Genomic DNA, 72,089 nt, shown 5'->3' with positions numbered 1-72,089 from the left:
GATTCTTTGCGAGTTCCTCCTTTTCAGCTTCAAGTTCTTCAATCTTTTCACGATATTTATTTTCAGAATCTGCGAACAAAAGACAACCAATTATTAACTTGATGAAAATTCATAAGAAGCAAAAGATTAGTAAAGAAGAGCAATTAGCAACCTTCTCTGTCAGAAATCATGTCTCTAATCAAGGCTGTATGTTCAACTTGGAGACTAACATTTACGCCTAAATCTTTTCTAGCATCATCTAAAATTTTCGCAGCCCAGACAAATTCATCCTCACTACTTATGAGAAGACGAGAACGAATTTGATTTTCCCTTTCGCAGAGTTCAATATTCTTGCGGTTAGCTTCATCTCGCTCAAGTTGAACTTCAAGGAGAGCCTCTTGGAATTTCGCAAAGCCTTGGCACCTTGATCAGAGATACGATCCTTATCATCTATGAGACCGCTAATTTTGGTTCTTAACTCATTGGTTTTCTCTTTGGAATCAATAAGGAGACGCTTAAATCTGTTGGCTAAGCCTAAACTGGATCTATGATCAATTTCTAAGAGGCGAAATTTCGATCTAAGTTCATTTAGAGAAAGAGATGAAATTCTATCATTTGAAAGCTATTTAAGGAATTGTTAAGACGTTCAAGAAGGGTATCATTATCCAAGGCATTAGGAAATGAGCGAAGAAGGGTAGCTTCATCAGAAAGACCATAATGTCTGCAAAAAGGATCATTTAAATAAGATAAAACAACAGGATGAATGAATAAAGAAAAAGAGAAAAGTAACATACCGTAAAGCTGATTATTAGCTTGTTGAAGACTAGAAATTTTTCTTATACGAGGAAGAATCAATTTCTAATTGTCTATTTTTCTCGCGAAGACTTTAACTTCAGCTTCCAATTCTTCATTCTTTTTGCGAAATTGAAGATTTTCTTTTCAAGATTTTCGCGTCTTCTCTCTAGATCTGAGGCAACACAAAAGAAGCTTTTCCAGCCTGCGAAAAGAAATAAAAAATATTAATATAGAAAGAGATTTTGAGTTATAACAATGAAAAGTAAAAAGATAAAAGTATACCAGACTATTGAGAGAATGCAAGAAGTCGGGAGTCACTGATCTAGAAACTCCGCGAAGAGATATCACCATCTAGTAAAGGGACATCACAAAGGGTAGCGAGAGCTTTGCAGGTATTTGCGAATTGGCTATCTCCCATTCCTTGTAGAGAATCAGAAAAGAGGCCAGAAAGCTTAGCCATAGAAGATTCAGGTGCAGCAAGATCATCGTTATCTTCATCACCCTTATCATTTTCAGAACTTTCGTTAGGAAGAGCATTTGAAGGAGAAGGAGAACGAACTTTTCTTTTCTTTGGAGGAGGACCAGTTGATTTTTCCCTACGAAGAGTACCTTTACCTTTATCACCAATCTTCGCAGCATCAACAGATTCTTCTACTTCAGCAATAACCTTCACACACAGATAGAAATAAGAAATGGAAGCATGGAAGTAACAGTACTATTTAAAGTCATAAGAGAAAATTTCTTACCTCATCTGTGTATGAGCGAAGAGCTAATAGAGTACTAGATTTCCCAGTCCTGTTATAACTATCCTTTAGTTTTTGGATCTGCGGAATGTCGCAAGAGTTAGCGAACAGAATAGTAAAAATCAATAAAGAAATATAAAATGAGTTAAAGGGGAGAAACATACCTCTTTCTCTTCTCGGGCCAGGAGAAAACCCAAGGTTGATATGCAGCGAGATTCGCAGGAAGAACGTTTGATCCAGCAATGTAGGGACCCTTTAGCATTAAAGGAAAACACACCATTTGTCATCTTTGGATTGGCGAGGAGTTGTGTTTTTACCAGAATGCCAGTCAATATCTTGCATAAGAATTTTGGCTTCATCAATGTTATCTTTCTTCTTAATCGAATACCCCAGCGAGTATTCTCTTCTTCATGGAGATAAGTTCGTAGTTTTCAAAGAAATTCGCCACTGTATATTTCTCAGCAACTATCTCTAGGTTGCGAATTTTGGATCCCTAAGTTTGGAGTAAAGAGATCCTCTACCAGCACCACGATTAGCGAACTCTAGCATCAGACGGATGCAGTCCCCACTTAGTTGGAAAATGGCTCGCGAAAATCCGGATGAGCGAGAATTTCATAAAATAAAGGAATGTCTGGGTTATAAAGAGGAATAGGGAGACCTGCGAGAATTGACCTAGCGAAATTATGATTGATTGATCATCACAATTTTGATTGGAGAAAAGCTTGACAGAAAGAATTGATTTGGCATTCACAGGAATGGGGAGAGTGAAAGACCTTTATTAGCAAGATCTTTTTGGACATCTTGTAGATTCTTCTCATATCTATGACCACTTGGAGCCATGTTTAAATACAGAGTATGGGAATGTATAGAAAGTAAAATAATTGAAGGAAGAAAAAATTACAGCAGCAGAATTTGCAAAAGAATGACAGAGTTGCAGAGATGAGAGAATCAAAATAGAAGAGAAAGTAAAAAGAAAAGTGGAAAGAGGGGGGATAAGAGTATATAAAGAAAATTTACTTCTCGAAGAAATAAACACCATTAAGACGAAGAGACGTGAGCGGTTGAAAGGTAGCGGTTACAGAAGACGTGTCAAGAAATAAATGGAAGAGAGAGTACGTGTGATAAATGTGGAATATGAAAATATAAGAAGTTGCGGCATTTCTCACATCATTCTCTACTTTGCAGAGAAGATATGAGAAGAGGAAAGATGTTGGATCAGAATCTCGCAACAATTATGTCTCAGCGAAATTATCAATGGTATTGCACAATAGCGTCGCAAAACAATTTCAGAAACGACGTCAGCAAGGATCATGAGAAAGATGTGATAGTCTTGCGAAAATTAGAGAGCTTGCGAAATTAACATTTGTAAGGCTGCGAGAATGTCGCAAACCATATCCGAAAATAAAGGACAGATTAGCTGTCATCCACTATGTATTTCCTTATAAATAGTCATTCTAGTTGTAAAGGAGAGAGAGATCTTTTTTGAGTAAGAAACAAGTAAATAGGAGAGAGAAAGTTCAGAGCAAAGTTCATTCTTGATTTCTTTATCTTTGTTATAAGAACATTCAAAAATTAATCAATAAAATTAAGAGTGTAAACCTAAAAATGAGTTGATCAACAATGAAATCATATGAGGGGTGTAGTGTAAGATTTCCTGCAACTACATCCACTGATGGAAAAAGTGAAATACCTTCACCGACAGTTAAGGTTCGAAAGAGCAAAGTATATCAACCTCCAAAGTCAGCACATATGGATTGAGGTAAGAATATTCCTTATGTTTTCCACTATAGCGGAAATAAAGGTCACCTGGAAAGGAGATGTCGGTTCCGTATAAGGAATGAGAAACTTCGTGAAACCAAGATCATATGTTAAGGATAATCCCCTTAACGTTATAGGTTGTAACTATCCAACCTTTTGGCAAACAAATCAGTGGTGTGCTAAACCTAGATTTGCTTATAAACGTCATACAAATCCTTTTCAAAATAGTAATGGTTATCATAGGGATAACTTCGTAAAGGCGAAGACAAGATCCGATGCTCTCAATTGTAGAAATACTAACTTGCAAAGAAAGTCAATCCAATTCTCTTCCAAGAATTCTAGAAGAGAGCAATGGGAAGAAGGTTAAGGTTGTTCTTAAACACACTCAGAAGTGGATACCAAAGGAAGTCAATGATGCTTTGAGTGTAAAAAGGAATGATATCCCAGAAAATTCCATGAATATGGAGAAGGCAGTATCCATGATGTTGGAACTTAAAGAGTTCTTTGGAAAAATGGATGTGGATGTGAAAGGTTCTAAAAGAAATCTCCTTCATGATAATCCAAAAGTGAAACAAAATAATCCAAAAACTATAAATGGTGAAAAATCCATAGTTGCGGAAAAGTCTGTTTCAGTCACTTGTGGTGAGCAAGACCTTGTTCACCTCAATACAACTTGATTGTGTTGTAAGTGCATCCTCACCAAGGAATGTTGTGTTATGTATACGGTGAGGGAATCACGAGAATTGGGAAGCACATTGTTAGAGCATAGCTCGGTTGACCTCGCATGCGTTGTTATATCAAGCATGTTTGTCAATGTTAGTGATCAAAACTATGAGTCTTGATTTATAGTCTATTATAGCCAAGTCTCGGACTAGGATAGAAAAGTGTAGTTGATCTCAAGGACTTCATGGCGATTCATCATACAACGACGAATATCTACTCAAGGAACCGTGGAATTTCATCAACAAAAAGGTATGTGGAGACTTGAACTTATCTATCACTCAAAAGTCTATGTATTCTATCTCGTACTTCTTATAAGACAAAAAGTCGTATGCTATATAGACTGGATCATACACATTTGACATTTCGAGCTGAGTATTCACTACTTATCTTTTTCTCGAAATCGTGTGTTGGTAAAGCGTTTCGCTTTGATAAAGTTTATCTTCACCTAGTGACGAATGTCATGAAAAGTTTCAATTACTTTGAGAATTGCTCTGACGTGAAACGGTCTGTGAATAACGGCTATATAACATCCTCTGAGAATATCTCAATGATTGGAATGAGAGTTTAGATTACATAACCATGTATTCCTTAATCCGAAGTTTTCGAACTTTGTTTATTGAGAGAAACCGGAGGAATTGGCTTTGCCAAGTCCGTGAACCCAGTCCGCGAACTCAGTCCGCGAACTGACAGAAGTTCTCTTACCGAGAATTTCTGCTGGGATTTTCCAAAAACTCGTTTGCGTGTTTCGTCCGCGAACCTAGCCCGCGAACTGGCGGAAGTCTCTTTGCCGAGATTTTCTGCCGAGTTTGGAAAACTCTGCCGGTTGCCTTAAGTCCGCGAACTTGTTTGTGAGCTTAAGTGGTTATGATTTAAAGATGTGCTCTGAACATGAAACTTAAATTACAAAGGAATGCTTTATGCAAACCGTGTCTATAAAGTTCATGAGCCGATTCATCGAATCAAATCATCTTTGTTTCAATTGTGTCTTGTGTAGTTACATAAGATCTCATAGAAATTGAACAACTCTCTAACTAGTTCATTTGAGTCAATTGAACTAGTTATGGTGAAGAATAACTAGGTTAATATGAATTGCTCATATGGTTAACCTTTTGGGTTACTATGTTGAACCAACATACACGTACATGTTTGGGCATGGTTTTCACAAACCCCCGAAAACGTCTACCCAAGTGTGTATGACAAGCTAAGTTTTCGATCTAACGGTTGAGAAATATTAGATTTAATCTAAATCAGGTTTTCATCTAACAGTGAATATGGATTGCTTTGTAACTTAGGCAAAACCCTGATTTCAAGGTTATATAAAGGAGACATCTAGTATTGTGCAAAACTAATACCCACATGTATGTGTGATACTAGTGCGCTCGCTAGAGTCAATTCTCCTTTAACCTTTGGTTTTCTTCTCTAAAACCAGGTTAACGACTTAAAGATTTCATTGGGATTGTGAAGCCAGACCGATACTACTTTTATCGTAGTTGTGTGATCTGATCTTGCATCTTCTATCGTACGAGTACAATCTATTAATTGGCTTGAGATCGTGAGAGTTCTCCGATAGGAAAGATAAAGAAGTCACAAACATCTTCGTCTCACTGTTTGTGATTCCTCGACAAACCGCTTGTGTAGTCAAGAAGGATTGTTGAGAGGTGATTGATTAATCTAGGCTGTTCTTAGGGGATATAAGACCGGATTATCAATTGGTTCTTGTGAACCTTGATTTTATATCTTAATACGGAACAAAACCTAGGGTTATTCTATGGGAGACAGATTTATCCTTTGATAGACTTTTCTGTGTGAGACAGATTTGTTTATTATCAAGTCTGCGATTTTGGGTTGCATAAACTCTTAGTTGTGGGTGAGATCATCTAAGGGAATCAAGTGCGCAGTATCCTGCTGGGATCATAGGCGTGGGAGTAAAACTGTACCTTGGATCGGTGGGAGACTGATTGGGGTTCAACTATAGTCCAGTCCGAAGTTAGTTTGTAGTAGGCTAGTGTATGTAGCGGCTTAATACAGTGTGTATTCAATCTGTACTAGGTCCCGGGGTTTTTTGCATTTGCGGTTTCCTCGTTAACAAAACTTTTGGTGTCTGTGTTATTTCTTTCCGCATTATATTTTATATAATTGAAATAATACAGGTTGTGCGTTAAGATCATCAATTGGAAATCCAACCTTTGGTTGTTGATTGATATTGATTGATCCTTGGATATTGGTCTTTGGTACCGTCCAAGTTATTCTTTGTGTTTGATTAAAGACTCGCTATTGTTTTAGCTTGATTAAATCAAAACAAGTGAGAGAAATTGACTCCTTGAGATACTTTAATCTAGATTGAGTCTGACTGTCTAGTTGATTCTCTAGCAAAGTATTTCGGAGTTTTTCCATACAGATTACTAATCGAATTATTGGGTGGTGTTATTAGACCCCCGCTTTTTCACACATGTTATATTTGGTAAGGTTGTAGAATTCGATTGGATTCCTCTAAAAAGGTATGTATATAAACTTGAGCAAGATTTATGTTTTTATTATTTGCTTAGAGTACTTATAATGATCCATATACCTTGCTTATCGTTCATTTCTACCTAACTTGATCTGTGTTTAAGGTTCTTAAATGTTTAGGTTTGAAAATATTATGTCGGGATGTTTGGACTTCATGGTACACATACCAGGTATGCATACATCATTTAAAATCAAAATCCTGGGATTTTAGTTCGCAGACCCGTTTGCATACTGCTCCAGGTCACGAAGATTCGTTTGCAAACCGGTATGCATGCTGGCATGTAGACGTCGATATTCGGTAAACTTGTTTTAGCCGTAACTTATTCGTCCGAACTCGGAATAACCTCATCATTTTTGCATTCTCTTCCTCTTTGAATTCTCTTCAAATGGAGATGAAAATTCTTGAATTTGGATGAGTTAAGATTGGTCTTTGTCCCGACTCCTGTTTTTGAGTGTTTTGCTCCGTTTCGTCGCACGTGTTCCACTTCTCTTGGACTTAGGCACTTGGATTCTTGGATTACTACTCTTCTAAGCTCATTTGTACAAGAATTTTGTTGGTGAATCATAAAGAAGAAAGTTCAAGAATGGACATAGTACGCATTGCTTTGGGATTCTTGAATGTTCACAATCATCTTATGTGAAATATGGTGCATGGTCATTAATGACTTTGTATGTTCTTCTTTGTTAAGAAAATATTTTTATACGCCTTTGGTATCTTCTTGGTGTATATCCATGCGAAAAAGATTGATTCCACCTTCAAAGGACAAATCATTTTGTATGTGCATTACGAGTTTGTCTTGATGTCTAAGAAACTTCTTATGGAAATTTATTCTTATATTTTTAAGAAGGATAACTAGGGTTTGGAATAACAAATATCGTGATTACACATAGCTATTGCCAACGATTTCATCTTGCAAATTTTTAGATTTATTTATTTGATTCTAAAGTTTATTTGGAAGATGATTTTGCAGTATTAATCTTTATTTGTTTTATATATTGCAAAAATATTTTTATGGGATATGTGTGTTTATGTCCGTGAACTATGATTGTCCCATATATATCAAAAGTTAAGCCTATTGTGTCATTATGCAAATATTTATGGAAGATAGGATCAACTTTTGATTACAAAGATTAAGTTTATGATATCATTATGCAAATATATTGATGAAAAATAGAATGAATCTTTGAATATTCCGCAGTATTGATCTTTCCCTGATCCACTTCTATGTGAAAGTAATGTATGGCTCCGTAAGTTCTCTTATGTTGAGCATTTCCGATTAAATTAATCATAGGTTCTCTTGTGATTAATTTAATTGATTTTTATGGATACAAATTCATGTTTCATGTAATTTGTTAATGTCCAAAGAAATCCTTCTTTTCTTGTAAAAGTAAGGTCGCTCTTGTTGTTCTTTCGGGAATGACATTTTATGAGGAAGAGTTCTTAATTGAATTTGTGCTTAATTGCCAAATATTTGTAGGGAGTGTGGCTGTGGAATATTGTAGGAGTTTAATTTATTGTATCTTTATTTAACTCCTTGGTGAATGCATTTAGTTTCGGCTATATGATTGCATCTAAACAAAGTTGATATGTTTTCTTTTGGTCATGAAGTATATATCTCAATGAGAATTTCATTAAGATCCCACTAGTTTTCGTACCTTTGCCAATTTATACTGACAAAATTGGGGAGAATTAATGTGTAGTTCACACTACAAATACATGTGGTTTACGGATCATTATGTAATGAGGAGTGGTTTTCATGTAAGATGAAGTATTGACTAAGGGGGAGTGATACATAACATCATAGTATTGTTGTCAAAGTTGTGATACAATTGGACTTTGATGTTGTGTAATGATACTATGACAGTGTATAACAATGATTGAGAGCAACTGTTTTATCATTGTTATAGCTACGGATCTTCAACAACTATGATGCTGAGTTGAAAACGCTCAGAATCACTGGAGTACTTGGAAGTGACGAAGATTTCGAGTAATGTTGAAGAACTAAGGAAATCAAGCATTTGGATGAGAAGCTACAAAGTTTATTTATTTTGTAATCCATATGTATTGATAGTTTTGTCACTAAAATTGACAAAGGGGTAAATTGTTAGAGCACTGCTCGGTCGAACTCGCAAGCGTTGCTATCTCAAGCCTGTTTGTCAAGTTTAGTTGTCAAAACTATAAGTTTTAATTTCTAGTCTACTTATAGATAAGTCTCGGATTAGGATAGAAAGTGTAGTTGAGCATTAGACTTCACGGCGTTTATCGATTGAAGACGAAGATGAAAAGACGATGGTGCCAAAATATACCTCAATCTAAAACTTTTTCACATAGAAGTGCTTTATCCGAAAGTGATTGTCTATAGACTGAGTCGAGACAATACAACTAATCAGTTCAGACTTCGTGTGATCGTCTATGGATACGAGATCGAGACATACAACAACGAAGTATGTTTACTTGATAAATGGTTCGGACTTAACCAAACACAATAGGATTACTATCAAGTAAATAGGAATTTACGTATGTGTATTTTACTTCTAATTATAATAAAAACAATTATAATTGCGGAAATAGAAAAGTAAAAGACACAGCAATATTTTGTTAACGAGGAAACCGCAAATGCAGAAAAACCCCGGGACCTTGTCCAGAATTGAATACTCTCATAATTAAGCCTCTATACAAAATCAAACCAACTTCGTATAGTTGAGACCAAGCAACTAAACCTATAGTTCACCTAGTTCCGTCTGTATTCCCACGCCTCTGACTTGTAGTAAGTCACGTACTTGGAAAAATTCCTTTTGTTCGTATTCCAAACAGTAAAGGAACAACGAATTTGTTCGGTAACAACTCTTTTCAACCAAGTGATATAAGTTCGACAAAATACTCTTCTGTTTATCCCAATAAACTCCTTTGTCAGGTCATTAGATCTATCACACACAGAACGGAGTCTGTTAACAATGGATTATCACAAGACGTCTTTAGATCCACAAACAGTCTAAAGATCCCTGTCGACACTTAGATCTAGTTTAAGTGAATCTTATATCAGAAAAGAATATTCTCAAGCATAAAAAACTAGGTGCAATCAAAGTTCAACAACTGTTAGTCAATCAAATCAATCGAAAACTATTAATAAACCGCAATTATCTAGTTTCCCACCAACGGTACTAATAGAGCTTCCCAATCCTAAAGAAGTCGTTAAACCGAGCGGCCGTAAGAGATTTCTCCTAATTAGGTTACTTTCCTCTCCGAATAGGCGGCTCCACCAGTAACAACATAACTAGGTAGTTTTTCTAGCTCTAAGGATTAGTTTGCTTGAAATTCAAACTTTGATATTTATAGACCAAGGAAGTTTGGACGCCAAGGAATTTCCAAAACCGAAAATATTCTCAAGATATGCAATATATTTCCAAATTCGGTTTCCATAATTCCTGGAAATGCTTTGTCCAATTATTGACCGAAATCTCTTAGAAAATCTCCAACTAGTAAATGGACATTACTAATTTTTATTTTCCAAATATAAAATTAAAAATCTTAATTAAAAGATTCTCAATTTATTTTCGATCCGGGATTCTCCTTTAGCTATTAAGGAATATCTTTGAACAATAAAAGATAAGCATTACTGCACATGTTTAAAGTATGTCGATATCTTTATATTTCCATATTAACCAAATATATTTTTCGGTATCTCTAAGAACTTTAGAAAATCCGAAAAATTAATTTTTGGTTAAGTTTCTTGTGTTATAACCGAGTGCACCTCTCACTAGGATCTGTTGCACCTGTCAATAGGATCGGTACTTGTAATGTCTTCACGTAATACTTGTAATGTCTCATATCCTAATACTTTCAAGCTAACCTATACAAAGTTGACTCTAGTATATAATCAAGCACTCTTTAAATGAGTTTTGGTTCACTAAAATATGACAACCAAACTTGAAATACCAACGCTTGGTGGGTTCAACCGAGTTATGCTCTAACAATCTTCCCCTTTGTCAATTTTAGTGACAAAACTTTTACATCATATGGATAAACAAATTACAAGAATTCATTACACATACGTTTGATTCCCAAATTCAACAACACAATAACTTGTATACGTTTAATCCATAAATGCCGTTGTTGACATTATAATAACAAAGCTAATACTCCCCCCCTAAAGGTAAGATATGTATATTTTTAATCCGCACGTCTTTGTTATTTCCATTATCATATGATATGCTACCCCCCCTTAGTCTATGCTTTACTCTTTCGTTAGATATAACGTTTAAGCACCATTGTCCTTTCCCTTAGTGATATCAATCAATATAAATCAATACCAATATCACTTGTTTACTCCATATATTTCTCCCACTTTTTGTCACAAAATGACAAAGGTACGAGCAAATAAAGGACAAACCGAAAGGATCTTACAAATCTCACAAGACTTGCAACCTATAAGAGTTAAGCACGAGGGTTCCACACACCATTTTTGATAACCAATATTTAAATCGAAACTACAAAGTAATTTTTTTTGATATGTTACCAAGGAAACAATTGCCCGAAGCAATTTTCCCTAATAGTTTAGCAAACCAAAAATCGACTAAGCACCTTAGTTCCTTTGCTAAACCAATTGCACAAATACAATCGCTTGTTTGATAAAACCAAAACAAAGATAACTCTATTTTTCTCATCAGGCTCTAATTATCCATATAATTTAGATCTTTCACTTTTAAACAAGACAAGTATTAGGTTAGTTATTTAGCATTTCTTGTTAAGGCATTCGATTAGACTTGAATAACCGAAACCTCCACTTTGATAAGTCTAACTAAGATCAGAATTAACTTAGTTTCTCTTATCCGGAATCAAATTGGACTAAACACTTCATTCCGAAAACCTTTTCTTTTGTTAAGCCATAAAAAATTCATACAAACCAAATAAATAAACTTGCATAATTATTTACCTCAACCGGAAGCAATTGAAACAACATAGACATTAAAGTACCGCAATTGCACCGAAATTTTGTAAGCCTAAACGATTGATGTCAAACAATAAAGAAAGGTAACAACAGTTTTTCTTAACTGGAAAAAATTGAATCATGCACACATCCATACACAAATAATGGAATAAAACATCAATTGTAAAGAAATTTTGTTAAGCAAAAGCAATAAATATATGCAATAAACTCAGGCTTTTCTTAAACAGGAAAATGATTAACTAACAAAGTCGTTACCTCAAATTCTGCATCTTCTTCTCCAATAATGTTTGCATCTTCTTTCCAGGTAGAATTGATACCGAAATATCATTATGTTGTCATCCTCTTGCAAGACAAGAGAATAACAACAACCAACCTTTACCAGAGAAAGGTGAAAACCGGTTTTAATTATTGCAAGAAAAAGTTGAAACCCTGAAACACATATGCTTTTATGCTAAACCAAACGATTCGACATATTTTGACTTTTTTCACATATTGTTTCAAACGGAACCCCTCATGATCCTTTGATAAAGCCTACCAACATGGACTAGAACTTAATCCTGCTAAACCAAAAAGTCACCCAAACCATAAGGGTTTACACAATATATGAGATTGAATATCAAGGTTATGAAAACCGTAATCAAATACTATCACCAGAAAAATTATAAACCAATAATTTTATTCATAAATAGGATAGTTTTATTCATGATAGACCTTACACAATTATTGAAAGAAATCAGAAACCGATTTTTCTTGATTATTGAAACTCTAATTTTATCCTTTTAGAGTTTCTTTCAAAGTTGAAGCCGGATCAAAAGATTTCACAGGATTCCAATCATCTTCTATGATTACTAGTCTTGATTCAAGACTAATAACATTGTCATTGACTTCCTTTACTTCCTTTCGCAAATCCTTTTACATGGTCCTTACTTCACACAAAATTAGATCTAATTTTAGTGAAAGGTTCTTGAGAAGATTATCATTGATCGAAGAGATTTCTTCATTGGGAACATCTTGCTGAAGTTCTGGAGATGAATCAGAATCACCATCGGAAGACTCGAGATGAAGTTTATTGTTAGGAAACAACATAGTCCAGACTTTTTCAGTTTTGCGAGAGTTGCAGCTAGAGGTAGACATTCTGTCAATTCTCTATAAAAATGAAGTAATAGGTCTTCCGTCTTATAAGTTCTAGAACTTTTTCTCAAAATATTTGAGAATATTATTTCAATTAAATTATCAACCGAAAAATCATTTTTAGAAATATTTTTACCCAAATATTTACATTTATATCCTTACTGTATACTTTCGAGGGTAACAAGTAAGGATCCATGATAACCAGTTAGGTTGTCACTTGTTGAATTTTCTTCCCTTGAAGATTTCAACATTCTTACATATTTGAGGAGACATTACATTTGAACTTTTAGGTTCAACTCTTAATCTTGATGTAAGATCTTGATGTTAGAAAATCTTATTATCCCTTTTACAAGAGATCTTTGATCTACACTTAGTTCTTGACTTCTCGGTTTTATACAGTCTCCCTCTCTGTTTAGTATCAGGACATTGCTTTTGATAATGCCCTCTTTGCTTGCACTGGAAACAAACGCCGAAAGAATTACAGTTTCTGGATTTAGATTCCACAAATTTGTTTAGCCTTTCCTTTTTGCCTTTTGATGCATTCATACCAGGTGATGGCTTTCCAAAGCAATTGAGTTTATCTCTCAGTTTCTGATTTTCTACTTTTAACTTCCTTATCTCATCTTGACAGCATTTAATGTCGAGAATGAGTTTAGATACTTGTACTTTTTCGATACATTGAGATACCTCGATTTTCTCCAGTCGCTTGTCAAATTTTTCTTTGTCATTCAGAAAACTCCGTTTGAGTTAATCAAGCGACGATTTTATTCCAATAATGTCAGATTCCAGAAGGTGAGTTATTTTATCTTTACATGGAAATGTTTCTTTGAAAATCGAAAGAGTAAACTCTTCTTGAGTATCTAGAGTTGGGAGGAATTCAGATTCATATACTTCTGCAATGGTTGCAACATGATCTATCACGTTAACTTGATTATCCTCATTAGGACAATAATCAAGTGTGGCAGTGTAAGCATTTCTCTTCCACTGTCTGTCCTTAGTTGGACAGTCTGGAGAAATATGACCAAACAATCTACACTTGTATCATTGAGGAATGATAGCATCATCATCCCAAGTGTCTTCATGTTTATGTGAATGAACATGTTTTCCTTTTGACAAAGATGTTTCTCTTTTTCGGTGTCTCTACAATTTATTGAATCGTTGAGTAATAAGAGACAAATGATGATTTAGTTCAGCTTCATCTCCAGTACTTTGATCTTCCTGATCTTGGGAGTTTTCCGAATATTGAGTCGGAACCTTTTTTATGGCTTTGTAGGCCAGATTGTCTTTTTGTTTAGAAAGATACTCCTGATCAAATATCTTCAGTTTTCCAACTAGGGAACTTATAGATAGAGATGACAGATCATTAGCTTCAACGATTTCATGCTTTTTTGAATCGTATCTAGATGGCAACGATCTGAGAATTTTGCATACTATATCCTTTTCAGAAATAGTCTTTCCAAGAGAGAAAAAATCATTGATTATCTCAGAGAGTTTAATATGAAACTTTTCAAAAGTATCGTTGTCATCCATTCAAAGATTTTCCCAATCGGACATAAGAGTTTGAAGTATAGCTTTTTTCTCTGATGTGTTTCCTTCGAATACAATCTGAATATTATCCCAAGATTCTTTCGAAGTTTGACATGTTGATACATGATGTTGTAAATCACGACTTACAGCATGAGTAATAGCATTCAAACCATCTGAATTCTTCTTAGCAAAAGCCTTTTCTTCGTTTGAAAAATCCAATAAGCTATTAAAATCAGTTTCTGAATTTTCTACCTTTGGGTAATTATAACCATCGACGACTAATAGCCAAGTATTAAAGTCTCGTGATTGAAGAAATGATATCATAGCAGATTTCTACCATAGATAGTTTGTTCCGTCAAATCTTGGCGGTACGTTAATTGAAGTCGATTCACGAGAACTCGAGTTCATTCTTATAGGTTGGATCGCACCAAACACAGATTGTTAGATCTTTTCGTGTTTGCCTGCTCTGATACCAATTGAAAAGATGAGGGTACCCAAATATACCTCAATCAAAAACTTTTCCACCTATAAGTCCTTTCTCTGAAAGTGATTGTCTATAGACTGAGTCGAGACAATACAACTAATCGGTTCACACTTCGTGTGATCGTCTATGGATACAAGATCGAGACAATACAACAACGTATGTTTACTTAATAATTGGTTCGGACTTAACCAAACACAATAGGATTACTATCAAGTAAATAGGAATTAACCTTTGTGTATTTTACTTCTAATTATAAAAAACAATTATAATTGCGGAAATATAAAAGTAAAAGACACAGCAAGATTTTGTTAACGAGGAAACCACAAATGCAGAAAAACCCAGGGACCTTATCCAGAATTGAATACTCTCAGGATTAAGACGTTATGCAAAATCAAACAAACTTCGTATAGTTGAGACCAAACAACTAAACATATAGTTCACCTAGTTCTGTATGTATTCCCACGCCTCCGACTTGTAGTAAGTCACGTACTTGGAACAATTCCTTTGGTTCGTATTCCAAACAGTAAAGGAACAACAAATATGTTCAGTAACAACTCTTTTCAACCAAGTGATATGAGTTCGACAAAAGGCTCTTCCGTTTATCCCAATAAACTCCTTTGTCAGGTCCTTAGATCTATCTAATAACAACTACCAAAGTAATTGTCAAGATTTGCAATAAACACTTTGAATCACAAAGAATTGTATTGATGTCGATCTACTCAACTAATCAATCCAATCTACCACAAGGATAAAACGATTATAGTTGGATCCTCTTTACCCGAAACAAGTATTGTGCACACCAAAGATTATGAACCCAAATCATAAATTTTCTTCGTCTTCAAATCTTCTTATATCTTCAATAAACACCTGCACACAATCAACTTGAATCGCTTGTAATAAATCACACACAGAACGGAGTTTGTTAACAATGGACCATCACAAGACGTCTTTAGATCTTCAAATAGTCTAAAGATCCCCGTCGACACTTCGATCTAGTTTGAGTGAATCTTATATCATAAGAGAAGATTCTCAAGCATAAAAAAACTAGGTGCAATCAAAGTTCAACACGTTAGTCAATCAAATCAATCGAAAACTAATAATAAACCGTAATTATCTAGTTTCCCACCAACAATACTAATAGAGCTTCTCAATCCCAAAGAAGTCTTTAAACCGAGCGGCCGTAAGAGATTTCACCTAATTAGGTTACTTTCCTCTCCGAATAAGCGGCTCCACCAGTAACACAACTAGGTAGTTTTGCTGGCTCTGAGGATTAGTTTGCTCGAAATGAAAACTTTGATATTTATAGACCAAGGAAGTATGGACACCAAGGAATTTCCAAAACCGAAAATATTCTCAATATATGCAATATATTTCCAAATTCGTTTTCCATAATTCCTGGAAATGCTTTGTCCAAATATTGAGTGAAATCTCTTAGAAAATCTCCAACTAGTAAATGCACATTAATAATTTTTATTTTCCAAATATAAAATTAAAAACCTTAATTAAAAGATTCTCAATTTATTTTCGATCAGGGATTCTCCTTTATATATTAAGGAATATCTTTGAACAATAAAAGATAAGCGTTATTGCACATGTTAAAAGTATGTCGACATCTTTATATTTCCATATTAACCAAATATATTTTTCGGTATCTCTAAGAAATTTAGGAAATCCGAAAAATTAATTTGTGGTTAAGTTTCTTGTGTTATAACCGAGTGCACCTCTCACTAGGATCGGTTACACCAATCACTAGGATTTGTTGCACCTCTCACTATGATCGGTTACCATATGTTGCCCCTCTCACTAGGATCGGTTCCCATATGTTACACCTCTTACTAGGATCGGTTCCCACATATATATGGTATCTAACTTGTATTTGGTGCACATGTTCATAGGATCGGTTCCCCAATAACAAAAAAACTTTTTGCACCTCTTACAAGGATTTATTCTCCTTTTGTGATCGGTTCCACCTCTTACTAGAGTTGGTCATACCAATTACAACAAATCGACCATACCATCTCAGGTGATTACTTAAGATCGGTTTCACTAATAAAAGTCATACCAATACAAAAGTCACTCCTTGTGAATAGTTTTACCAAGAACATGAGCAAGTCATGAGCGATGAAAAAACGGGGGCCTAACAACACCACCCAATATTTCGCTTAGCAATCTGTATGGACTAACTCCGAAATACTTTTCTAGAAAATCAACTAGACAGTCAGACTCAATCTAGATAAAAGTATCTCAAGGAGTTAATATCTCTCTCTTGATTTGATTTTTACTCAAGCTAAAAACAATAGCGAGTATTTATCAAATACAAGGAATAACTTGGACGGTACCAAAGACCATATCCAAGTGTTAATCAATGAAATCAACAACCACAAGGTCGGATCTCTAATCGGTTAAACTTTAACGCACAACCTGTATTATTTCAATTATAAAGATAAACAATATAATGCGGAAAATGAAATAACACAGACACCAGAAATTTTGTTAACGAGGAAACCGCAAATACAGAAAAACCCCGGGACCTAGTCCAGATTGAATACACACTGTATTAAGCCGCTACAGACACTAGCCTACTCCAAGCTAATTTCGGACTGGACTATAGTTGAACCCCAATCAGTCTCCCACTAATTCAAGGTACAGTTGTACTCCCTACGCCTCTGATCCCAGCAGAACACTACGCACTTGATTCCCTTAGCTAATCTCACCCACAACTAAAAGTTGTTGCAACCCAAAATCACAGACTTGATAATAAACAAATCTATCTTACACAGAAAAGTCTATCAAAGGATAAATCTGTCTCCCACAGATAAACCCTAGGTTTTGTTCCGTCTTAAGATATGAAATCAAGGTGAACATGAACCAATTGATAATCCGGTCTTATATTCCCGGGGAACAGCCTAGATTAATCAGTCACCTCTCTACAATCCTTCCTGACTACACAAGCGGTTTGTCGAGGAATCACAAACAGTGAGACGAAGATGTTTGTGACTTCTTTATCTTGCCTATCATAGAACTCTCACGATATCAATCCAATCAAATATTGTACTCGTACGATAGAAGATGCAAGATCAGATCACACAACTACGATAAAAGTAGTATCGGTCTGGCTTCACAATCCCAATGAAGTCTTTAAGTCGTTAACCTGGTTTTAGAGAAGAAAACCAAAGGTTAAAGGAGAATCGACTCTAGCGAGCGCACTAGTATCACACAGACGTGTGGGAATTAGTTTTGCAGAATGCTAGATGTCTCCTTTATATATTCAAATCAGGGTTTTGCCTTAGTTACAAAGTAATCCATATTCACCGTTAGATGAAAACCTGATTAAAATTCAAGCTAATATTTCTCAACTGTTAGATCGAAAACTTAGCTTTTCACACACACTTGGGTAGATGTTTACTGGGGTTTCGAAAACCATGCCCAAACGTGTACGTTGGTTCAACATAGTAACCCAAAAGGTTAACCATATGAGCATTTCATAGTAACCTTGTTCTTCTTCACCATAACTAGTTCAATTGACTCAAATGAACTAGTTAGAGAGTTGTTCAATTGCTATGAGATCTTATGTAACTACACAAGACACAATTGAAACAAAGATGATTCGATTCGATTGAATCGGCTCATGAACTTTATAGCCACGGTTTGCATAAAGCATTCCTTAGTAATTTAAGTTTCATGTTCAGACCACATCTTTAGATCATAACCACTTAAGCTCACAAACAAGTTTGCGGACTTAAGACAACCGGTGGAGTTTTCCAAACTCAGCAGAAAATCTCGGCAAAAAGACTTTCGCAAGTTCGCGGACTTACACGCAAACGAGTTTTTGGAAAATCCCAGCAGAAATTCTCGGTACGAGAACTTCCGTCAGTTCGCAGACTGAGTTCGGGGACTGGGTTCGCGGACTTGGCAAATCCAATTCCTCCGGTTTCTCTCAATCAACAAAGTTCGAAAACTTCGGATTAAGGAATACATGGTTATGTAATCTAAACTCTCAGTCCAATCATTGAGACATTCTCAGAGGAAAATATAGCCGTTATTAACAGACCGTTTCGAATCAGAGCAATTCTCAAAGTAATTGAAACTTTTCATGACTTTCGTCACTAGGTGAAGATAAAATTGATCAAAGCGAAACGCTTTACCAACACACGATTTCGAGATATAGATAGGTGAGATATACTCGGCTCGAAATATCAAATGTGTATGATCCAGTCTATATAGCATACGACTTTTGTCTCATAAAAAGTAGGAGATAGAAGAGATAGACTTTTGAGTGATAGATAAGTTCAAGTCTCCACATACCTTTTTTTTTGATGAAGTTCCACGGTTCCTTGAGTAGATCTTCGTCGTTGTATGATGAATCGCTATGAAGTCCTTGAGTTCAACTACACTTTTCTATCCTAGTCCGAGACTTAACTATGTAGGCTAGAAATCAAGACTCATAGTTTTGATCACTAACGTTGACAAACATGCTTGAGATAGCAACGCATGCGAGGTCGACCGAGCTACACTCTAACAATCTCTCCCTTTGTCAATTTTAGTGACAAACTATTAATACATATGGAATACAAAAAAGATATACTTTAGTGGATCCTATTCCATAGTCTAATCTCCAACGTTCCCTGAGATCTTCGTCCTTCCAAGTACTCCAATGATCCCCAAAGGTTGTATGTTTAGCATCACCGTTGTTGAAGATCCGTAGTTATAACAATGAGACAAATCGAGATTCTCGATCATTATTATACAGTGTCATAGTATCATTATGTAACATCAAAGTCCAATTGCATCACGACTTTAACAACAATACTATGGTGATATGTATCACTCCCCCTTAGTCAATACTACATCTCGATCATGGAAACCACTCCCCCTTACACAATGATCCAAAAACCATATGTATTTGTAGTGTGAACTACAATATTTCTCCCTCTTTTTGTCAATAAAATTGGCAAAGGTACAAGAACGAGATCATAATGAAATTTCCACAAGAGACATTTCATAGACTAAAAGAAAAATACATACCAACTTAATTCAGATGCAATCATAAAGCCGAAGCTAAATACATTCATCAAGGAGTTTTAAGATACAAGATAACCCCTATAAAATTCCACAGCCGCACACCCCGCAAGATATTACCATTAAGCACAAGTTCAAAAGAACTCTCCCCCATTTGATGTCATTCCCGGAAGAACAACAAGAGCGACCTTAATTTCGAAAGAAAAGAAGGATTTTTAAATTGGACACCAAAAAAAAACCATAGAAATGATTTTCTATATCCAAAACGCAACCAAATTAATCACAAAAAAACCCATGATTAATTTAATTGGAATACGCAACTAAATCAAACCAAAAAAGTGATCAATTTAATTGAAGGTGCTCAACATATGTAAACTTACGGAGCTACGACTAAGGTAATCATACGGAGACGACTAACTTAATCGTTCACATACTCAACATAATGAAATCCCTTACGGAATATACGACTACATCAACCAATAGAACATGATTAGTATAGTCGTTCATATACTCAACACAAGAACTTGTGGAATATATGAAAACTCAACTAGACTAATTACAAGAGAACTTATAATTAATCTAATTGGAATACAAACAATCCAAACTAATCACAAGTAATCAATTTAATTGTCAAAGGATTTGCTCGAAAAAAAAGACTTTCGGATCAAATAACTAAATAACCGACCAAGATGATTAATTTAGTTCATAATGCTCAACATATAGCATCTTATGGAACAACCAACAAAGCCAATAAGAATAATCGACTTAGTTGTATCGTGCTAAACATAAGACACACAATGGAGCCTTCACGGTAAAACATAACAAAATGGATCAATGAAGACCAATATCGTGGATAACATACAAGGATCTATTCTATTTTCCATCATAATGACATAATAGACTTTATCCTTGTCAAACAAAAGATTTTATCCTATTTTCCGTCAAATAAATGACTGCATAGGTATAACTTTTACATTTGTCAAAATTCCATTCGTCCTTTCATTAATACGAATACCAATTCATGAACGACTTTACTTTTGACAGCATATAGGACCTTCAAGTTCACCAACGCAAACAATACATATCCCATAATCAAATTGCAATATCACAAAATCATAACGATCAATACTGCAACAACAATCTTTGCCCTTAAAAGGTAGAATCAATCTTTTTCGCACGGATTTATACCAAGAGTGGTTACCAAAAGCGCATAAAAAGATTTACTTAACAAAGAAGAACATACAAAGTCATTGACGACTATGCACCATAGTTCACAAGAGATGATTGTGAACACTCAAGAATATATAGCAATGTGAACTACTACCCATTCTTGAACTTCCTTCTTTGTGATTCACCAACATCGCTCTTGTAACAGCCACAAAATAGCTTAGAATAGGATTTCTCCAAGAATCCCAGTGCCCAAGTCCAAGAGAATGGAACAAGTGCAACGAAACGGTGCAAACACTAAAAAACAAGAGACGGGACAAAGACCAATATTAACTCATCCAAATTCAACAATTCTCATCTCTATTTTTAAAGGAATTCAATAAGGAAGAGAATGCAAAACGAATGAGGTAAATCCGAGTTCGGACGAAGAAGTTACGGCCAAAACAAGTTTACCGAATATCGACGTCAAGTATGCATACGGGTTTGCGAACTTAAACCCTTGGATTTTGATTTTGAATGTTGTTATGCATACTTGGTATGTGTACCATGTAGTCCAAACATCCCGAACTATTATTTCCAAACCTAAACATTTAAGAGCCTTAAACACAGATCAAGTTAGGTAGAAATGAACGATAAGCAAGATTATTATAAGTATTTTAAGCAAATAAAAGTACAAATATTGCTCAAGTTTATAGACATACCTTTTTAGATGAATCCAATCGAATTCTACCGCCTTACCGAACATAATTTGTGTGCCCTAATTCTTGTGCTTCCCTCACCGTATGCAAAGCAGGGCATTCCTTGGTGAGGATGCACTTCCAACACAATCAAGTTGCGTTGGGGTGAACAAAGTCTTGCTCACCACAAGCGACCTTTGGATTATCATGAAAGAGATCACTTTTATAACCTTTCACATCCAATTCCATTTTTCCAAAAAACTTGTTAAGTTTCAACATCATGGATACTTCCTTTTCCATAGTCATGGAGTTTTCTGGAAGATCATTCCTTTTCACACTCAAAATATCATTGTCTTTCTTCGGTATCCACTTCTGAGTGCATTTAGGAACAGTCGGAACTTTCTTCCCATCACTCTCTTCTAGAATTCTTGGAAGAGAATTGGATTGACTATTCTTTTGCAAGTTAGTCTTTATCCAATTGGGAGCATCGGATCTTGTCTTCGTCTATACGAAGTTATCCTTTTGATAACCATTACGATTATCAAAAGGATCCGTACGACGTTGATAGGCAAATCTAGGTCTATCATAGCACTGATTCCTTTGCCTAAAGGTTGGACAATTAAAACATGTAACATTAAGAGGATGAGTCTTAACGTATGATCTTGGTTTCACAACTTCTTGTGATGACCAAACAAGAACATCATGAAGTTTCTCATTCCTTATACGGAAACGGCATCTCCTTTCCAGGTGACCTTTATTTCCGCAATAGTGGAAAACATAAGGTATGTTCTTACCTCGATCCGTGTGTGCTAACTTTGGAGGTTGATAAACTTTGCTCTTTTGAACCTTAACTGCCGGAGAAGGTATTTCACTTTTTAAATCACTGGAAACCTTTTGTTGAGAAGAATCACTAGCCTTGATAAATTTTACCTCTTTGCTAGTATTGGAGCATCAATTTCCTTATAGCCCAATCCTCGTGTATCACGATGATTTTTACTTGCTCCTAAAATAGTGGTTAACTTGCTTGAACTAGTATTGAACTTTTCAAGTCATCTTCCAACATCTTGATTTTATCAAGAGCATCAGCTAAATCAGCCTCAAGGCGTTTTTCTCGAGTGAGATAAGCGCTTTCTCTGTTGTCTAAACTTGTTTGTTGGGAGTTAAATCTTGCTTCAGATTCTGCAAGTTTCTCTTCCAACAAAAAGTACTTTTGATAAAGATTATCACATTCAAGAGACTTCGTACGTAGGTTTTCCTCAGAATCCTTGAGGATCGATTCGGTAGAACGATTCGAAAAATAAACACTTGCGTAACATCTTCTCAATTTCTTGTTTTCTTTACAAAGAGGAGTCAGAAGAGGTGTGACATGAGAAGTTGTAATCTTATTCATATTCCACGAATCCAAAAACTTAACATGCTCTGAGACTTCCTCATCAACATCTCTATCAATATCTGAATCACCTTCATCAGAAAGTTCATCCAACTGTTCTTCTAGAAGAGTTTCCCAATCAACAGTTTTTACATCAAGAGAATGTTTGGACATTGACTTAGATATGACAGTTCTCTCAGGTGAATCCAAGCTTTTAGAATCATCTGTTAATTTCTGAACTGGTACGTTATTAGAGATAGACTCGTCCATAATCAGATCGCTACAAACACGGACTTATAAGATATTTAACGTGTTTGCCTGCTCTGATACCAATTGAAAAAGCGGGGGTCTAACAACACCACCCAATATTTCGCTTAGCAATCTGTATGGACTAACTCTGAAATACTTTGCTAGAGAATCAACTAGACAGTCAGACTCAATCTGGATAAAAGTATCTCAAGGAGTTAATATCTCTCTCTTGATTTGATTTTTACTCAAGCTAAAAACAATAGCGAGTCTTTATCAAATACAAGGAATAACTTGGACGGTAACAAAGACCAATGTCCAAGTGTTAATCAATGAAATCAACAACCACAAGGTCGGATCTCTAATCGATTAAACTTTAACGCGCATCCTGTATTATTTCAATTATAAAGATAAACAATATAATGCGGAAAATGAAATAACACAGACACCAGAAATTTTGTTAATGAGGAAACCGCAAATGTAGTAAAACCCCGGGACCTAGTCCAGATTGAATACACACTGTATTAAGCCGCTACAGACACTAGCCTACTCCAAGCTAACTTCGGACTGGACTATAGTTGAACCCCAATCAGTCTCCCACTAATTCAAGGTACAGTTGTACTCCCTACGCCTCTGATCCCAACAGGAAACTGCGCACTTGATTCCCTTAGCTGATCTCACCCACAACTGAGAGTTGCTGCAACTCAAAATCACAGACTTGATAATAAACAAATTTGTCTCACACAGAAAAGTCTATCAAAGGATAAATTTGTCTCCCACATATAAACCCTAGGTTTTGTTCCGTCTTAAGATATGAAATCAAGGTGAACAGGAACCAATTGATAATCCGGTATTATATTCCCGAAGAACAGCCTTGATTAATCAATCACCTCTCTACAATCCTTCCTGACTACACAGGCGGTTTGTCGAGGAATCACAAACAGTGAGACGAAGATGTTTGTGACTTCTTTATCTTGCCTGTCGGAGAACTCTCACGATCTCAATCCAATCAAAGATTGTACTCGTACGATATAAGATGCAAGATCAGATCACACAACTACGATAAAAGTAGTATCGGTCTGGCTTCACAATCCCAATGAAGTCTTTAAGTCGTTAACCTGGTTTTAGAGAAGAAAACCAAAGGTTAAAGGAGAATCGACTCTAGCGAGCGCACTAGTATCACACAGACGTGTGGGAATTAGTTTTGCACAATGCTAGATGTCTCCTTTATATAGCCTTCAAATCAAGGTTTTGCCTTAGTTACAAAGCAATCCATATTCACCGTTAGATGAAAACCTAATTTAGATTCAAGCTAATATTTCTCAACCGTTAGATCGAAAACTTAGCTTTTCACATACACTTGGGTAGACGTTTACTGGGTTTGCGAAAACCATGCCCAAACGTGTACGTGTATGTTGGTTCAACATAGTAACCCAAAAGGTTAACCATATGAACATTTCATATTAACCTTGTTCTTCTTCACCATAACTAGTTCAATTGACTCAAATGAACTAGTTAGAGAGTTGTTCAATTCTATGAGATCTTATGTAACTACACAAGACAAAATTGAAACAAAGATGATTCGATTCGATTAAATCGGCTCATGAACTTTATAGCCACGGTTTGCATAAAGCATTCCTTAGTAATTTAAGTTTCATGTTCAGAGCACATCTTTAGATCATAACCACTTAAGCTCACAAACAAGTTCGCGGACTTAAGACAACCGGTGGAGTTTTCCAAACTTAGCAGAAAATCTCGGCAAAGAGACTTTCGCCAGTTCGTGGACTAGGTTCACGGACTGAGTTCGCGGACTTACACGCAAACGAGTTTTTGGAAAATCACAGCAGAAATTCTCGGTACGAGAACTTCCGTCAGTTCACAGACTGAGTTCACGTACTGGGTTCGCGTACTTGGCAAAGCCAATTCCTCCGGTTTCTCTCAATCAAAAAAGTTCGAAAACTTCGGATTAAGGAATATATGGTTATGTAATCTAAACTCTCATTCCAATTATTGAGACATTCTCAAAGGACGTTATATAGTCGTTATTCACAGACCGTTTTGTGTCAGAGAAATTCTCAAAGTAATTGAAACTTTTTATGACTTTCATCACTAAGTGAAGATAAACTTGATCAAAGCGAAACGCTTTACCAACACACGATTTCGAGATATAGATAGGCGAGATATACTCGGCTCGAAATATCAAATGTGTATGATCCAGTCTATATTGCATCCGACTTTTGTCTCATAAGAAGTTTGAGATAGAAGAGATAGACTTTTGAGTGATAGATAAGCTCAAGTCTCCACATAACTTTTTGTTGATGAAGTTCCACGGTTCCTTGAGTAGATATTCGTCGTTGTATGATGAATCGCCATGAAGTCCTTGAGATCAATTATACTTTTCTATCCTAGTCCGAGACTTAGCTATGTAGGCTAGAAATAAAGACTCTGAGTTTTGATCACTAACATTGACAATCATGCTTGAGATAGCAACGCATGCGAGGTCGACCGAGCAATGCTCTAACAGCGACTATACTAATCACACATATTGGTAGTTCAAAAGATATACAATGAATAACCATACCAATAAGCCTAGTGGTTTCCCTTTCGATTCACAAAACAAGTTCATGAATTTACTTCCTTTAAACGAATGTAAAACATTGTTTCCTAGGATGAAATCTTCACCTCATACCCATACATAATCACAATAGCATTCAAACGATTATGTTGATGTCTTACGTACGAAGTTCAAAAGATAAGCGTTATACTTCTATTGTATTCCTTAATACTACGTCTAACTAGAGTATGATCATTCATAGCTTCTCAGTTATGTTTTCAATATGTACGACTTGAAAGATACGTTAGGGAATGAAATAGTTCAAGTCAAATATTACTAACCTCAATTGGAAGGATGATGTCGTCGATGTAGCTACGTACTTCTTCATATTCTTCAAGTCTTCACGTAATACTTGTAATGTCTCATATCCTAATACTTTCAAGCTAACCTATACGAAGTTGACTCTATTATATAATCAAGCGACTCTTTAAATGATTTTTGGTTCACTATAATATGACAACCAAACTTGACATACCAACGCTTGGTGGGTTCAACCGAGCTATGATCTAACAGAATAACTACTAAGGGGAGCTTGTGGAACTTCATCAACAAAAGGTATGTGGAGACTTGAACTCATCTATCAGTCAAAAGTCTATCTACTCTATCTCCTATTTGAGACAAAAGTCGTATAGCTATATAGACTTCGATTATACACATTTGATATTTTGAGCTGAGTTTAACTCGCTTACATAATTATCGAAATATGTGTTGATAAGCTTTCGCTTTAACCAATTTCATCTTATATTCTTGACGAAAGTCAAAAGATAATCATGTGAAAATCTCCTTGTAACATCTTACATGATTTGTATGAGAAAGTCATTTGATGTAGACTCGGAATGTTTTGTATAGATCATTCGATCACTTGAAAATAGTTTGTGTGAGACAGCTATTCCCGTCTTCCGAGAATGTTTCAATGATTGAAATGGGAGTTTAGAACGATTAACCATGATTGGATATAAACACAGTATGCGTACTTGCATATGTGTATTCCAAGACCAGCAATATAGTATGCATACCCGTATGCGTACTGGTTGGTCAGGTGAAGTCCGGGAGCTATAGTATGCATACACGTATGCGTACTGGCGAAGTCAGTGGAAATCCGAGAACTTTAGTTTGCGTACCCGTTCACGCACTATATTCAACTGAGTTCGGATGTGAACGACGGTATAGTACCCATTTGCATACTGGAGAACACAGTCCAAGTCTGGCTACTTAGGTATGCGTACGCGTTTGCATACTTGAGTAGGTTATGTTCTAAAATCGGTTTGTTCATGAACTAATACATCTATGTATTAAGGAATGCAATCTTTTGCAAACCGTGGCTATAATGTTCACGAATTGATTCGAGTGAATCAAAATCGATTTTTCCAATTGTGTCTTGCATAATTCTATGAGAATATAAACAATTGAAAAACTCTAGAACTAGTTTCATTTGAGTCATTTGAACTAGTTATGGTTAAAATGAATATGGTTGATTAAAATCTTCATATGGCTAACTTCGGTTAACTATTATTGAGCCAACAAAGGTGCACACGTTTAGGTACGGCTACTCATATCTAAATGAAGTCACTTGTGCGTAACTAGATAAGTTCGATATAACGGTTGAAATATATTAGCTTGAGTCTAATCAGTTTTTTATCTAACGGTGAATATTGAATGCTTTGTTACCAAGGTAGCATTGATTGCAAAACCTGGTTTGAAGACTATATAAGGGAGAACTCTAGCAACTGGGAAAACCTAATCCCCACACCTCCTGTGTGATGCTAGTTGCGACTAGAGTCGATTCTTCTTTAACCTTAGGTTTTTTTCAAAACCTTGTAGGTTAACGACTTGAATACTTCATTGGGATTGTGAAGCCAGAACCAACTATTTTCTCTATAGTTGCGTGTTCTGATGTTGCTATTTTCTATCGTGATTGAGTAGTATCTTCTCTAAGATTGGCTCGAGATTTAATCTCCGATAGGAAAGATAAAAAGTAGCCACAAGCATCTTCGTCTCATCGTTTGTGATTCCACAATATCTTGTTTCGCTACCATACGATTAAGATTATTATGAGGTGATTGATATTTCTAGGCTGTTCTTTGGGAATATAAGTCCGGTATATCAATTGGTTCATGTTCACCTTGATTTATCAAAAGACGAAACAAAGACTCATAGATGTATCTGTGGGAGACAGATTTATCTATCTCAATAGACTTTTCTGTGTGAGACAGATTGGTTTATCAATTCTTCGACTTTGGGTTGTAGCAACTCTTAGTTGTGGGTGAGATCATCTAAGGGAATCAAGTGCGTAGAGTCCTGCTGGGATTCAGAGGTGTAAGGAGCGCAACTGTACCTTGATCAGTGTGAGATTGGTTAGAGCTCAACTACATTCCAGTCCGTAGTTAACTTGGAGTAGGCTAGTGTCTGTAGCGGCTTAATGCAGTGTGGTGTTCAAATCTGGACTAGGTCCCGTGGTTTTTCTGCATTTGCGGTTTCCTCATTAACAAAATATCTAGTGTCTGTGTTATTTCTTTTTAGCATTATATTTGTTTATATAATTGAAATATCACAGGTTGTGTGTAAGTTCAATTAATTGTGAATCCAACCTTTGGTTGTTGATTAAATTGATTGACACTTGGATATTGGTTTTTGATACCGTCCAAGTTATTTCTTATATTCAATCGGGGTCGCAAATTCCTATTTGTTTGATTGCAGATTGAACTGAGAAACTGAGATATAACTCTTTGATATACTTTTCTTAAGATTGAGTCTGATTGTCTAGTTGATTCTCTTGAAAGCATATTGGAGTTGGTTCATACATATTGCTAAGTGAAATATTGGGTGTGGTTATTAGACCCCCGCTTTTTCAATTGGTATCAGAGCAGGCAAGCACGCTAAGACTTCATAAGTCTGTGTTTGAAGCAATCTGATTATTATGGACGAGCCTATCTCTAATAACGTACCAGTTCAGAAATTACCAGATGTTTTTTAAAGCTTAGATTCACCTGAGAGAACTATCACATCTAAGTCAATATATAAACATTATTTTGATGTTGAAATTGTTGATTACTGGGAAACACGCCTAAAAGAACAGTTGGATGAACTTGTTACTGATTTTTGAGCCTTTATCTCCAACATGCGAGATATATAGAAATCACAAATTTCTTCGTCTCAGACTTTGTGATTCCACGGGTATATTCCTCTATAACGATTCTTAATTAAATCGAAGTAAGAATTACTTGTGAGGTGAATAATAATTTATGCTTCTCTTAGGGAGTCGTAAGCACCGTATTTGAGGTTTGCTAGACTTTGTCTATTTCAATTGATTTCCTATTTCACCTTGATCTTTGATCAGAACGGAAATCATATATAGGCTTATCTGTGGGAGGCAGATTGGTTTAAAGTCTTCAAATGAGTTGAAACAACTCTTAGGATGTAAAGGACGTCAGCTAAGGGAATCAATTACGCGGAGTCTTGCGAGATTCAAGAGGCGTAAGAAGCGCGAATGTAATTGAATCGTTGTGATGGTAGATCCGGTCTCAACTACATTCCAGTTTGAAGTTTTGATAGTATGCTAGAGTCTGCAGCGGCTTAATACAGTTTGGTGTTCAAATATGGACAAGGTCCGGGGGTTTTTATGCACTTGCGGTTTCCTCGTTAACAAAATTTATGATGTTTGTGTTATTTTTTTTTCCGCATTATATTGTTTATCTTTATAATTGAAATATCACAGGTTGTATGTAAATCTATCAAAGTAGATACGTCCATCGTAATTGTTGGATACGACTTGATTGATCTTGGAAATTGATCTTTGGAATCATCCAAGAACTCTCATGGTATAATCAGGTTCACGGATCTGTTAACGAACACATGTTGATTATGAGAGTAACATATATAAACTCTTCATATAATTTATGATCGAGATTCATTAAGTTGTAACTCTCGGAATTATATTTGAGTTTAGTCCATACAAGTTGCATAAGAAAAAAATTGGTGGTGTATTTTGGTACCCGCATTTCAAAATGTCCAATTCAAAAGGATACAGTAACTTTCCGGTCTGTTCAAAAGGGTTGAGTCCATAATTGACTGGACTCCGTGAAGAATCGGTGAAGCGGAAGGTGAGCTGGGTAACGAGATGGCACAAGCGTACCATCTTCGATTTCTGAATGTATAAGCGAAAAGCAAGGGTTTGCATTTTATATTAAACACGTATTTTGCCCCTATTTAGCTGGTGTTGTTTTTGTACACAGAATTATAGTGGTCTGGTACTCTGACAGTGAGTTTGGGAGTGTGCACAAATTTCTTTTGTTAGCCTGTGAAGGGTACTATGACATGCTTCATGCTTGTGACAAGCTTATATAAGCTTCTTTGGGTCTTCCAAGTGGACTTCATCTGTTTTATTTTAATTAGTTCTTGTAATATATGTACGATATATTTTTTAAAAAGGAGGATTCATGGACACTCTTAGATGGACAAGGTCAGATATAATTTGCGTCATTTTCTCCGCTAAAACCAAACGACAATGAATTTAAGTCTAAAATTTTGATGATATATTCCTGTTATAAGACTCTACATTCCTACAAAAATTAGCGCAATTCGAGATGTATAAAACCACCACACCCCTTAGAATATCAACCGTTCAAAATTAACAGTTGAAATTAAGATCGGTAGATGGTGAGGTTTGTTATCTCGAATTGTCTGATATATGTTCTTTTAATACATTACACATGTTAGTTTTAATGTTAGTAATAATCTAGCATTTAATAAGGATAGTCACGATAGTTCCTCCAATCTCCTTAAATATTTTGACTTAACCAAAGCGGACAGATAAAAAAGATGGAGGGCGCAACTTTTTTGTGAAGCAAATTCTTTTTGCCTCTAATTTCTGGGATTGACTTTTGCTTCTGAAAAAGCAGAAGTGCTCCAGAAGCAGTGGTTAATCCTAGAAGTCAGGAGCAAAAAGATCTTGCTCCACTTGAAATAGATTCTTTATTTCTATAAATCATTCTGAAATTTGGTTCCCATTTAATTTGTGACTGTTTTGCTTCTTGAAATCGAACTCCAAACACCCTAATTTACAGGGGTTGAATGGAGTTATTTCTGATCAATTCGTTTTGTATTCTCTTTTGACTATCAGTGAATATTTGAAACCAAACAAAAAAAAGTAAAAATGTCAGGGGAAAAAAATGAACAATAATCAAGATCCACAATCAGGCCTTTGCATTATTAAAAATTCTATAAGCACCAAAGACAACCGGAACTAAAATTGTCAGAAGAGATAGAACTAGCCGAATGAGAGATCATTTCAGAATAGAAAAGCAAACTAATGAGAGATCAGGAAACGATAGGCTTATCCAAATAAAATCCACTTGTCATCTCCTAAATGCTGTTTCCTTGATTCTTCGAATTAGATACTCCTTTCCCTCCCACAAATAATCAAAACTAAAATCCAAACACACTTCTACTAAAAACTCACTTCTGACTCCCAAATAAACATTACACCACAGAATTCAGAGACAAAAACGTTTCAGTGAATACAACTTCAACACCAATGGCTTCTCTTGCAACCTTAGCTGTTGTACAACCTACCGTCGTTAAAGGCCTCGGAGGAAGCTCAATCACCGGAACCAAGCTTTCCGTTAAGCCTACTGCTCGCCGTAGTCTCAGACAAACTAAAATCAGGTGATAACTTCAGTTAATAACAATCAAAGTAATAATTTGATTAAATCATTGTTATGTTCGTTGCAGTATACTGATTTTTGAATGTTTGTATATAGGACCGGTGCCGTAGTTGCCAAATACGGTGACAAAAGTGTGTACTTCGACTTAGAAGACATCGGTAACACTACCGGACAATGGGACTTGTACGGTTCTGACGCACCATCTCCCTACAACTCTCTCCAGGTAACATAACATTTCCATGGATCTATTTTCTTTATTAGATGAATGAATAAATTTTAGTAGTTAAATATACAACGGTATATATGGTGACGGTTGGTAACCAAGAGTGTTGCTAAATATCGGTCTTACAACGTGCAGAGCAAATTCTTTGAGACATTTGCAGCTCCATTCACCAAGAGAGGTTTGTTGCTCAAGTTCTTGATATTGGGAGGAGGTTCAACACTTGCATACTTGAGTTCAACAGTCTCAGGTGATATCTTACCAATCAAGAAGGGTCCTCAATTGCCCCCTAAGATGGGTCCTCGCGGAAAGATCTAAATGATGAAAATGAAATTTCTACATCCAAAAACTCAACTTCCTTTGTGTTTTGGATTACAGTTTATCTTCATTTTCAGAATTTGTAACTATGACATTGGTTTATAACTAGTCTTGTTTTCGTGTGTACATCATAAACGATTCGATTCGAAGTCAATTTAAGATCATTTTATGATATATATATTTGAGAATTTGTAGTAGAGCTAAAGAGAAGTGAGAAAATTGAATTAATAGACTATGGCAATACAAAGTTAGAAGAATGAAGAACAAATTTCTCAGTATAACTAGAAAAATCTACTACGTAGAGCCGTTCTAAAGCTCGGTTAAGAATACAAATGGAAAATCAAACCCTATGCTTTAAACATTCTTCCTTCTGTTACATAAATTTGTAGGAAGAAAATGAAGAACAAGAGCCATACAAATTCTCATATGTCCTCTATGAATGGCTTCTTTGTGTTTTGGGTCTGAATATTTACACTTAGAATATAAACTCTCACTCTCTTTTCTGTTTCCGCCTTTTCGATTTTTCGTATATGCATGATCTGTGTGTCTTTTTTAATGGCGAGCCGTCGGGCTTCTAAGGCCACCCAAGTTCTCAAGTTTCTCTATATAAGAAAACCTCTTGTTGTTATTAGTCACAACATTACCAAGCTTGTTCTTAACTTTGGCATCATCAATTTTCAACATGGTGTCTGCATTGCCACCCATTGAGTCCTTGCTCTTGTCATCATTTTCTGCTGAATCATCCCAACCCATGAAATCGAATAGTGTCATTGAACCCGGTGTTTCTAGTTGCGTTGGTTCTTCGTCAGTGCTAGGAGGATCTAATGTAAGTGTTCGGTTCGATTCTCCCAGTGACGGGTTGTGCACAAGAGAATCAGCGTAAAGTACGTCTTCTATCCGCGACATGACTGTGAAAGCCAAGCTTTCTAGTATTCTTGAGTAGCTCTCTAGAATAGACTGTCCAACATCCTGCGTAATTCGCAACCGTATGCATCTTTTAAACATTTACACTAAAACTGAAAAATGCACAATGTTGCAATAGGCTCATAGTTCATACCTTGTTAAACTGGATCTTGCTAATGTCGAGCGACGACTGAGGGATGCCCGGGAACCGATGTTTAAGAAGAAGCAAGATTGTTTCAGCTCTGTCTTCAAAGATTTCTCTCTTTTCTAAACTAACAGCAGAACCCCAAGAAGACTTGGAATCTTTGTTGGTCATTTTTCTTTTCCAAATTACAATAGATGCTTCAATTCTATTCTTGAGATCAAGGATTTTGTGCTCTGATGATAAGTCTAAAGTTGATAGGAATTCGCCAGGATCGAATGATTCGTCTGTTATACTCCGGTAAATCGAGTCTCCAAGACTTGCTCTACCATTCTGACAAGAAAAGAAAAAGAAGATCACAAACCATTAGCCGAATGAACCGATATTCTGCAAAATTTTGGAAATCATGGTTTTGGTTCTCTTTCTTTACCTTAGGAAGGGATTCAATGTAATCTTCAGGTATCTGCATTTCTGACAAAACTTGTGCGTTGATGGCCATGGCTGCTTTCAGTACCTGGTTTACAGACTCCTTGATAAACTGAAGCCATTTTCTTGAAACATCAGACAGTCCATTTGGTGGGACTTTAGGAGTGGGTAGCCACCATTTGTCATCATTCCTCTTTTCGGCATCTTTAGCATCTTTGGAGACGTAATAGAATTCATTCTGATCTTTGAAGTTTTCCAAATGCTCCTGTTTATTACAAAGACATTAGTAATGCAAAAACTAGGCCTAATACACTGGAAGACTTCCAGAAAGAGATTGGGTTCTTACAATGAGCATGGCATCCAGCTTGCGCAGGGCCGGGATGTTCATGAGGAGATCCTTCCGCTGACAAGTTGTCATAATCTGTCACATGAAAAACAGTTGGGCTTTCAGATGATTGTGGCACACAAATTTTTATGCAAGTGAGCAGAGAGATGGAGAGACTTTTACCTCCATGTTAACTCCATCTTTAGATTTCTGTTGAGAAGGGACGAATTCTACGATATGATCGGTCACAGATAACAACCAATCAATTTCTTTTCTCCACCTTGCTTTTCTTTCAACTGACATCGGCTCCAGACGTGACTGCTCACCAAAAACAGATGCTGCAATTGGTTGCAAAAACAAGCAGGTATTAGCATAACAAAATGGACTAGACCGCGTGTGAAAACCGATAATCTTATACTTTTGAAGCAAGAAGAGACGCAACATCCATATCATAAACACCTGCTAAGTTAGTAATGGCGTTCGAAAGCGCCAGAGCCGAAGAAACTCCTTTTCCTCCACCTGACATATCTTCACCTAACAGCAACTTTGCAAACCTTTCTTTCATCATTTCAATATCTGAATCCAACCCAACAAAAAAATGAACAATTTAACATCAAATTCTATACAATATCTTTAGCTTGACATGTTCTATGCAACGTGTTATCGATCTTCAATGCTATCCAAGGGGTAAAAGAAGACAAAATTTCAGAAATGAATACTAAATAGTCGAAGACGGTTTCAAAGAGACAAACGAAGATATATTTACCAGAATTTTTATCCCTTGCCAATGGTAAACCACCTCCATTGCCCAACCGTGATTTCGGTCCTCTATCCTTGTTAAATACAGAACCGATTTGTTGATTCTCTAACGAACTCGGAACATTTGATCCATGACTTCTTGATGAAACCTTGTCATCTACTGGTGGAGCACCAGTTACATTATCCAAAATCAAACTGTGTGATTTTCTTCGTCCTGTATTAGGTTCGTACATGGCTTTATTGTTAGTATTCGAATGCAATCCTGATCTTTCAATATTATTATCTTCTTGTTCAAGAGCTCGAACGACCATCGTAAGTTCGAACTAGATTGACAACCATTGGTACTACTGTTTTCTCAACGCGCCTTATAATGATTAATGACTCTTATCTTGCAATACTAGTAATGCTCTCGAAAACACGAAAACACAATCTTAAACACGATGTCAATGCAGGATGCAGCTCTTGAGGGAGATTGAGAAAGAAAAGAAGAGACCCCAAGTTGAGAAATGAAAGAATTTGATATGAAAAAATGGTTTTGAAAAAAATGTTTATTGATTTCAGTTTGTAGGTTATATTCTGGTGTCAAATGAACGTGGGGTGCATGTTTGAGAAAATAAGAGATTTTTATTTTTGTTGGAGTTTCAAAACATTGAATGGTTCAAATTTTATGTTAACAAGTCAAGTTTGCAAAAAGCCCGGAAATAACAATGAAATTTTAACCACCATTCTACCTATAATTCTCTCCCTCAAATAGACAAAAATGCCCCCTAAAACAGGAATTATGGTCAAATTACAGGGGTAGTGAAAGTAAAATTCACCCTTGATTTCCTATTATGTCTCTCTTTCAATCACTTAAAAAGAATTGATTGTTCTTGCCAAAATGACAAGTTCTTAAAATAGACACTTAGACCGAAAGAATCAAAGGAAATGTGTACATTGGAATAGGCTCAGTTGAATTAGAATTGATTCTCAGTTGAACTGAAATTGATTCCCGGTAATTAGAAAATATTATCAGATTAAGAGTGGACATAAACTATCAATTATTGTGGCCGGTCTTGAATGTTAAAAAAACAAGTTCATGAATATAGATGTAGACCAATAAAATAGAATACACAATTGTCAACCCAAAGAAACTACGGCAAAACTTTCTTCCTTTAATGGTAGTTTCAGCAGGCTTAGTTTCCGGATGAATTCTGCAGTTATATGTACCCGATTACTGCAGCCATTTGGCAGTGCAGTGGTTTGAGAGGATGTACCAGAATTGAATTGTTAATATGAAATGAAACAAAAATGTGGAACAACATAAGAAAACAATTTTTACACATTGTTGTTGAAGAAAAATGAATATCAGTACAATCATCGCTATTCAGGGACTCACTTACAAGGATTTCATGATTAAGCTTGACTCTACAACTCTTAACTGATTAAATCAGATAAGTTACAAGAACTTTCACAAAAGAAAGAGGAAAAAATGGAGAACAAAATGCTTAAAAAGGCAAACAACATGTATGTATATATATTTCGTAACATAAGAAAATGGCACAGAGCCATTTGGCTGACATGACTACTAACTACTACCTGCAACCTTTCATCAAATAAGAAGGACTTGAGAAGCTTACTGAAGTCGCACCCGCGGACCTCCTGTTCTCTGTTCCCTTCCCAGGTGTGCCACATTCACTGAAATCAAGAACACGCCGCTCCGTCTGAAGAGGAAGAAAAAGTTAGTTTTACGAAGATGAAGAAATGGAGGTAAAGAATCAGTTGGAAACCAGAAGGATGTTTACCAAGAGCTCGTTGCCTGAATTCTCCTGATCACAAAGTTTTCCATCAGGCGGATCTTTTTGGCCACTTGCTAAAACTTCATGGGCTTCTGCAACTACTGCTGCAGTTTGCTCACGCAACTGTTGCATTAACCCAAGTGCATCATAGCTTCTCTCTCCAGGGCTCATGAAATACCCTATGTCCTGCACATTGTAAGCATATTGGTAAGTGACTCTGCGGATGATGTTATAGGGCATCCTAGTAATAAATCGAATTATCTCAATCTTGAATGCTGTGTGTAGGAAGTGAAAAACAAGATCAATGAAAGCTACAGTAGAAGTGAAGAAGTTTCCAGATTGGAGAAAAGTCTAGATGATTAAATAGTACAGATTTAGTTAAAGGGTAGCAGCTATTTTCAGTTGCATATGTTAAACAGATCACAGCGACAGATTAGCTGAGTGAACAAAGGTATGATAACGCAATCCTAGAAGTAACTTCATTAAGTATAAAAAAAAATGTAGTACCTCAATTGTTATGTCTGTATCAACTCTTGGACCAGGCAAGAAGGAGTTCATAAACCAAGGGGACTTCCATGCCGAAGGAGATTCAAACCCTTTCTTGATAGAAGGTGTCCCACTAAACCTATAATCAAGATATACAAATTAGATGAGGCAAAGCAAAGGCTTATCAGTACTGTAAACATGATGTTACCAAGAACCACATAGCCTCAATGAAAAGTAAACATGTCAGTAATATTAATCCAAGCCCACAAGAGTATATACTTACAAGCTGATATTCTCTGTGTCACCATCAATCGCAGCATTCTTACTTGCAACTTCAAGCGGCAGCGATAACGGAAAACATTGTGCCGACGTTGCTGGAACTAAACGCCTTCCGTTCCTCCTCTCTGAAGCAGGAGAAACGAATACATTTACAGAGCAATGCTCTGAACGACCACTTTGAGCATTCTGAGCTGATGATGTCTCCAAGCTTCTGGAATGTTGATCTTTTGGACTCTGAGCATTGAAAACTCTATTTGTAGGATATCTTTCTCGGTCAGGGGAAAAGAAAACACGATCATTTATGTTATGCTCAACAAGGACTCTGCTGGGCTGTTGCACCTGGGAGATAAGAATGCCTTGAAGTTTAATATCACATGATAATTCAAGGGTGAGCAAAAGCCCTCAGTTAATAAGTTAGAAAAAAGATCGATTGGATCCAATTCAGTACTCAGACGAAGAGTATAAAGAACCACAATGACTCATGCATACAATTTTAACTGCTGAAATCAAGGTAATGTTAGTGACTGCGAATCACAGGAAGGGTCAATAAGGAAGAGAAAAACGAGATCATCATGATAAAGGCCTATTCATACTACTACAGATATTACACGAGGATAGGTGAAGTTACCATTTCGGTGGTGTCACCAAGATCCATTGTATCTGAAGCAACAAGTCTGTCATCAGCCTCTTGATTTCTTCTAGGCCCTGTTTCAGACGCATTTTCCAAAATCCTACCATCTGAAGAAGAGACCCCACCATGATCCACATTTTCTTTGTCAGAAGTGGAGACGCCCAGATGATTTTTATGGTTATTTGGTGGAGAAAAAAGAACACTCTTGATAGCAGATAACGTAATGTTGCCCACTACGTTTTCATCAAAAACAACATCTAGACCAGGAGATTCACTGCTGTTCATTTTCCCGTCATGTTTTTTCCCACATTTTCTATCCTGTAAAGGTGAAAAGAATTCTCGCGGTCGTTTCTTCAGAATGGAAGGTGTGCCTTGAAAGCTTTTTGCAGCACTCTTCAAAACTCCATCAGGACTATCATCTCGAGATGGTGAATCAAATAGTCTGTACGGAGAGTAGCAGTTCATGGACGACATTGTATGTTGGCGGATACCAAGGGGGCTGTATGCTTGTTGTAAGTCACCCCCAGATTGTATCAGATCACAGCTAAGAAATGGAAGATCCAGGCTTGGAAAGCGAGGTGGTTCGTAGAATAAAGTCCCCTGGTCCGGATCTTCAACATCATGTTTTCTGCCTTTATCCACGCTTGTATGGGTTTCGACACCATCTAGGTTCAATGAAGCAAATATATCAACAGGAACTGGTTTTGAAGCATCTTTAACCCACTTGGGGTTCGAAGGCAGGCAATCTTTCTCTATATCATCATCGCAGGGAGAGTTACTACAACCAGCCTCAGGATAGATGAACCCATCACAGGAGCTCGTAAAGGCCTCAGGGTCCTGAATTCCACTTGGCATGTCTCTCATTCCACTACATTTGTTACCAAAACTGACCGTTCCTTCACCAGCACAAAGCAGACTTGAGTAATTCATTAAAGGTTCACCGCAGTATGTTGCTAACATGTCAGAGGAGTTTAGTGGATAATACGGTTGTGGAGCTAAACTTCTAACAGTTTCAGAGTTTTGACTATCAGATCGGCAAATCATTGCATTGGAGTGTCCATTTACCGAAGAAAAACATCCATTCGTCCCTTCTTCTGAGTTGAAAACACCAGAACGGTCAGTTTGAGACATAGAGGCCTGCTCCTGGTTATCAGCCCTAACCACATTATGCTCCATAGAACTTCCTCCAGACATCAACGATCCTGTTTCAAGGTTTTCTTTAGCCCCCGTTGTACAATGTCTAGATGGTTCGAAAAAAGCAGAGGGCTCCTGTAGAAAATATTCAGAATTCCCAGAGTGACACATAAAATTATGCGCAGGGGACTTAACAGATGTAGCCTGACCACAAGGTATTTCTCGGCCAGCACACGCAACTTCTTCTAAAGTGGTATAATACTGCTGGGAACATGACGGATTTGAAGTTTGTGATTCTATGTGACCAAACTCTTCAGTCAATCTAAAGTCATCCTGTGAATGTACTGGAATATAGCTATTATCCATGTTATTGTCAGTTTGGGAGCACGCATGAGCAGTTGAAGGTTGACTACATTCTGACACCTCTTCCATTTCCGACCCATCTTTCAGACAACTATCATCTCTGCCACTATTTTGTGCTCTCGAAGAAGAAGGGGGATACTGGTTTGGGTTGCCCACATGAGGCAGACCCTGAAACTGAGCTAGAAGACCTGATGCCAAATAAGAATCTAGTTTCTTTTTCACAGAACTGTTCCAATGATTTTTTATCATATTATCTGTTCTGAGGACGCAAAAGCAGAAAATAATTCAATAATCAGATTAGAGAAAAACAAATAGAAGAACTTAAAATGTGCAAAAAGGAAAATGATGAAAAAGAATAAAAAGAGAGCACAAGCGCAACCGGTAGCATACAGAAAACTAATCTGATAACAACATTTCTTAAGGGACAGCTAAAAAAATACCTTCCCGGTAAGAACTTTGTTAACTCGGCCCATTTGTTCCCATAAATTTGATGAGCGTGAATCAGGGCCACCTCCTCCTCCTGAGTCCATGCCTCTTTGTTAATATTTGGATTGAGATGATTATGCCACCTAAAACCCAAAGGAAATGTGAAAAGGAAAAACACACAAGAAAAAAACTGTCCAGTACAATGAAAAAAAAAATAGTAGACCTTCATCTTAAATCAGAAACTGAGTTACTGTTGTAATTAGTATATCATCTACTGATGAATGTGGGGCAATCAGAACTATTAAAACCTAGTTCGGAAGAGCAACCCAGGGTATATCAAATGCAGTAACAGAAGAAGCATTCAGTGTCAGGTAACCCATGAGCCGAAAAGCTGGTGAAATTTTGTTTTTGAGTTGCAAAGTTGCACGTCAAGGTGCAAAACAGTCTAATAGAAGTCAAACAGTATAGACTTACGGAAGTCTGAACCGATACTAAGTTTGATATTGTGTTGGAGTTGTACCTTTCCCGGCACTGCTTTCCTATGCGACCAGGCAAAGCTTGTGCAATAGTGGACCATTTCTTTGCCCCATGTTTTTTAACCAACTCAACTATTACTTCATCCTCCTGTAAATATAATATAACAACAAATTTTATACATGAAAGCAAATAATAGCAGCACAAAAACCAACATCCAGAATCATTCACCTCTTTCGACCATGGACCTTTAACAAGCTCTGGATTCAAAACCTTCTGCCACCGATGTAGGCACTGTACATCTGTTCGATCCTTAAAACATTCAGCTGCATAGTCACAATAATAATGTCATATGACAATGTGAAAAAACACAAAAGTACATGAAGCATTAGAAGAAATAGGTCACTGTCTATTAAAGGACAGTCCACTCACGCATAGGGGAGACCAAGAAACTTTAGGAAAGAATTCCGAGATATGAATGGTCAGATTCATCATAGAGGAACAATAAATATGATGTAGGAAGGAAATAAAAAAGGCTAGTTTAGAGTGGAAAAAGAAGGTAGATTATAGGAGAGCTTTTTCACCAAGCTTTTCCAAGGTCTCAGAAATTTGACAGGAACATAGTCTAGGATGCAAAACAATGATGATTAAATAACAGGAACTCTTTGGGGAAAGAATAAGATGCTAGTCCTCCTAATCTAAATGTTTACCCAATAAAACGTTTGCTATATAGTGCCATTAGAGCAATTTGTACTCATTTCCAGTATGATGATTATAAAGTCAAAAGCAGTACCAATCTTTTTCCAATTTCGCCCCTTAAAACGCTGAACAGCTCGGCATAGAATTGTATCCTGTATACAATAACCAAATGCCACATTGTTAACAGATCCAGACAAAATAATTAACCCCTAATGGCAAATCATGCAAACTGAAGTGGAAAAGCAAAACCAGTAGTTATTTATTTTACTGAACCAGAAAAATACGACTTTACATAATAAGCATAGATCAGGTTATAAATATACATGTGTATTTCACAACATGATTGATGGAGATTTTAGCACTGGATGGTCTGTGCTGACAAAGTGCAACACCAGGATTATTTTAATGCTGATTACCTGTCTGCATATGGGGTCTACTCTCACTAAGCCTAAGAATCTATAGTCTTAACCATGTACAGGAATCATATATGTTTCATCACTTTCATGCCCTTCATTTTCATTTTCATAAACAAACAAAATACCCACGGAATAGTTCAGTTTTTTTCCTTGCACCCAAATACAGATTTTTCAGTTATTTTGAATTACCTCTTCAGCTGTCCATTGCCCTTTCGTAGAACGCCTAGTAGGGCCGCTTGTCCTCCTAAAAAACACCACATAAGATACAATTTGTCAATTTCACACATGAAAGGTGCCTTATTCCTATGGAGTGCAGTGACATAGATGGACAGGGAACTATTCTTACCCATGTGAAGTTCGTGTTCTTTGTAACCCATTCTGATTACTCCCTTCTACCGGAGCTGTAACATGAGTTTCAGCTCCCCCGTCCCCCAGATTTCTATCGCTTTCCATTGATTTTAAATTGGCAGAAAAAAATGCGTGTCCCGATTCCCACGCGCTGACAACTTTCTCGAGAATAAGGTCCCCGGATCATTATCAGCCCCCGTAGACTGTAAGTAAAGCTTCTCGTAGCTACAAGAGTAACCAAGAAGTGGAAAAATGAAGATCAGAGGGAAATAGACAAACATCAACACTAGAAACTGAAGCATACTGTATTTTCAAAATTCACTGTCTTTTTATACTAGCAATTACTCTTAAAAGATGGCATATACACTAAATCTAGTTCAAATCTGTACCTTTTCAACCTAATTTTGAGCTAGCTAATAAACCCCTTTCAGACAAGGGTTTTACTTGCTAGGTATAGAGTGATATCATTAAGAATTTCAGCAAATCAAGTTCACATTTAAATCTCTACTTAATCTAAACATAACCAGCTAAACCCCATCACTCAAACATCAAAATTAGGCCAAAATCAAACCGATCCATCGATAAAAATTGCCCCAAAACCTAAAAACATTCACACTCACATAACACCATCAAATTCAAACCTAATCTGCAAAATGAGTTGACTAATCAAGTCAAAACTTATCAACCAAATCCACTAAACTCAACCTAATCAACCGAATCAAATCCATACCCATCTAACAACATCATCAAATTACGCCCTAAAAACCACATTTCCCCATCAGATTTTCAAAATTTTCAACTTCAAATCACCAAATTCACTCTAAAATTTTCAAAACCCACAAATCTAAACTCAAACCCACCAACAAATTACTCAAATTTCCCAATCCAAATTCAAAAAGAAGTAAACCTACCGTTTTAAGATGTGCACAGTAACAATCGAATCGTAACAACCCCAAAATCGATGAATCTACCCCAATCAGACCACTGCACATTGCAGATCTTAAGAACCCCAAGTCTGATCTTAAGACCTACAACCCCAAATTCAAACCCAGAAAGAGGAAAATGAGAGAAAGGGGAGGCTTTTAGAGAGAGAGAAAGAAACGGTCTGAGAAATTTCAAAACATGAAAGGGGCGGTCTCAAACGTTCAAACCCTATGCTTATAAATCTCAAACACGTTGATAATTCCATCAACGGTGATGATTGGTTGTTTGAAAAACGGAGTTGTTTTAATCCGTTGATATTTTTCGAAATGCTCAACGGCTGGGGATTACCTACTTAGCCGGTTTCAAAAGTGAAGATTTGGTAGCTAGGAACAAGAATTCTTTCTTCTACTATATTTGGTTTTGACTTTTGATTAAATTCACTTAATTATGAGTATAATTATGGTGATGATTAATTGAGAATCTGAGATTAGTGAGATCTATAGTGTATTTTTTTGAAAATCAGTTTTGTGAACGTTATGATGTAGGGTCTGGTATGGTGATAATGAATTTTTGTTGTTTGTGGCCAATGATTTAGGCAGAATGGTGATATCAAGAGATAAATTTTTGATAGAATTTGTTTGGTTGAGTTTGCTTGTGCCTTGTAGATGTATTGCGGGGTTGGCCGTCCGGGGGCGCTATCGCGTCGCAAGCTAGGTAGCAATAGGGGTATTCTAAGGCCGGTTTCTATAAGTAAGGGCATATTTCCCCATTTTTTCATTTCAGGTTGTCCGGCAAACTCGTTGCGTCCTTATAGGAAAAAGAGTTTAGCGACTGAGTCTCAATCGAACGGTGGAGACTATACCCTAGCGATAAAGAGTTGAGCTTTGGTTGTTGAGTCTATGTCGCTCGGTGGAAACTCTATCGTTAACATTTATTTTTCTAACGACGATTTACCCCCTAATTCCAGCCTATATACTCACCCTACTGCATTCAATTTATTCACGCCTAATCTTCATACATTTTACATTATCTACCTATTTTTCCCATTATTGTCCTCAATTTGCTTACTTATAGTTTCATAATTAATGGATTCTTCTGATGAAGAGATGCATATTCATATAGATTAATTTAAATTACAGCAATAAATATATGTTTAGATGTTGCGACAACGGATGATGAGTCAGATAAAGATAGAGAACTAACTGATACTATGACGGTGGTACATTCGGGGAAGATACTTAGATCTCTAGAACCAAAAAAAGTATTCAAAAGAAAACGTATGTATCGAGGAAGGGATGAGTTCCACGATAAGCAGATGCATGATTATATTATGTGTACTCTGATCAAGATTTCCTACGTCGGTTAAAAATGTTATGTGGGTTAATTATGATATTTTATGTTTGTAAATTTTTTTATGTAATTGAAAATTCAAGTAATAAAAAACCGCCACTTCGTTCAAGTAATGATCTAAGTTTGCGTTTTTTATAGTTATGGCCTCTAAACATCTATTGTTCTTAGTTTTAGTTTTGTTAGTGTTTCGCCTTCGAAACGGCGAACTTTTTAATGTTGGAGATGATCATGGATGGGCTTTTCAAGGACCTAGTGAAAATTTCTACAAGTCTTTTTTTTATAATAAAACTTAGAACACCTTAACAGGTTCTTACATTTTTACCGGATAAACCATAAGTTTAATGTCTGGAGTTCATTACATTTTGATTATATTGCTGAATATTTAGATAAGTTAATATAGCCCATAGGCTCTGCTCAACCCAGAAATGTTTAATTTTATATTTATTACAAAATAAGGATAGGTTTGCTGCCCAAAAAACTTCCACTCCCCTGACTAGACTGAAGCCTTGAGCTAAAAAATTTATCTCAAATTTCTTTGTGTTGTCAAAGTCTTCACTGATCAGGTATCTTTGTCTGCGAACTTATGCATACATCCCTACCAGCAAGACTAGAGTCGGTTCTGAGTCACTCCTGAAGGATATCTTGTGTCCACTCCAACATGTTGCTCATTGGAAAGCAACTTCCGCCCCAGCCCTCTCTATCTCTTCTATGGTTGGATTGTCAGTAAAGAGGCCTCTTGCTTCTCTGACCGTACCTGTATAATCAACCAAAGTTAGGCCAATTCCAGTTGTAGCAGTATCAACAGTCCTATGCAGGGCAATGTTAATTGTAAGTGTCGTATTTCATTTTGCACTCTCATTTGGGTATTTATTTATCTGGAGAACTATATCATTTTTAGAACTGTAGAATAGTTCATCCAATATGTTATGGCCAATTTCGTTGACAGTGTTATAGCTATTTATGAATTTGATTATGTTGTTTGCAGTTACAACACTATTCTGTATTTTCTTTTTAAAAACATCACACCTTACCTTCCAGATGAACCAAATTATAGTACTACACAGAACCTGCCAATCTATATCATAATCCCCTCTTTCTGGGTTAGCAAAGCAATTGGTTAACCATCCATGGAAAGTTAGAGTGTCATTTTTAATGAAATCCATGTCAAAATTAATATGCATCCATACCTGGGAAGCGAAATTGCAATGCAGGAACAAGTGTATCATGGTTTCCTGACTTTCATTACATAGTTTACAAGTAGTGTCAACGTCATGGATGATGGTTTTCACTCTCATACTATTGGGAAGATTTCTACAAGTCTTGGGCTGCATCTAAGACATTTGTTGTAGGAGATCATATAGCTTGGTCTATAGTAATTCTTTATATTTTTTTACTTTTATAGTACATGAATAGTTGTGCTAAGCAAAACTTTTTTTTTCTTTACGGTCTTCAATTATAAAGCTAAGTTAGATTACGTCATCCAACTCAACCATAAAACGTACATAAACTGTGATTCGTCAACCCCGGTAAAAGTTTACATGTCAGGGGAGGATATCATCGTTTTGAATGTCGGTCATTGGTTCTTATCTCTCTTATTTATGACAACTGTATATGTGGTTAGAAAGTTGATATTAGAGTGCTTCTTTCTAACACTCGAACCAAACCGAAGAAAAAAGAAGAAGATGGGAAAGAAAATCAACATTTATGATTGATTAATTGTTTTTTGTTTCTTATTAAAATTTGATTAATTAAGTAAGTTAAAAGATAAAAAATGCGTGACTAAAATTGAAGTTAATATACGTTATCCTTTCTAAGAAGGTTTGTTGTTCCTAAGCGTTGGATTTTTTTGTTTCTTTTGAAAATTAAAATTGAATATGTTTATAATTTATTTATCATTTTTATGTAATTTTGTTCGTACAAGTTTCCATATTTTTTTTGTTGTAAACTTACCTGTGCTGCAATATGTTGTATCACAATTTTGGTCGATATCATAATACTTATCATGTACTACATTGCAGACTAGTAACTGATTTGATGAAGGAAAGAGATAATATTGTACTGTAGGATCTTATTGAAATATTAGATGATACAATGCTTGAGAATGATTCAAACAGTGTGCCTCATGGTGATAATGAAGAAATCGATGAACATATATTGCCTGAAGATGGAGACCTCAAATGATATGACAACTGAGTATACCTAGGTGTTTTCTATGTCCTTTTTTGTTACATTTCTTTTATCAATTTATATGCGACGAAGAATCCAATAATATGTAAATAAACCTTATTTTATCGACCTTTGTTCGGGTGCAACGAGAAAATATATAAGTACATTTACCTTTTGAATGCATCAAAGTCTTTACATCGATGCAGTATCGCACTCTTTACTACTGGTGGAAGTATATTAATTATCTAAGTCAGTTAAATATAGCAGTGTTTATTTTTTTTAAAAGGAAAATCAAAATGTTAGTTCAGTGCAGTTGTTTATGTTTTAGCTAGTTCATATCACTTTTCATAACTTTGTTAGTCCGTCTTACATTTTCTGGTTTGTGTGAGACAGCTATTGTCGTCTTCTAAGAATGTTTCAATGATTGAAATGGGAGTTTAGAACACTTAAACGTAATTGGATTTACACATTATGCGTACTTGCATATGTGTTGGTCCAAGACCGGAATGTAGTATGTATACCCGTGTGTCTACTGGCGAGGTTAGGTAAAGTACGGGAGCTAGAGTATGCGTACCTGTACGAGTACTGGCTAAGTCAGTTGTAGTCCAGGTACTATAGGTACGCATACTAGAATCAACTGAAGTTTGGAAGTGTACGACAGTATGCATACTCGTTTGCGTACTAGCGAACACAGTCCAAGTACGGCTACTTAGGTATGTGTACCCGTTTACATACTTGAGTGGGTTATGTTCTAAAATCGATTTGTTCATGAACTAATACATGTATGTATTAAGGAATGCAATCTTTTGCAAACCGTGGCCTTAATGTTCATGAATTGATTCGAGTGAATCAAAATCGATTTTGCTTCAATTGTGTCTTGTATACTTATATGAGAATATAATCAATTGAACAACTCTAGAACTAGTTTCATTTGAATCATTTGAACTAGTTATGGTTAAGATGAATAAGGTTGATAAGAAAGTGTTCATATGGCTAACTATTGTTGAGCCAACAGAGGTGCACACGTTTAGGTACGGTTACTCATATCTAAATGAAGTCACTTTACATTTGTGTGTAACAAGTTAAGTTCGATCTAACAGTTGAAATATATTAACTTGAGTCTAATCAGGTTTTCACCTAACGGTGAATATTGAATACTTTGTTACCAAGGTAACATTGATTGCAAACCTTGATTTGATAACTATATAAGGGAGAACTCTAGCAACTGGGAAACCTAATCCCCACACATCCTATGTGATATTAGTTGCGACTAGAGTCGATTCTCCTTTAACCTTAGGTTTTTTCAAAACCCTATAGGTTAACGATTTGAAGACTTCATTGGGATAATGAAGCCAAACCCAAATATTTTCTTTGTAGTTGCGCGTTCGGATCTTGATGTTTTCTATCGTGATTGAGTACTATCTTATCTAAGATTTGCTCGAGATTTAATCTCCGATATGCAAGATAAAAAGTAGTCACAAACATCTTCGTCTCATCGTTTGTGATTCCGTAATATCTTGTTTCGCTATCGTACGATTAAGATTATTGTGATGTGATTGATATTTCTAGGCTGTTTTTCGGTAATATAAGTCTGGTATATCAATTTGTTCATGTTCACCTTGATTTATCAAAAGATGGAACAAAACTCATAGGTAAATCTGTGGGAGACAGATTTATCTATATAATAGACTTTTCTGTGTGAGACAGATTGGTTTATCAAGTCTTCGACTTTGGGTCGTAGCAACTCTTAGTTGTGGGTGAGATCAGCTAAGGGAATCAAGTGCGCAGAATCCGGCGTGGTTCTAGAGGCGTAAGGAACACAGTTGTACCTTAATCAGTGTGAGATTGGTTAGGGCTCAACTACATTCCAGTCCGAAGTTAACTTGGAGTAGGCTAGTATCTGTAGCGGCTTAATATAGTGTGGTGTTCAAATTTGGACTAGGTCCCGGGGTTTTTCTGCATTTCCGGTTTCCTCGTTAGCAAAATTATTGATGTCTGTGTTATTTGTTTTCTGCATTATATTTGTTTATATAACTGAAATATCACAGGTTATGCGCAAGTTCAATCAATTGTGAATCCAACCTCTGGTTGTGATTGAATTGATTGACACTTGGATATTGGTTATGATACCGTCCAAGTTGTTTCTTATATTAATCAGGCTCACGGATTTCTGTCTGTTTGATTTGATGATTACATTAAGAAACATAGATATAACTCTTTGATATATTTTTCTTAAGATTGAGTCTGACTGTCTAGTTGATTCTTTTGAAAGTATATTGGAGTTAGTCCATACAGATTGCTAAGCGAAATATTGAGTGTGGTTGTTAGACCCCCGCTTTATCAGTATGTATACCGGGTATATGTACACTTAAGACAAAAGCGAGTTCAGGAATTCACAAATTTTTTTGGATACCATGAAATTATAGCTTTCATCAAATGTGAATGCTTCACCCTTTTCCTCAAAATAACGCGCTTTAACGACTTCGTGCTACAATAACACAACGCAATATACTTATTATTGTAGTTTTAAATCAATCAAACTTAGTTTTGTACGAAAGCAATTCTAAAATGCTTACAAATTGTTGAGGGGACGGTCTAATATGGATGGCATTGAAGGTCCGTTGTTGAATAGCTATAAAATCGCAAACCGCTTTTTGGATAATCTGGTACCTATCATGAATTTGTTGAAGACTTGTCTTTGGATTCCCATAATCTTGTCTATATTGGTTATATATCTTCTCCCAAAAGGTTTCGGGATCTGCCATTACAGGGGAGTGATCTACTACTCGAGTTTTTGTGTACCATGTTTTGATGATTGCCAAATCTTCAATTGAATCAAATGATCCCATGGTTGTGTTCGTGTTAAGAGTTATGAGAGGTATCGAAATATGTGAGAAATTTTGCAAAGTGTATGAAAATAGGTGTTTGTTGTTTGGAGATAGATAACACAATTTATAATATCCGTAAAAAAAAGTCGTTATAAAGTAGTCGTAAAAAAGTAGGCGTTATAAAGATGTCGTCATAAAATAGTCGTTGGGATATAGTCGTTTGAAATTAGCCGTTATAAAAGTACATTACAATTATTGAATAAAAACCTAGGTTACTTGTCCTAGTAACTCCGATTGCACTTAGCACATGGAACAAGCCTTTAAACCCCTAGGTGACCCTAGTGGACGAGTTATAGTCTCGTGAGGGTTTATACAGAGATTTACCCACAAAATCTTAAACAACAACCGCATATACTATTCGTCAGGTCCGTCTTCTGGAGGAACACCGACAATCATTTTTGGATTGTAATATTCCAAGTTAGGCAAGTTATCCTTAAAGATTAAGTAGCAATCATAACATGTTTGTACGATGATCTAGTCGGTACACCAATTTGGCCATTTCCTCCTACGTAAAACAAGCATAAAGCAATAGGTTAGTGTGTATGCGGAAACAACATTCGAAATATCAGAAATATTTATTATCACCTACGGTAATCGCAGTTGTCATGTGTTGTGGGGCGTAACCATGAATCTTTCTTTGTATTCTAACATACTTGTGAACCTCTATTTGTATTTGACAAATCCGTTGTTGAAGTTGTCGCCTGGTTCGGTTATTCACATTTTCAAACACTTGTACAAAGCCGTCAAACACTAGCATCCATTTATCATAGGCGGATAGTTCTTGAATATCTTCAATAGGCAGAGTAGCAACATTTACAAACGCTATGGTGAGTGCAACGTCTTCTTCTACGGTGTACCCAACCATTACCATGTTATCTATTGAAACCAAAAAATATGAGACACAGAGGATACCAATGCCGACTATTTTGGGGTTGAGGAACTTTTTGATAATTTATAATAGGCATTGAAAGTGGTCGTTGGAAATTAGTCGTTACTAAAGATCCGTTGGTATAAGAAAATATAATTCAAATTATCGTAATTAGAAATATATAAATTAATGTTAATGAGAAAAAGGAAACCACATTACCGGAACTGAAACACGGCTTTACTTAAAAATATAAACACTTAAACTAAGCTATTAAAAATAAAAATGATTTTGTTGTTGCCTCTCCAACTGCCTGGACAATATGGCATTTTGTTTTAATTCAAAGTACTTTTTTGCATTTGGAGCCAACTTTTCGAGATCGATTTGCATTATTTCCCTTCTTATTTCTCTCGAGCAGCTTTAATTTGTTGTTGTGTTGTCTCTAGCAACTTTTCCATAATTTGGTTTTGTTGTTGCTGACGAGGTGCGACTATCGTTCGGGATTCCTTTAGAAAATCAGCAAGTTTACTGCCCGCGTTGCTCATCTGGGAGTCTTGCGAGGATGGTGTGGCAGGTCTGCTTGTCTCAGCGACCTTTTTATTAATTTGGGCTTTTTTCGCTGCTCTAGACTTGCGTTTATCTTCTGTAAATCCACCTGACGACGTTCCAGGTATTGTACTTGGGTTCGTACTAAGGGTATATCCTAATGGAAAAGAGATACCGCTAGGGACGTTATAAGCATTTGGAATTTTATTTGCAAATTGATTCTCGAAGAATTGGCTTGTAGGTGGATTTTGGGAAGATGGGGTTGGAGTACTAAATATATTAGAGAAATTTCCATGAATTTGAGATGACGGAGGATTAGAATCTTGGTTCATATCTTCAGCTACACCTACTGGTACATTTGGTACATTTGGAACATCTTTAAGCAGTTTATACTCAGCATCTCGAGTAAAGTGTTTTTTTGTGTATCTCAACATGAATGCTTCTCGCAATTAACACCTACATCAATGTAAAACAAACCATAAATACGATACGCATAAATTAAACTATATACAAACAACATATACAATAACTATAATGAACATATTTAGATAACATACCCGGCTAATAGAATCCAAGCCCGGATTAGTTGCAACGGATCTTGCAACCCAAGAAGAAAAGTTATCCACTTCATTCTTGATTATGCAAAACCGATTACGAACTCTTTTTGTAGTACGCTCGTGTTTATTCCCACCACAAGCTTCCACAAATTTTTGAAAAAGGATTTCCCAAAACTCTTCCTTATCTACATAACTGGTGTAACCAAGAGCAGAGTACTGAGTAACAATGTGAAAATCTTCCAAAGTACTAAATCTCGCTCTATGTTTCCTTTTTGGCTTTTGAGTCTCCGACATTGATGAGCAAAACAAAATCTAAAACTCTTACTTAAAAAAAGAAATAAATTGGAGAGATTTTAGTGAAGAAATCAATTGATGTAAGAAGAAGAAATTGATTTGGTGTGATTTGAGTAGAGAATTAGAGTGGTCTTTATAGGGGATTTTGAAAAAATGACCATTGGGATCCGACGGTGGAAAAGATAGAGTTGTTATTAATGATGGATGGTTAGGATCGGGTGTGAGAGAGGTGTAAACGAAAAAGGTCAAACAAATATTTTTTTCCGAAACGGCTATTATGTAGCCGTGTGAAAAGCTACGGCTACTCAGTATCCGCAAAGCGGAATTTCATACGGCTACTGTGTGATTTCCCTCCCTACAAGAGGGATCAGATGTGTTCCTCCTAGTAGGGAAAGGGAAGGATATCCCTACACATGTAGGGATATGGGAGACCATAATGCTTGGTTTTTTGAGTTTTTGAGGGATATTGTGGGATAGGGAAGGGATGGAGGGCACCATAATGCTAGCTCTAAGAAATAGAGATATGACTCTTTGATATACTTTTCTTAAGATTGAGTCTGACTGTCTAGTTGATTCTCTTGAAAATATATTGGAGTTAGTCCATATAGATAGCTAAGAGAAATATTGGGTGTGGTTGTTAGACCCCGCTTTTTCAATTGGTATCAGAGCAGGAAAATACGTTTAAGACCTTATTGTTAGAGCATAGCTCGGTCGACATCGCATGCCTTGCTATCTCAAGCATGTTTGTCAATGTTAGTGATCAAAACTATGAGTCTTGATTTCTAGTCTACATAACTAAGTCTCGGACTAGGATAGAAAAGTGTAGTTGAGCTCAAGGACTTCATGGCGATTCATCATACAACGACGAAGATCTACTCAAGGAATTATGGAACTTCATAAACAAAAAGGTATGTGGAGACTTGAACCTATCTATCACTCAAAAGTCTCTCTTCTATCTCCTACTTCTTATGAGACAAAATTCGTATGTTATATAGACTGGATCATACACATTTGATATTTCGAGCCGAGTATATCTCGCCTATCTATATCTCAAAATCATGTGTTGTTAAAGTATTTCGCTTTGATCGGGTTTATCTTCACCTAATGACGAAAGTCGTAATGTTTCAATCACTTTGAAAATCGCTTTGACGGGAAATAGTGTAACAACTATATAACGTCCTCTAAGAATGTTTCAATGGTTGGAATGAGAGTTTAGGTCTATATAACCAATGATGGATATAAGCATTGTGCGGAAACACATATGTGCATAAGTCCTATTCCTTAATCCGAAGTTTGCGAAATTTGTTGATTGAGAGAAACCGGAGGAATTGGCTTTGCCAAGTCCACGAACTGACGGAAGTTCTCTTGCCGAGAATTTCTGCTGGATTTTTCAAAAACTCGTTTGCGTGTTTAGTCCGCGAACTGGCGGAAGTCTCCTTGCCGAGATTTTCTGCTGAGTTTGGAAAACTTTGTCGGTTGTCTTAAGTCCGCGAACTTGTTTGGGTACTTGAGTAGGTTATGATCTAAAGATGTGCTCTGAACAGGATACTTAAATTACTAAGGAATGAAGTATGCAAATCGTGGCTATAAAGTTCATGAGCCGATTCAATCGAATCAAATCATCTTTGTTTCAATTGTGTCTTGTGTAGTTACATAAGATCTCATAGCAATTGAACAACTAACTAGTTCATTTGAGTCAATTGAACTAGTTATGGTGAAGAAGAACAAGGTTAATATGAAATGCTCATATGGTTGACCTTTTGGGTTACTATCTTGAACCAACATACACATACATGTTTGGGCACGGTTTTCACAAACCCAGTAAACGTATATCTCAAGTGTCTGTGATAAGCTAAGTTTTCGATCTAACGGTTGAGAAATATTAGCTTGAATCTAAATCAGGTTATCATCTAACGGTGAATATTGATTGCATTGTAACTAAGGCAAAACCCTGATTTGAAGACTATATATAGGAGACATCTAGCATTGGGAAAAACTAATCCCCACACGTCTGTGTGATACTAGTGCGCTCGCTAGAGTCGATTCTCCTCTAACCTTTGGTTTTCTTCTCTAAAACCAAGTTAACGAATTAAAGACTTCATTGGGATTGTGAAGCCAGACCGATACTACTATTATCGTAGTTGTGTAATCTGATCTTACATCTTCTATCGTACGAGTACAATCTTATTGATTGGCTTGAGATCGTGAGAGTTCTCCGATAGGCAAGATAAAGAAGTCACAAACATCTTCGTCTCACTGTTTTTGATTCCTCTACGTCCTCTTGTGTATTCAAGTAAGACTGTTGAGAGGTGATTGATTAATCTAGGATGTTCTTCGGGAATATAAGATCGGATTATCAATTGGTTCCTGATGAGTGCCAAATATTGTATATATTTATCCTTTTTTGTTGGCATTTAACTCATCTTTTGATCATTAATTCTACATTTTATCCCATATTCTGTATTTTCATTGTTTTCAAGAATAAATATTTTTCTTACTTAATTTTGCATTTTTAGGTAATAAATAAAGTCTGGATGACTTGCGGAGCGGAAAAGAGCAGAAAAGTAGTGAAAAGCCGGGAGAAATCACGCAAGGAAGCCGCGAAGAATGGTGCGCACAACCTCATTTTCTACACACAAAAGCGCCTCCGTTCTCAGCCATCAGATCAATTCTCAGAAGCATCCGACGGTCGCTCCTTCATAGAGCATCAAAATCGGAAGTCTCTGCCAAGCACCACAGCGCTGAAATTCCAAGCCTTCAGATTAGATGGTAGTTGAATCCAACGGTCGCTCCTATGACTGTGCATCAAATCCCGATGATTCCGCCCAACACTATAGCACCTAACCTAATCTAGCACCGTTGACTTCGTTGTGTTCCGCATCCAACGGTCGCTACAAACTGCTTCTCTCCTAGCCGTCCGATCTACCTACCATCTCCATATCCAGCGGCTCAGCTCGCCAAACATCGAACCAGATGCTCCCGCCTCACACCCTAGCACCAAACACACCCCCTATCCCAAACACAGTCGAGCCCCTCCTTCATCTCCTTCACCCGACATTTGCAGAGCCACCTCTCTGCCACCACCATCGCCTGCAACCCACTGCCACCACCAGACCTCGAGCTTCCTTCACCACCACCAGTTCCATCACTGCCACTACCATCTCCAACACCCGACAACACCCTAGCCTAGTTATTTTCTTCATCTCACAACCTCTGAAACCCTAGGTTTTGGGGTGAGTAAAATAACTAGAAATTAGGGGACAATAGGAGCAGGAAGAGCATCAGAGGGACATCAAGAAGCATGGGTCGAGCAAATTTTGGGAGTTTGGAAGCTAAATTTTGGGTAATAAGTTAAACCCTAATTGTACTGTGTATTGAATATTTTTGGGGAAAATGGGTGTAAACCCTAATTTGATTATTTGGGTATAAAAGGGAAGTGATGTGATATGTAAAAACTGTTCTTGGACTAGCCAAGTTTCCACCCAATTTGGGTTAGGTTAATTTCAATTGTTAATTGCACTTTTAATTGCACTGTTAATTGTTCCTGTTAATTTTAATTGTTCCTGTTAATGTGCAATGTCTTGTTAATGTCTTGTTAGTGCCATCCCTAGTTCACTGTTGTTGTCACTGTTAGTTAAATGTTCATTTGTTGTTCCAATTCACTGTCTTGTGATGTTAGTTTGATGGAATGCTAGGCTAGAAGCCTTTAAAGCACTGTTTTGATTGAGCAGTGGGGAGAAATTAGTGCTCATAGCAAGCTAATTTTCTTCCCACTCCATGTAATTGCTTAACTCTATTGCATTGTTGTGATTGAGCAATGGGAGGAAATTAGTGCTCATAGCAAGCTAATTCTCCTCCCATTCCATTGGTATGCCTAGAGCCACTGCTACTATCTCTTCCCATTCTTTTAGTTTGCCTTAGCCTTGTTAGCTTCTTCTCCTCCCTGCCCTTGGCTAACAGCCTTGGTTTATTTGATTTTTGTTTCCTGTTACTTGCCACTGTTTACACTCCATCTTTGCCTTGTGCTGTGCATTGCCTTGTGCTGCTGCTACTTGTTTTCTTGTTGCTTCCCTTACTGCTGTTTTCTTCCTTGTTTTTGCCCTTTGCAGTCTTAACTGCTTTTGCTACTTCTTTTGGCTTGCTGCTTGTACATTCTGTTGCTTGTGCATTCTGTTTTGCCTTTCATTCCCCTGCAGTTGCTGTGCAGCTCTTGCTCCTGCTGCTGCCTTCCTCTTGCTCCTGCTGCTGCCTTCCTCTTCCTGCCTGTTGCTGCTTCCACCCCTAGCCCACACTTCACTCCTGAGCCCAAGTCCACTTCAGTGAAACCAAAGGCTAAAGGCCCAACCAACTGAGCCCAAAGCTCAGTTCACTTCCAAAAGCCTCTGAAGCCCAGTTAAGGCCAAAGCCTAGTAAACTGTTAAGCCCAATTCATTCAAAGGGCATTCAAACCCATTAGTACTCAAAGCCCAAATTTAAGCCAAAAGGCTTCAAAACCCAACAACAAACTAGGAACCCAATTAGCTAAAACGCTTCCAAAACACACCCGATCTCTGTGGATCGACCCGTACTTGCACGAGCTACAACTGACGACCGTGCACTTGCGGTATTACTGTAGGCCCGTTTTCATCGCATCATTTTTACACACATCTCCGGGCCTGCCAAGTTTTTGGCGCCGCTGCCGGGGATTGGTGCTGTGTTTTCCGTGTGTTTTATTAGCTATTTTTGCATTTCACTGCATAGCATTTGCATCTGCATCTGTCTCACTTCATTTGCTGTTGGACCTGCCGTTCTGAACCTGTTTTTCCTCTGCTGGGACGCCACCAAGGAAAAGAACCAAAACCCAACTGGGTTTTTGCAACAATATCAGAGCAGCTGGGCTGTGCTAAAAAGGTAAGCCTAAACCCATTCCATTGAGAGAACCCAACTTGTGGGCTTCCAAATTTCTTTAATTGTGGGCTTGTAATAATTAACCCAATTTTTTGGGCTTTTTATTTTTCTATTTTGGGTTTGTAATAATTTATTTTTGGGCTTGTTGTTTAATTTGTGGGCTTGTATTTATTTTGTGTGGGCTTGTTTAAATTTTTTTCATTGGACTTGTATTTTGGACTCTGGGTTTAAACCCAGCTGATAACCGATTGTGGGCCGCAGCCTTCCTTCCATTTCATTAGAGGCTTGCACAGTGGGCTTGCTCCCATTTCAAAAAAACCAAATTTTATTCTTTTAATTTTATTTTCTTTTTAAAAAAAAAAAAAAAAAAAAAACCAAAATTTTCTTTTGCTCCCAATTTTAAACCAAATTTCTTTTATATCCCACCAAAACCAAATTTTTCCCAAAAATCCAAACCCATCAAAAACCAAATTTTTGAAAACCCATTAAAACCAAATAGTGGGCTTTGTGTCATTTCAAAATGGGCCAACCTCGTGCTCTCCATGAATACATGTATCCATCAATACAAATTCCATTATCATGTATTGTCTTACCTCAAACCAATAACCCTTTTAAAATAAATGCAAGCATGATACAAATACTTCCTATATTTCGAGGGTTCGATTCTGAGAACCCCTATACTCATGTAAGAGAGTTTGAACAAATTTGTCGGACTATGCAACCTGATCATTTGTCCGAAGACTCTCTGAAATTGCGTTTGTTTACATTTTCTTTAAAGGAAAGGGCCAAAACATGGTTTTACGGTTTGAGACCACAATCAATCACCACTTGGGAACAACTCACTAATCAATTTTTCCAAAAATTTTTTCCACATCATAGGACCATCGCTATTCGTCAAAGTATCAATTGTTTTGTCCAATTGGATGAGGAAACTGTTTTTCACTATTTTGAACGTTTTAATGATTTGTTGAGTGAATGTCCGCACCATGGAATTGAGAAGTGGAGACTTGTCGTCATCCTCTATGAGGGACTAGACTTTAAATCTCGAACCATGGTTGAGTCTATGTGTAATGGTGAGTTTATTGATAAATCTGTGGATGATGCATGGAATTTTTTAGCCGAGATTGCAGAAAAACCCATCAATGGGAATCCGTTAGGGAAACAGGAACAACACCACATGATATGAGTCACCCCATGAATTAGAGTTTTATTCTTGTAATAGCTCCGACCTTAGGATTGAAAATTATCCTAGATTGCAAAATGCCTATCATGATGATGATGATGATTATGATGTTATGTTAGAAGAACATGTCTATACTGAAAATGTTATGGAACCTTTGGGTTCAAATACATTAGGCTTCTCTGCCCCGACCTTAATGCATGATATTTCTTCTAGTATTCCATGTGATGTTTCCCCTGATGTGCCGATACACGAGTAAATCTGTTGATGATGTTGATAATTCTGATTGTATCTTGCCAATTGATTGATGATTGTGAGCATGATGTGACATGTGTAGATGAGTTAGAAGATTTTGATTTGATTGATAATGATATGCCTATTCTTCTACCTAAGTCACAATCTGATGGCCTTCCACCCAACCTAGATTTGGTTTGTACCCATATTGTCAAACCATTTTTCTGAAAATTCCTAACTAGGATTGGAACTGTGTGCTTCCCAAGTCCTCTTGGACTATTTTGCTTCAAAATATAACACTTTTAAAGAGCCACAGTTGGAAATTGCATGTTTGCCCATCCCGAAAACAGTCCATTATGAGTTAGACCTTTTGAATCCTGAACCCCTAAAATTGTTAGATTTTGTGCTTAAAAGTAAACCTGTTGAAAAATTTTGGTTTAGGGGTATTCATTCGGTTTTTCACTCTCACCCATTAAGTCCAATTTTAGTGTTTTGAAACTTCCTTTGTCTCTACACTTCGTCTTTTGGGTTGATCCTCAACTCTTTAGATTGTTAGTGTATGGTGAATTTTTTATATAATCCAGTAGATAAAATTTTTAAAAACCCTTTTGTTCCTTTTGTATATATTTTGCTAATCCAATATGATCTCGGCTGAAATATGTTGGATTTTTGCCTTGAATAACGGAGTTTTAATTCTGCTTTCGCCGAAATCGGGTATTCTCTCTCCTTTTACTCTACTCAGCATGTCCCTTCCATATTGTTTTATAATTCTTTCCATATTTTGAAACATTGAGGACAATGTTTAGTTTAGGTTTGGGGGTATAGAGTAGATACCACGATATATGCTATAATTAAAAACGAACTCCTTCTTCTTTTTGAAAAAATTGAAAAATTCCAAAAAAATTTAAAAAAAAAAAAAAAAAAATGAAAAATCATAAAAATGGAGCTCATTTACCTTGAAATGTTGACTCTTGTGCAAATATGTATTTTTATTAGGAGTCTTAGTCTAGATATTTAGGCACCCTGATTCTAGCACAATTCACATAGTGATAAGAAATTTGCACGCGCACGATCTACCAATACATGTATGGCCTCGATCTTCAAGGTGTTGGATAGGAAGTTACGATTGCCAATCACTTTAGAATACTGAACGAAACTTGACTAGCTTGTTCTTTGGTTGGTTGGGATAGAAGGTGGAGGTTACATTAAGAAAACAACCATCGAATTTAACTGGGTGCATCAAAAAGGGCTACCTCTTGCAAAGTGTCATGTAATTTTTGTTTCCTTTTGTTATGTATCAAAAGTGTTTCCTTCAAAAAAAAAAAAAAAAAAAAAAAAAAAAAAAAAAAAAAAAAAAAAAACAAAAAAAAAACAAAAAAAAAAATACAAAAAAAAAAAATCAAGTATTTATCAATTCCATCATCTCTTGTTCCAAAAATAAAAAGAGAATAGTCAATGTAAATAAGAGTCATGTAAAGAGTCATTTTGTTGTTTCATTGTAATAAGCAAGGAGGGTGTATGCCATTGATGTACAACGCGAGTAATTGTGAAATACCTCCAACTCATTCACAATTCTCGTAAAGTCCGGACAGCTAGCTAGATTTCGCCCTCAGTTCTTAGCCTGAGAAACTATCTCTTGGTGATTAGTAGTCATAACTTCAGATCTTTCTTTACACATGTGTAGATACACTTTACACTCTTATCACATGTCCTTATTTGTTATCAGTGCTAGGATTGTGCCTTCGATAGCTAGATTGACATCTCCATTTTGCTGTGAGCTTAACTGTTTTGCACATGTCACGTTTGATGGAATCTGAGCTCATATTTTGTCCTTAGGTTTTGTAGGCACACCTCTGGTAAACCTTCACGAGACTTCAACTCGTCCACTAGGGACACTTAGTGGTTTAAAAGGCTTAGTGCATACGCTAAATGCATTCGAGAGACCAGCGACAGTGGTATAGTTAGGATTTCCTTAGTTTTGTTTTACTTGAGGACAAGTAAAATTCAGGTTTGGGGGTATTTGATGAGTGCCAAATATTGTATATATTTATCCTTTTTTGTTGGCATTTAACTCATCTTTTGATCATTAATTCTACATTTTATCCCATATTCTGTATTTTCATTGTTTTCAAGAATAAATATTTTTCTTACTTAATTTTGCATTTTTAGGTAATAAATAAAGTCTGGATGACTTGCGGAGCGGAAAAGAGCAGAAAAGTAGTGAAAAGCCGGGAGAAATCACGCAAGGAAGCCGCGAAGAATGGTGCGCACAACCTCATTTTCTACACACAAAAGCGCCTCCGTTCTCAGCCATCAGATCAGTTCTCAGAAGCATCCGACGGTCGCTCCTTCATAGAGCATCAAAATCGGAAGTCTCTGCCAAGCACCACAGCGCTGAAATTCCAAGCCTTCAGATTAGATGGTAGTTGAATCCAACGGTCGCTCCTATGCCTGTGCATCAAATCCCGATGATTCCGCCCAACACTATAGCACCTAACCTAATCTAGCACCGTTGACTTCGTTGTGTTCCGCATCCAACGGTCGCTACAAACTGCTTCTCTCCTAGCCGTCCGATCTACCTACCATCTCCATATCCAGCGGCTCAGCTCGCCAAACATCGAACCAGATGCTCCCGCCTCACACCCTAGCACCAAACACACCCCCTATCCCAAACACAGTCGAGCCCCTCTTCATCTCCTTCACCCGACATTTGCAGAGCCACCTCTCTGCCACCACCATCGCCTGCAACCCACTGCCACCACCAGACCTCGAGCTTCCTTCACCACCACCAGTTCCATCACTGCCACTACCATCTCCAACACCCGACAACACCCTAGCCTAGTTATTTTCTTCATCTCACAACCTCTGAAACCCTAGGTTTTGGGGTGAGTAAAATAACTAGAAATTAGGGGACAATAGGAGCAGGAAGAGCATCAGAGGGACATCAAGAAGCATGGGTCGAGCAAATTTTGGGAGTTTGGAAGCTAAATTTTGGGTAATAAGTTAAACCCTAATTGTACTGTGTATTGAATATTTTTGGGGAAAATGGGTGTAAACCCTAATTTGATTATTTGGGTATAAAAGGGAAGTGATGTGATATGTAAAAACTGTTCTTGGACTAGCCAAGTTTCCACCCAATTTGGGTTAGGTTAATTTCAATTGTTAATTGCACTGTTAATTGTTCCTGTTAATTTTAATTGTTCCTGTTAATGTGCAATGTCTTGTTAATGTCTTGTTAATGCCATCCCTAGTTCACTGTTGTTGTCACTGTTAGTTAAATGTTCATTTGTTGTTCCAATTCACTGTCTTGTGATGTTAGTTTGATGGAATGCTAGGCTAGAAGCCTTTAAAGCACTGTTTTGATTGAGCAGTGGGGAGAAATTAGTGCTCATAGCAAGCTAATTTTCTTCCCACTCCATGTAATTGCTTAACTCTATTGCATTGTTGTGATTGAGCAATGGGAGGAAATTAGTGCTCATAGCAAGCTAATTCTCCTCCCATTCCATTGGTATGCCTAGAGCCACTGCTACTATCTCTTCCCATTCTTTTAGTTTGCCTTAGCCTTGTTAGCTTCTTCTCCTCCCTGCCCTTGGCTAACAGCCTTGGTTTATTTGATTTTTGTTTCCTGTTACTTGCCACTGTTTACACTCCATCTTTGCCTTGTGCTGTGCATTGCCTTGTGCTGCTGCTACTTGTTTTCTTGTTGCTTCCCTTACTGCTGTTTTCTTCCTTGTTTTTGCCCTGTGCAGTCTTAACTGCTTTTGCTACTTCTTTTGGCTTGCTGCTTGTACATTCTGTTGCTTGTGCATTCTGTTTTGCCTTTCATTCCCCTGCAGTTGCTGTGCAGCTCTTGCTCCTGCTGCTGCCTTCCTCTTGCTCCTGCTGCTGTCTTCCTCTTCCTGCCTGTTGCTGCTTCCACCCCTAGCCCACACTTCACTCCTGAGCCCAAGTCCACTTCAGTGAAACCAAAGGCTAAAGGCCCAACCAACTGAGCCCAAAGCTCAGTTCACTTCCAAAAGCCTCTGAAGCCCAGTTAAGGCCAAAGCCTAGTAAACTGTTAAGCCCAATTCATTCAAAGGGCATTCAAACCCATTAGTACTCAAAGCCCAAATTTAAGCCAAAAGTCTTCAAAACCCAACAACAAACTAGGAACCCAATTAGCTAAAACGCTTCCAAAACACACCCGATCTCTGTGGATCGACCCGTACTTGCACGAGCTACAACTGACGACCGTGCACTTGCGGTATTACTGTAGGCCCGTTTTCATCGCATCATTTTTACACACATCTCCGGGCCTGCCAGTTCCTGTTCACCTTGATTTCATATCTTAAGACGGAACAAAAACCTAGGATTTTCTATGGGAGACAGATTTATCCTTTGATAGACTTTAAGTGTGAGACAGATTTGTTTATTATCAAGTCTGTGATTTTGGGTTGCATCAACTCTTGGTTGTGGGTGAGATTATCTAAGGGAATAAAATGTGTAGTATCCTGCTAGGATCAGAGGCGTAGGAGTACAATTGTACCTTGAATTAGTGGGAGACTGATTGGGGTTCAACTATAGTCCAGTCCGAAGTTAGCTTGGAGTAGGCTAGTGTCTGTAGCGGCTTAATACAGTGTATATTCAATCTGGACTAGGTCCCGGGGTTTTTCTGCATTTTTAGTTTCCTCGTTAACAAAATTTCTGGTGTCTGTGTTATTTCATTTTCCGCATTATATTGTTTATCTTTATAATTGAAATAAGATAGGTTGTGCGTTAAAGGTTAATCGATTGGAGATCCGACCTTGTGGTTGTCGATTTCATTGATTAACACTTGGACATTGGTCTTTGGTACCGTCCAAGTTATTCCTTGTATTTGATAAAGACTCGCTATTGTTTTTAGCTTGAGTAAAAATCAAATCAAGAGAGAGATATTAACTCCTTGAGATACTTTTATCTAGATTGAGTCTTACTGTCTAGTTGATTCTCTAGCAAAGTATTTCGGAGTTAGTCCATACAGATTAGTTTGGGTGGTTTAGTTAGACCCCCGCTTTTTCACTTATAAGTCTGTGTTTGTGGCAACCTGATTTGTGTGGATAGTTGTGTATATCAAACTCGCACACATAGAAATGAGTTCTTAAAGTTTTAATTATGCCAAATGTCTTAGGCTTACCTCCAAGGATAACTCCTTTGTTGATTCTTCTGAATCCCGTGGTAGGAATTTTTTGCTATCAGATTCTGATAACATTTCCTCTGATGAGACATTTGGCTCCATGTCTAAAACTGAAATGGAACTCACCAGAAATCAAAAAAATACAGCTGAGACTATTGTTTTTCAAGATTCTAAGATAAAATCTCTTGAGGAAAAACATGATCAGCTTATTAATGAACTTGAGAAGTCTCTTGGTCGAGAACGTGAACTATATAGCATCATCGAGTCCTTCTCTAACAATATCGAAAACATTGTTCAAGAAACTACTCTACAGCGTGAAATGATTAGTAATCTTGAGGATATCGTTAAAGAAGATTCAATTAGAGAAAAACGTTTGATCGAGACTCATTCATCAGATCTGGACAGCCTTCGTGTTGAAAAAGAGAAATTGGTTACTTCCCTTCTTCTAGAACAAAAACAATGTAATCCTTGAAAGAGGAAAACTCCGTTTTAATGAGAAAATCTTCCGTCTCAATCACTAATTCTCAGAAAAAATTACAATACATGAAGAAAAGTTCTCCAAAGGAAGCTCCTGCTAAGAATTGTTTACATAACTTGCAGTCTTCTAATAGGGCTATGAATTTAAAACAGGTTTCATCCAATGTTTCTCTTCCACGAACTTGTTCCTTATGTGGGAAAAAGAATCACTATGTTCAACATTGTTTTTCTAGAAAGAAACAAATTTCTGATCTTCAAAATCTACTTCTTTTTATAGTCGACAGATCTGTCTGACGACATCTATAATGGATTTCTTTCCTGCAGAAACCCAGAACTCTCATAAAAGGGACTTCAATGGTCACGCATTTCGAAATCTTTACAGGGATCGTGTTTCTCCTAAAATACATATTCTCAGTGTTTATGAGAATAAGTCTGGTAGATCTAAGTCTAGAAGGTGGAGACCTCTCTCTTCTAATCCTCTGGAACCGATTTCTAGAGGTCCTAGACTTAATCCTCAGAAAAATCCCTCTGATGGTTTTTTTAAAAAGGTTATGTCGAATTCCTCTGGAATAAGATATAACCGAATGAAGGTAAGAAATACTAGAATCGAACTCTCAGATGGTATTCACAGTTCATCTCTCAATACTCATGGTGGGATTGTATCTCACTTTGCTACCTAGTTCTAGGTAATCTCATCCTTGTATCTAACTTGAGAGTTGCAAGGATGATATTTTTGAGATGCTCAAGTCTACTGTTGGTTACCATCTGTGTTGTGTTTAGATGTTTTTCTCTTATGTGAAGGTTGAGTCATTTCTTGACTCCTTGTAATTAGTGTATCTCTTTTGTATGCTCTGATTAAATCTTTTAGATTTTGAGCCATGTTGGTAAGAGATATTTGAAAAACATAAAGTATTTCTTTTTGGATCTTTTCTGATTCATTGGTCTTTTACATCTAGTCCAGGAACATCCGTGTTTTTCTTGGGAGTTTTAGGGTTTCCATAACAAGGGTATCCTTCTCTTATTTGTAAACATATATATTGTTTTTGCCTTCCCTAATAAAAGAAAAGGAAGAAGAATGGAGAACTCCTTAAGACCTCAAGAAGTGGTGAATCTTGAGATGGAAGAAGACATTAAAGGATGCGATTATGTTCAAGAACTTGTCTTGAAAAAGATGATTGAAGTGGTGAATCTATCAAGGATTTAATTCTTTTTCATAAAGACTCTAGGGTCAAATTTGCAAATCTTCAATTGCGAATAAATCAGCTTATTGATGGTCAGACCAAAATCCTTGATAATCAAAAGATCTTGATCAGGAATCAGAAGAAACTCATCTTGGAGTGTGTCAAATCTAGGCATCTTGACCGCATTGTTGATCGGAAAGTTAATGTTCTAACTCATGAACATGGAGTCTCTACGGTCAAAAGAATCAAGGATATCAGTGATACCTTTTATGATGGACCATTTCAAAGGTATGGTGTTATCAAAGAAACTTGATTTTTTTTGTTTTTTCTAGGAAACTTCTTATGAGAATTTATTCTTAGATTTTTTGAAGGATAACTAGGGTTTGGAATAGCAATTATTGTGAGCACACATAGCTACTGCCAACGATTTTCATCTTCTAATGTTTTTAGATTTATTTATTTAAATTCTAAAGTTTATTTGGAAGATGATTTTGCAGTATTAATCTATATGGTTTCATATATTGCAACTTGTTATTGGATATGTGTGTTTGTGTCCGTGAACTATGATTGTCCCATATATGACAAAAGATAAGCTTATTATGTCATTGTGCAAATATTAATAAAGATAGGATGAACTTTTGATTGCAAAGATTAAGTCTATTATATGTCTTTATGCAAATATTGATGAAAAATAGAAAGAATCTTTGAATATTCCGCAGTATTGATCTTTCCCTGATCCACTTCTATGTGAAAGCACTGTGTGGATCCATAAGTTCTCTTATGTTGAGCTTTTCCGGTTAAATTAATCATGGGTTCTCTTGTGGTAAATTTAATTGAGTATTTTGGATACAAATTCATGTTGCTCTTTTAAGAAAGACTTATAAGAAATGACCGGTTGGATTTGTCCAACCTCATGTGATTTGTTAATGTCCAAAGAAATCCTTCTTTTCATGTGAAAGTAAGGTCGCTCTTGTTGTTCTTTCGGGAATGACATTTTATGGGGGAGAGTTCTTAATTGAACTTGTGCTTAATTGCCAAATCTTTGTGGGGAGTGCGGCTGTGGAATATTGTAGGAGTTTTCTTGTATCTTTATAAAATCCTTGATGAATACACTAGTTTTGACTATGTGAAATCATCGAAACAAAGTTGATATGTTATCTTTTGGTCATGAAGTAACTTTATGAAAATTTCATTAGGATCCCACTAGTTTTCGTACCTTTGCCAATTTTTATTGACAAAAAGGGGGAGAATTAATGTGTAGTTCACACTACAAATACACATGGTTTACGGATCATTATGTAAGGGGGAGTGGTTTTCATGCGATATGAAGTATTGACTAAGGGGTGGTGATACATATCACCATAGTATTGTTGTCAAAGTTGTGATACAATTGGATTTTGATGATGTGTAATAATACTATGACAGTGTATAACAATGATTGAGAGCTACTGTTTTCTCATTGTTATAGCAATGGATCTTCAACAACTATGATGCCGAGTTGAACACATTCAGAATCACTGGAGTACTTCGAAGTAACAAAGATTTTGAGTAATGTTGAAGAACCAACGAAATCAAGCATTTGGACTGAGAGCTATAAAGTTTATCCATTTTTATTCCATATATATTGATAGTTTTGTCACTAAAATTGACAAAGGGGGAGATTGTTAGAGCACTGCTCGGTCGAACTCGCAAGTGTTGCTATCTCAAGCTTGTTGTCAAGTTTAGTTGCCAAAACTATAAGTCATGATTTCTAGTCTACTTATAGCTAAGTCTCGGATTAGGATAAAAAGTGTAGTTGAGCGTTAGACTTCATAACATTCATCGATCAAAGACGAAGAACTACTAAGGGGAGATTGTGGAATTTCATCAAAAAAAAGGTATGTAGAGACTTGAACTCATCTATCACTCAAAATTCTATCTACTGTATCTCATATTTGAGACAAAAGTCGTATAGATATATAGACTTCGATTATACACATTTGATATTTCTAGCTGAGTATAACTCGCTTACATATTTCTCGAAATATGTGTTGGTAAGATTTCGCTTTAACCAAGTTCAAATTATATTCTTGACAAAAGTCAAAAGATGATCATGTGAAAATTTCCTTGTAACATCTTACATGATTTGTGTGAGACAGTCATTTGATATAGACTGAGAATGTTTCGTATTGATCATTCAATCACTTAAAAGTTGCTTTGAAGCTAATAGTTTGTGTGAGACATCTATTGGCGTCTTCTAAGAATGTTTCAATGATTGAAACGGGAGTTTAGAACACTTAACCATAATTGTATTTAAGCATAGTATGCATACTTGCATATGTGTTAGTCCAAGACTGGAATGTATTATGCATACCCGTATGCGTACTGACGAGGTCAGGTAAAGTCCGGAAGCTAGACTATGCGTACCTTCACGCGTACTGGCGAAGTCAGTTGAACTCCGGGTACTGTAGTATGCGTACTTGTACGCGTACTGGAATCAACTGAAGTTTGGAAGTGTAAGATAGTATGCGTACCCGTTTGCATACTGGCGAACACAGTCCAAGTCCGGCTACTTAGGTATGCGTACCCGTTTGCATACTTGAGTGGGTTATGTTCTAAAATCGGTTTGTTCATGAACTAATACATGTATATATTAAGGAATTCAATATTTTGCAAACCATGGCTATAATGTTCATGAATTGATTCGACTGAATCAAAATCAATTTTTCTTCAGTTGTGTCTTATATACTTCATTGAGAATATAAACAATTGAACAACTCTAGAACTAGTTTCATTTGAGTCATCTGAACTAGATATGGTTAAGATGAATAAGGTTGATATGAAATTGTTCATATGGATAACTTCGGTTAACTATTGTTGAGCCAACAAAGGTGCACACATTTAGGTACGGTTACTCATATCTAAATGAAGTCCCTTTACATTTGTGTGTAACAAGCTAAGTTCGATGTAACAGTTGAAAGATATTTGCTTGAGTCTAATCAGGTTTTCATCTAACGGTGAATATTGAACGCTTTGTTACCAAGGTAACATTGATTCCAAACCCTGATTTGAAGACTATATAAGGGAGAACTCTAGCAACTGGGAAACCTAATCCCCACACCTCTTGTGTGATAGTAGTTGCGACTAGAGTCGATTCTCCTTTAACCTTATGTTTTTCCAAAACCCTGTAAGTTAACGACTTGAAGACTTCATTGGAATTGTGAAGCCATACCCAACTATTTTCTCTGTAGTTGCGTGTTATGATCTTGCTATTTTATATCGTGATTTACTGCTATATTCTCTAAGATTTTCTCGAGATTTAACCTCCGATAGGCAAGATAAAAAGTAGTCACAAACATCTTCGTCTCATCGTTTGTGATTCCACAATATCTTGTTTCGCTACCATATGATTAAGATTATTGTGAGGTGATTGATATTTCTAGGCTGTTCTTCGGGAATATAAGTCTGGTATATCAATTGGTTCATGTTTACCTTGATTTACCAAAAGACGGAACAAAACTCATAGGTATATCTGTGGGAGACATATATATTTATATAATAGACTTTTCTGTGTGAGACAGGTTGGTTTATCAAGTCTTCGACTTTGGGTCGTAGCAACTCTTAGTTGTGGATAAGATCAGTTAAGGGGATCAAGTGCACAGAATCCGGCGTGGTTCTAGAGGCATAAGGAACGCGACTTTATCTTAATCAATGTGAGATTGGTTAGGGCTCAACTACATTCCAGTCTGAAGTTAACTTGGATTAGGGTAGTGTTTGTAACTTCTTAATACAGTGTGGTGTTCAAATCTGGACTAGGTCCCGGAGTTTTTATGCATTTTCGGTTTCCTCGTTAAAAATTTTTCTGGTGTCAGTGTTATTTCTTTTCTACATTATATTTGTTTATATAATTGAAATATCACAGGTTGTGCGTCAGTTCAATCAATTGTGAATCCAACCTTTGGTTGTTGATTGAATTTATTGACACTTGGATATTAGTTTTTGATACCGTCCAAGTTGTTTCTTATATTCATGAGGCTCACGAATTTCTATCTGTTTGATTCGTTAATTACATTAAGAAACTGAGATATAAATCTTTGATATTTTTTCTTAAGATTGGGTCTGACTGTCTAGTTGATTCTTTTGAAAGTATATTGGAGTTAGTCCATACAGATTGCTAAGCGAAATATTGGGTGTGGTTGTTAGACCCCCTCTTTTTCAGTATGTATACCGGGTATGTGTACACTTAAGACAAAAGCAAGTTCAGGAATTCACAGATCTTTTATGGTACCTTATTTGGTTTTGAAACAAACAGATCTTTTCCGGTTTGCATACTAGGTATGCGTACCTTTCCTGGTTCATGAGTTCACGGACTTTTATGGTATGGATATCGGGTGTGAGTACCAAAAAGTTGTTGCCGAACTATAGCTACGCCGGTACGTGTACTGGGTACATGTATTGCGTCTCTGGACTTATAACAGTTCTCCTAGTATGTAAACTATTATGCATATTGTCCTGTATCCATATTTATAGTAGTTTTATATTTCTCTAATAATCAATTCGAAACATTCCTGATTAACTTCAATACACATATCATTGTTCCAGGCTATTTCAAATGATTAACTCTTGAATAATAATTAGTTCATAAGCAATAAATTGATTTTCACCAAATTCATCAAGTATGAAAAAATGTTCTTAAGATTAGCATATTTCGAGACCGATATTCAAGATAAACTTGACTCGAAATTTATGCTATGCATATACTGTGTAATTTAGTCACGCGATAATGTCTCATAGATAGAAAGGTGAAAACTTCAGAAATATGTGGTTCGGTCTTCACTTACTTTTTGTTGAAGAAATTCTCCAGAGCTCATGTTGATCTTTGCGTTCAAACGGTAAAACATAGTGATATCCGATTCCCAACTACACACTTCTATCCTAATGAGGGACTATCTAAATGTATACTTTGCTAGAGCACTGCTCGGTCGAACTCGTAAGCGTTGCTATCTCAAGATTTTTTGTCAAGTTTAGGTGATCAAGACTATAAGTCTTGATTTCTAGTCTACTTATAGCTATGTCGCGGATTAGGATAGAATGTGTAGTTGAGCTTTAGACTTCACAGCGTTCATCGATTGAAGAAGAATCATTATAACTGAAATACACAGCTACACCCTTCTTGTTTTCTTTAAATTTTCTTGTCAGTTAGGAGAAAAGGGGGTTAAGAAAAGGGAAAAGAGGAGATGGGAAATCTCTATCATAAAATAACATAAGAATGTAGTATGTTCTGACGAGAGATTGTAACTCAAGTAAGAAGTATGGAGTTTTTCCCCGAACATAGGGTTTCTCCTATCTAATTAATACAAAAAGAATTTATGTTATTCTATCTTGCATCTTATTTTAGGTGTTGTAATTTCTCCTGGAACATTAGAGGCTTGCAAACTAAGTGTTGTTGCATTTAGTTTCTGTATAGAATTTCCTTACAGGTGTTGTTTGGATTTTCGCAAATAAGAAAGGTCAGAAGATTGATTATTTTAGCAATAATAATAATCAATAATATAATTTTCATTAAAATATTTTTATTCTCTTTTATTTTGTTATTTCATAAATATACAATCTATAAATTTATATTTTTTGAATTGAAAAAGATTACACAAAGCTTTTTGTTGGTAGCCTAGAAACAAGCTGAGATCCAACACCCTTTTGAATAGCAATGCCTAATATATAAAAAATGAAACTACCCAGACCACTACTAGCATCACTGTTAACAAGGAAATTCTTCAAACGCTTGAAGAATCCTAAAGTATCTTCCCCGATTTCCCCTAAAGTAGAGAAAGCTAGGACACCGAGACTAAAGCCATGTGAAACGCATTTGTCCAAAAACTTAGTACGTTTCCGTGAAACCGCACTAGAGATAGTTTTTCATGGGACAAAAGAACGAACACCATCACTAGTGAAAGGAGAGACACCTGTGACATCCATAAAAACATCTTGCCCATTATCCCAGTTGAGAAGCTGGTTTCAAATCTCTGTCATCATCTGTCAGAAAACCAAGAGAAACTTCCTTGCGCGCAGGTGCACTAGCTTTGTAACATATGTCGACGATAACATCACGAACAAGATCATGTCGAAACTTATATCCAACATTTTTAGCACAATGAAGCGCGTGATCCCCAAAGATATCCATAGACTATTTTCAACAAACAAAAGGATGCCAAGGCGGTATCAAAGCATAGCTCTGAATTGTCTTGGTCCAAGACACTGATTAAGCCCACTAATGGGTACATCTAATAAATAATCATGTGCATAATTTATAAATAATATAATCGATATAGAAGTGAAAAAATAAAAATGATGTTATTTTCTTTTTAAAGCATGAGAAACAGAAAGAGCAGGCTTAGAAAGCTATTACACGTGGGTATCTTGTATCCATAGAGTCATTTAATAGAATTTGGTTAAGAAAATGTGGGATTTCTTGGTCCCATATTGTTGTTGATAAGTTTCTTGCTTGTCTTCCGTCTGTTGCTAAGCTTGCCAGGCCATCTGCTGCTTGATTCCCTTATCTATAATTGTGGTGTATAACACACATGGGAATTTGTCTCATTCTCTATTTTATTTAGGTAATCATTTCTACAATATACACCATGGAGCTTCAGCCTCCGATTTTATGAATCATATCAGATTTTCCGAATTCGTCTCAAAGATAACTTTTGGTCCTTGTCTCTCCGTTGCGGTCCTTGATGACAGCAGAATTGCCACGTTCCGGTGAGAGCCATCATAGTTTCAACACTCGAATCCATGCAAATAAAACCTGCTCCCGACATTCCTGAATGTCCCCTAGCAGCCTCATCCATGTTGATCTTTATCCAATCCGGTTCCGGTCTGGTCCAACCAGCTAATATTGTTGCTCTTGCTTTGATATTTGTTGGGGTGGCCCTGGCTGGTGGGTCTCCAGGTAAAACCCGGGGGTGGGGGGGACCTTTTTTCCCATTTGAATTCACGTTGTTACTTCAAGATATGTGCCAGGATGTTTCCCTGGGATGTATGGTGTTGTTTGAAAACTAATTCATTTCTGGACGTCCAGAGGTTCTAGAAAAGAAAACAGAAAGCTGATACTAAGGAGGTGTGGCTAGCGTCTTATAGAATTTGTGAAATGTTTTTTTGATTCTTTATAGTGATTTGTAAGTTGAGGCTGGTTGGTTTGTCAATAAACGAGATGGCATGTTGTTCCAGGTAGCTGCTGTTATTGGGCACTGAATAAGCATGCGCTTCGTAGTTTGGTTCGGCGTTGCACCGGGGGCATTGGTTAGAATTGGTGAGGTTGATGCAGTGTAAAATAGAAAATATCAGAAGACATTCATTTATATCTTTTCACACAAAAAAACAACTGAATTTTTGGTGGACAGGCCTGAAACGATGTTGTTATGATAAGAACTAGGTTCTGGTGCATTAGTGCTGATATGATCGATTGCTGAGATAGAGCTGCACAAGCATCAAACTTTGGACCTGAGCACCTTCCTGCAAATTCCACTGCCTATTTCAGAAATTGGAGTCTTATGCAATCATACTTCCATTGGGACATTCCAATACTAGCAGCAAAGAAGGCAAGAATTACAGAAATTCCTGAAATTGACCTAAACTGCAACCCAGAACCGGAGCTTGAAGCTGATAAGGAAATTATGTCATTGAGGAGCAGATTAATTCCTTGGCTTATCCTCACCAATGGTATGAAGTAGAATCTTCAAGTGCCAACACTGATGTCACTGACCCTAAGGCAAAGGGTAAAGGAATTGCAAATGACAACTAATGATCCTGAACTCAAATGAATTGCAGAAACATCTAAGTGCTTTATGTGTGGACTACCATCAGGGTCTATGATTCTTTTCTTGCTTGTTTTTTGCTTGTGTAGCCTGCTTTAAATTCTTGTTTTTGCTAG

The 72,089-nt window shown here is 36.6% G+C and overlaps 3 protein-coding genes across 3 annotated transcripts; 1 reads left to right on the top strand and 2 right to left on the bottom strand.

Moving 5' to 3' along the window:
- Positions 1–31,109: 31,109 nt before the first annotated feature.
- Positions 31,110–32,084, top strand: LOC113317747 (photosystem I reaction center subunit VI, chloroplastic-like). The gene is made up of 3 exons (XM_026565888.1): positions 31,110–31,353; positions 31,449–31,575; positions 31,711–32,084. The coding sequence occupies exons 1-3, from the start codon at positions 31,223–31,225 to the stop codon at positions 31,888–31,890; spliced, it is 438 nt and encodes a 145-aa protein (XP_026421673.1). The 5' UTR covers positions 31,110–31,222; the 3' UTR covers positions 31,891–32,084.
- Positions 32,085–32,091: 7 nt separating this feature from the next.
- LOC113317746 (rop guanine nucleotide exchange factor 12-like) lies at positions 32,092–35,024 on the bottom strand. Its single transcript, XM_026565887.1, has 7 exons — positions 34,453–35,024; positions 34,146–34,262; positions 33,870–34,024; positions 33,708–33,782; positions 33,366–33,626; positions 32,948–33,268; positions 32,092–32,859 (listed from the first exon to the last, which is right to left on the bottom strand). The coding sequence occupies exons 1-7, from the start codon at positions 34,754–34,756 to the stop codon at positions 32,443–32,445; spliced, it is 1,650 nt and encodes a 549-aa protein (XP_026421672.1). The 5' UTR covers positions 34,757–35,024; the 3' UTR covers positions 32,092–32,442.
- Positions 35,025–35,772: 748 nt separating this feature from the next.
- On the bottom strand, positions 35,773–42,594 carry LOC113318901 (transcription factor MYB3R-1-like). Its single transcript, XM_026567182.1, has 12 exons — positions 42,391–42,594; positions 41,478–41,704; positions 41,321–41,375; positions 40,810–40,867; positions 40,248–40,342; positions 40,063–40,166; positions 39,557–39,685; positions 37,617–39,375; positions 36,993–37,327; positions 36,731–36,848; positions 36,230–36,409; positions 35,773–36,148 (listed from the first exon to the last, which is right to left on the bottom strand). Exons 2-12 carry the CDS (start codon positions 41,582–41,584, stop codon positions 36,020–36,022), a joined length of 3,069 nt encoding a protein of 1,022 aa, XP_026422967.1. The 5' UTR covers positions 41,585–41,704; positions 42,391–42,594; the 3' UTR covers positions 35,773–36,019.
- Between the last annotated feature and the right edge of the window lie 29,495 nt (positions 42,595–72,089).

The sequence above is a fragment of the Papaver somniferum genome, chromosome 10, assembly GCF_003573695.1.
Source record: "Papaver somniferum cultivar HN1 chromosome 10, ASM357369v1, whole genome shotgun sequence".
NCBI lineage: Eukaryota > Viridiplantae > Streptophyta > Magnoliopsida > Ranunculales > Papaveraceae > Papaver > Papaver somniferum.
Note: the sequence above shows the minus strand (reverse complement) of the source record. Positions and strands in the feature narration are given on the sequence as shown.

What these genes read in the sequence shown, in the direction of transcription:
- LOC113317747 (XM_026565888.1), top strand. Translation starts at nt 31,223, where the DNA reads ATGGCTTCTCTTGCAACCTTAGCTGTTGTACAACCTACCGTCGTTAAA. An exon ending in CTCAGACAAACTAAAATCAG is followed by an intron (nt 31,354 to 31,448) that starts GTGATAACTTCA and finishes GTTTGTATATAG; the next exon opens with GACCGGTGCCGTAGTTGCCA. An exon ending in CTCCCTACAACTCTCTCCAG is followed by an intron (nt 31,576 to 31,710) that starts GTAACATAACAT and finishes TACAACGTGCAG; the next exon opens with AGCAAATTCTTTGAGACATT.
- LOC113317746 (XM_026565887.1), bottom strand. Translation starts at nt 34,756, where the DNA reads ATGGTCGTTCGAGCTCTTGAACAAGAAGATAATAATATTGAAAGATCA. An exon ending in CGCCATTACTAACTTAGCAG is followed by an intron (nt 34,025 to 34,145) that starts GTGTTTATGATA and finishes AACCAATTGCAG; the next exon opens with CATCTGTTTTTGGTGAGCAG. An exon ending in AAGATGGAGTTAACATGGAG is followed by an intron (nt 33,783 to 33,869) that starts GTAAAAGTCTCT and finishes TTCATGTGACAG; the next exon opens with ATTATGACAACTTGTCAGCG.
- LOC113318901 (XM_026567182.1), bottom strand. Translation starts at nt 41,584, where the DNA reads ATGGAAAGCGATAGAAATCTGGGGGACGGGGGAGCTGAAACTCATGTT. An exon ending in AAGGTCCATGGTCGAAAGAG is followed by an intron (nt 40,167 to 40,247) that starts GTGAATGATTCT and finishes TTATATTTACAG; the next exon opens with GAGGATGAAGTAATAGTTGA. An exon ending in TTGGTGACACCACCGAAATG is followed by an intron (nt 37,328 to 37,616) that starts GTAACTTCACCT and finishes CTTATCTCCCAG; the next exon opens with GTGCAACAGCCCAGCAGAGT.